Source organism: Microcebus murinus, chromosome 20 (assembly GCF_040939455.1).
Source record: "Microcebus murinus isolate Inina chromosome 20, M.murinus_Inina_mat1.0, whole genome shotgun sequence".
Taxonomy (NCBI): Eukaryota; Metazoa; Chordata; class Mammalia; order Primates; family Cheirogaleidae; genus Microcebus; species Microcebus murinus.
The window spans coordinates 36,825,167-36,894,239 of record NC_134123.1 but is presented as its reverse complement, the minus strand read 5'-3'; the positions used below and the strand labels follow the sequence as shown (position 1 = coordinate 36,894,239).

Here is a 69,073-nt window from a genome sequence, read left to right as displayed (position 1 = left end):
GAAAGATCGTTATTTTATGGTATCGCCTTATATTATCGTATCGCCTTATATTATCGAATCGCCTTATATTACCGTAGCAGTTGCTCAGTTAAATTCCCGTTGAACGAATTGGCAATAAGAGCATTCAGTTGCTCCTCTAATTCGTTATCTTCCCACGCCTTATTTGTTGAGAAAGAGGATCGAGGAATTAATGAGATGTGGCTTGAAAGATTGTTATTTTATCGTATTGCCCTATATTACCATAGGTAGTTGCTCAGTTAAACTCCTGTTGAGCGAATTGAAAATTGAAGAGAGTGCAGGTGCTCTTCTAGTTCGTGTCTGCCCACATAGTATCGTTGGGAAAATACGATTGAGGAATTAATGAGATGTGGCTCACAAGATCATTATTTTATGGTATCGCCTTATATTATCGTGGTAGTTGCTCAGTTAAATTCCCGTTGAAGAAATTGATAATGAGATCATTCAATTCCTCTTCTAATTCGTTATCTTCCCACGCCCTATTTGTTGAGAAAGAGGATTGAGGAATTAATGAGATGTGGCTCAAAAGATCGTTATTTTATGGTATCGCCTTATATTATCGTAGTAGTTGCCCAGTTAAATTCCCGTTGAACGAATTGCTAATAAGAGCATTCAGTTGCTCCTCTAATTCGTTATTTTCCCACGCCTTATTTGTTGAGAAATAGGATCGAAGAACTAATGAGATGTGGCTCTAAAGATTGTTATTTTGTCGTATCGCCTTATGTTTCGATAGTAGTTGCTCAGTTAAATACCTGTTGAACAAATTGATAATGAGACCATGCAGTTGCCCTTCTAGTTCGTATCTGCCCACACAGTATAGTTGGGAAAATACGATCGAGGAATTAATGAGATGTGGCTCGATATTTTATCGCATTGCCCTATCTTACCGTAGTAGTTGCTCAGTTAAATTCCTGTTGAACAAATTGATAATAAGAGCATGCAGTCAGGGCGCGGTGGCTCACGCCTGTCATCCCAGCACTCTGGGAGGCCGAGGCGGGAGGCTCGCTCTATCGAGCTCAGGAGTTGGAGGCCAGCCAGAGCAAGAGGAGACCACGTCTCCACTAAAAATAGAAAGAAATGAGCAGGCCAACTAAAAATATAGAGAAAAAATGAGCCGGGCGTAGTGGCGCATGCCTGTAGTCCCAGCTACTGGGGAGGGAGGCTGAGGCAGGAGGCTCGCTCGAGGCCAGGAGCTGGAGGCTGCTGTGAGCGAGGCCGACGTCACGGCACTCTAGTCCGGGGGACAGAGCGAGACTGTCTCCAAAAAAATAAATATCAGGCCGGGCGCGGTGGCTCACGCCTGTAATCCTAGCTCTCTGGGAGGCCGAGGCTGGCGGATTGCTCGAGGTCAGGAGTTCGAAACCAGCCTGAGCAAGAGCGAGACCCCGTCTCTACTATAAATAGAAAGAAACTAATTGGCCAACTGATATATATATATAAAAAATTAGCCGGGCATGGTGGTGCATGCCTGTAGTCCCAACTACTCGGGAGGCTGAGACAGAAGGATCGCTCGAGCCCAGGAGTTTGAGGTTGCTGTGAGCTAGGCTGACGCCACGGCACTCACACTAGCCTGGACAACAAAGCGAGACTCTGTCTCAAAAAAAAAAATAAAAAAAAAAAAAATAAATAAATAAATATCAGACATTGTCTTAAAAATAAAGAAAGAAAGAAAAAAAAAAGGAAAAAAGTTTTTAAAAAACTAATAATAAATAAATAAATAGGGTATTTCTTATGGCTTGGGAGGCAATATGCAAACTTTGTATAACAGGCAAGATGTTAAAAAAAAAAAAATTAGGGTGTCGGCCGGGCGCGGAGGCTCACGCCTGTGATCCTAGCACTCTGGGAGGCCGAGGCGGGAGGATCGCTCGAGGTCAAGAGTTCGAAACCAGCCTGAGCAAGAGCGAGACCCCGTCTCTATTAAAAATATAGAAAGAAATTAATTGGCCAACTAATAAATATAGAAAAAACGAGCCGGGCGTGGAGGCGCATGCCTGTAGTCCCAGCTACTCGGGAGGGAGGCCGAGGCAGGAGGATCAGTGGAGGCCAGGAGGTGGAGGCTGCTGTGAGCGAGGCTGACGCCACGGCACTCACTCTAGCCCGGGCAACGAAGTGAGACTCTTTCTAAAAAAAAAAAAAAAAAAAAAAAAAAAAAAAAAAAAAAAAAATATCATGACCTAATGACCTCCCGAAAAGAAAAAAAATAATAATAAATAAAAATAATAATAATAAATAAATAAATAGGATATTTCTTATGACTTGGGAAGCAATACGCAAACTTTGTATAACAAGCAAGATGTTAAAAAAAAAATAGGGTGTGATATTCCTTAACCCAAATTTTAAAAAAAGTAAAAAATAATAATAATCAAAAAACAGGGTGTAAGTGTTCCTCATTAACGTGATTTTCATGGTCAAAAACGAAAAAAATACACTGGAGGTTTGAATTGTTCTGTTAAGATGATGATATACAAATTTGGCCGCGCGCGGAGGCTCACGCCTGTCATCCCAGCACTCTGGGAGGCCGAGGAGGGAGGCTCGCTCGAGGTCAGTAGTTGGAGGCCAGAAAGAACAAGAGCGAGACCCCGTGTCTCTACTAAAAATAGAAAGAAATTTCTGGAAAAGTAAAAATATATAGGATAAAACATTAGTCTGGGCACGGTGGCTCACGCCTGTCATCCCAGCACTCTCGGAGGCCGAGGAGGGAGGCTCGCTCTATCGAGGTCAAGAGTTGGAGGCCAGAAAGAGCAAGAGCGAGACCCCGTCTCTACTAAAAAAAAATAGAAAGAAATGAGCTGGATAAGTAAAAATATACAGGAAAAAACATTAGTCTGAGCGCGGTGGCTCACGCCTGTCATCCCAGCACTCTGGGAGGCCGAGGAGGGAGGATCGCTCTATCGAGGTCAGGAGTTGGAGGCCGGCCTGAGCAAGAGCGAGACCCCGCCTCTACTAAAAAGAAACAATAATTTGTAAAAGCTTGACATTCCTTTTTTATGATACTTTCTCACCATTGTGACCACTCTTCCAAGTAATGAAATTCTGAGGTTTATAGCCATGGGGATTCAGGAAATTTCCCACCCCCCAAAAAAAGAAAAGATAAATAAAAATTTAAAATTTTTAAATTATTAAAAATATTAAAAAGAAAATGAAAATCTGAGGTTTATTCTAAGAATTTCTCTAGCCCTCCTGAGATGCCTCCTATTGGCCTCTAGATGGTGCCAACACTCTCCCTATTATCTCTAGGTTTTTATTTTTATTTTTATTTATTTTTATTTTTGAGACAGAGTCTCGCTCTGTCGCCCGGGCTGGAGCGAGCGCCGTGGCGTCAGCCTCGCTCACAGCAGCCTCCAACTCCTGGCCTCAAGCGATCCTCCTGCCTCGGCCTCCCTCCCGAGTAGCTGGGACGACAGGCATGCGCCTCCACGCCCGGCTCATATTTTTTTCTATATATTTTTAGTTGTGCAGCTCATTTCTTTCTATTTTTTTTAGTAGAGACGGGGGTCTCGCTCTTGCTCAGGCTGGCCTCCAACTCCTGACCTCCAGCGATCCTCCCTCCTCGGCCTCCCAGAGTGCTGGGATGACAGGCGTGAGCCACGACGCCCAGACTAATGTTTTTTCCTATATATTTTTACTTGTCCAGCTCATTTCTATTTTTTTTAGTAGAGCCGGGGTCTCACTCTCGCTCTTTCTGGCCTCCAACTCCTGACCTCGAACCATCCTCCCTCCTCGGCCTCCCAGAGTGCTGGGATGACAGGCGTGAGCCACCACGCCCAGACTAATCTTTTTTCCTATATATTTTTACTTGTCCAGCTCATTTCTGTCTATTTTCTTTAGTAGAGACGGGGTCTCGCTCTTGTTCTTTCTGGCCTCCAACTCCTGACCTCGAGCGAGCCTCCCTCCTCGGCCTCCCAGAGTGCTGGGATGACAGGCATGAGCCACCGTGCCCGGACTAATGTTTTTTCCTATATATTTTTACTTGTCCAGAAATTTCTTTCTATTTTTAGTAGAGACATGGGGTCTCGCTCTTGGTCTCTCTGGCCTCCAACTCCTGACCTCGAGCGAGCCTCCCTCCTCGGCCTCCCAGAGCGCTGGGATGACAGGCGTGAGCCTCCGCGCTCAGACTAATCTTTTTTCCTATATATTTTTACTTGTCCAGCTCATTTCTTTCTATTTTTTTTAGTAGAGACGGGGTCTCGCTCTTGTTCTTTCTGGCCTCCAACTACTGACCTCCAGCGATCCTCCCTCCTCGGCCTCCCAGAGTGCTGGGATGACAGGCGTGAGCCTCCGCGCCCGGCCTACTCTCACTATTCTTCAGTCTGCTGGTGGGTGGGGTCGCTCTGACCCTGCCCTAGTATTGTCACCAGCTCTGGGTGTGTCACTAATAGCTGTTCAGCCTCCCCACCCCTCCTGGAGGCTGGGGAGGGCCTCTACCCAGTCGCTTTTCCTCCTACTCAGCACTGGCAGGGAAGCTGGCTTTTTTTTTTTTTTCTATTTTGAAATAGAAAAAAAATTCTATTTTTTTCTATCCTATTTATATTTTTCTATTTTATTTATATTCTATTTTTTTCTATTTTTTCTATTTTTCTATTTTCTATTTTTCTATTTTCTATTTTGAGACAGAGTCTCGCTCTGTCGCCCGGGCTAGAGTGAGCGCCGTGGCGTCAGCCTCGCTCACAGCAGCCTCCACCTCCTGGCCTCCACCGATCCTCCTGGCTCGGCCTCCCTCCTGAGTAGCTGGGACTACAGGCATGCGCCACCATGCCTGGATTATTATTTTTTTTCTATATATATTTTTAGTTGTCCAGCTCATTTCTTTCTAATTTTTTTTAGTAGACACAGGGGTCTCGCCTTTGCTCAGGCTGGCCTCCAACTCCTGACCCCGAGCGATCCTCCTGCCTCAGACTCCTCCCGAGTAGCTGGGACTACAGACATGCACCACAATGTCTGGCTTATTTTTATATATTTTATTAGTTGTTTGCATAATTTCTTTCTATTTTTTTTTAGTAGAGATGGGGTCTCGCTCTTGCTCAGGCTGGCCTCCACCTCCTGACCTCGAGCGATCCTCCCGCCTCGGCCTCCCAGATATTCCTTCATATTTAACAAACTGAATTAGAAGTGGCCCAGTTCGTCTTTGACCCCATGAGAGGCTTTTGTCTAGCTGATATGAACCATGTCAAGTCTAGGATTGACTTTGATTTTTTTTAAATTGCAGGAGAGTGAGGTCGGGTGCGGAGGCTCAAGCCTGTCATCCCAGCACTCTGGGAGGCCGAGGCAGGAGGATCGCTGGAGGTCAGGAGGTGGAGGCCAGCCTGAGCAAGAGCGAGACCTGGTTTCTACTAAAAAAAAAAAAAATAGAGATTAGCCTGACAAGTAAAAAAATATATGTAGACAAAAAAAAATTAGCCGGGCATAGTTGCTCATGCCTGTCATCCCAGCACTCTGGGAGGCCGAGGCGGGAGGATCGCTCGAGGTCAGGAGTTGGAGGCCAGCCTGAGCAAGAGCGAGACCCCGTCTCTACTAAAAAAAAATAGAAAGAAATTATACAAACAACTAATAAAATATATGAAAATAAGCCAGACATTATGGCGCATGCCTGTAGTACCAGCTACTCGGGAGGGAGGCTGAGGCGGGAGGATCGCTCGAGGTTAGGAGTTGGAGGCCAGCCTGAGCAAGAGCGAGACCCCGTCTCTGCTAAAAAAAATAGAAAGAAATTAATTGACCAACTAAAAATATATAGAAAAAGAAAAATGAGCCGGGCGTGGTGGCGCATGCCTGTCGTCCCAGCTACTCAGGAGGGAGGCTGAGGCAGGAGGCTCGCTGGAGGCCAGGAGTCGGAGGCCGCTGTGAGCGAGGCTGACGCCACGGCACTGACTCCAGCCCGGGCGACAGAGCCAGGAGACTCTGTCTCAAAATAAATGAAAGTGGCAGGGACACCACCTGCCTGGATCACGGCCCAAAAGGGGTTGAGGCTGGGTCATGTCCAAGCTTGGCCGAGGTCGCCGTGGAGGTCACGGGGTCCCTGTCCCCAAGTCCCAGCCTGCCGGGGATTGTCACCCCCGTGCCCGGGGCTCAGTGGGTGTCACCGGGTCCCCGTGGCCCTGCCGGGCCCGGGCTGGCCCTGCCACCGGGCAGGAGGCCCGTGTCCCAAATAACTGTGACCGGCACCGGGTGACAACGTCGTCTCAATATAGCCTAGGCCTCGCTTTGGAAATGTCACCAGCCAGCGGGAGGTGACGTGTCTCGGGGACAAGCAGGGCGGCCCGGGTCGATTTGGTCATCCTTCTGAGGCAAAGGCTCGCTCTCAGCAGCCTCCGGCTCCTGGCCTCCAGCGAGCCTCCCGCCTCGGCCTCCCTCCCGAGTAGCTGGGACGACAGGCGTGAGCCTCCACGCCCGGCTCGTTTTTTCTATTTTTAGTTATTTGGTTAATTTATTTGTATTTTTAGTAGAGGCGGGGTCTCGCCCTTGCTCATCAGGCTGGTTTTGAACCCCTGACCTCGAGCGAGCCTCCCGCCTCGGCCTCCCCTCTCCTCTTTCTCCTGTCCCCTCCAGATGCCTCCCCTGCCCCCCCTGCCTGCCTCTCCGGTACCCTCCCCCTCCCCCTCCTCCTCCCCTCCCCCTCTGTCTCCCCACCCCTCCCCCTCCCCATTCCCTTCCCCTCCCTCTCTTTCTGCTCTCCCCTCCCCTCCCCTTCCTTTCCCCCCCTCCTCCTCCACCTCCCGTCCCCCTCCTCTACCCTCCCCCTTCCTTCCCCTCCCCCTCCCCCTCCCCTCCCCCTCCACTACCCCTCCCCTCCCCCTCCCTCCCCACTCGCTCCCCTCCCCTCTCCCTCCCTCCCCTCCCCTCCCCCTCCACTACCCCTTCCATCCATCTCCCTTCCCTGTCCTCCTCCCATAACCCTCCCCCTCCCTCCCCTCCCCTCCCTCCCTCCCCTATCCCCTCCCCTCCCCTCCCCTCCCCTCCCCTCCTCTCCCCCTCTCCTCCCCCCCTCTCCCCCTCCCCTCCCCCTCCCCTCCATCTCCCTTCCCTGTCCTCCTCCCATAACCCTCCCCCTCCCCTCCCTACCTCTCCCCCTCCCCTCCCCCTCCCCTCCCCTCCCCCTCCCCTCCCCCCCTCCCCTCCCCTCCCCCTCCACTCCCCTCCCCTCCTCTCCCTCTCCCCCCTCCTCCCCTCCTCTCCCCCTCCCCCCTCCTCCCCCCCTCTCCCCCTCCCCTCCCCCTCCCCTCCATCTCCCTTCCCTGTCCTCCTCCCATAACCCTCCCCCTCCCCTCCCCACCTCTCCCCCTCCCCTCCCCTCCTCTCCCCTCCTCCTCTCCCCCTCCCCTCCTCTCCCCCTCCCCTCCCCACCTCTCCCCCTCCCCTCCCCTCCTCTCCCCCTCCCCTCCTCTCCCCCTCCCCTCCTCTCCCCCTCCCCTCCCTACCTCTCCCCCTCCCCTCCCCCCTCCCCTCCCCCCTCCCCTCCCCTCCTCCCCTCCCCTCCCCCTCCACTCCCCTCCCCTCCTCTCCCCCTCCCCCCTCCTCCCCCCCTCTCCCCCTCCCCTCCATCTCCCTTCCCTGTCCTCCTCCCATAACCCTCCCCCTCCCCTCCCCTCCTCTCCCCTCCTCCTCTCCCCCTCCCCTCCTCTCCCCTCCTCCTCTCCCCCTCCCCTCCTCTCACCTCCTCTCCCCTCCTCCTCTCCCCCTCCCCTCCTCTCCCCTCCTCCTCTCCCCCTCCCCTCCTCTCCCCTCCTCCTCTCCCCCTCCCCTCCTCTCCCCCTCCCCTCCCCTCCCCTCCCCTCCCCCTCCCCTCCTCTCCCCCTCCCCTCCCCCTCCCCTCCATCTCCCCTCCCCCCTCCCCTCCCCCCTCCCCTCCCCTCCATCTCCCCTCCCTGTCCTCCTCCCACAACCCTCCCCCTCCCCTCCCTCTCAGGAGCCCCAGGTCCTGGCCCAGCCCTGATGACAATGACAGCAGGCCCCAGGCCACTGGCAGAGGCAGGGCGGGGTGCAGGGTGGAGGCCCGGGCCTCCCTGACTCACTGGAGGCCGACACAGACTCTCAGCCCCCAGGAGGGGACCCCACCACCTTCCTGGGCCGGGTGTGAGCAGGTGACAGGTGACACCTGGCCCCGGTGACAGCAACAGACCCGGCAGCAACGGGGACACCCCTGCCTGCCAGTCTCCCAGCCCGGGCAGCCTCACCCCTGCAGAGGCCAGGGAGGCCGGGCTCCTCTCCTTCCCACTTTTCCTCCTCAAACATACAGGACACAAAACTTGCCCTTTTTTTTAGTGACTTATTCAAGATCACAGAGAAAACAAACAAAGAAAAAAAATTGAAAAAAAAATAAAAATAAATAAAAATTAAAAAAAAAAAGAAAGATTTCGAGACTACACCAAAACCCATGGTCTGTATTCCCCTGTCTTGGCCTAGGCCGGGAAGGGCCTGAGACATGTTGCATCCGGACCGTGCGGCAGACTCATTGGGATCTATTTATTTTATTTTATATTTTTTATGTGTTTTTTTTTTTTGCCCCGTAGGGAGAAGTCTGCGTGCCAAGGGCTGCATTTCTTGCAAACCCTCTTGCAGGACTTTGAGGGGAGATTGGCTGACAGTCTTGCAGGAGGAAGCAAAATATTGGAAAAGCAGACAACGTTTACGGTTATTGTGACTCAGCACGACCGAGGTTCTGTTTTGGCAAAAGAACATTCTGAGGCCGGGCGCGGGGGCTCACGCCTGTCATCCCAGCTCTCTGGGAGGCCGAGGCGGGAGGATCGCTCGAGGCCGGGAGTTCGAGGCCAGCCTGAGCGAGAGCGAGACCCCCGTCTCTAATATAAATATAGAAAGAAATTAATTGGCCAACTAATATATATATATATATATATAGAAAAAATGAGCCAGGCTTGGAGGCGCATGCCTGTAGTCCCACCACTCTGGGAGGCCAAGGCGGGAGGCCCAGTCGAGGTCAGGAGTTCGAAACCAGCCTGAGCAAGAGCAAGACCCCGTCTCTACTATAAAAATAAAAAGAAATTAATTGGCCAACTAATATATATAGAAAAATATGAGGGGGGAGTGGCGGCTCACACCTGTCATCCCAGCACTCTGGGAGGCCGAGGAGGGAGGATCGCTCGAGGTCAGGAGTTCGAAACCAGCCTGAGCAAGAGGGAGACCCCGTCTCTACTATAAATAGAAAGAAATTAATTGGCCAACTGATATATATAGAAAAAATGAGCCGGGCGTGGAGGCGCATGCCTGTAGTCCCAGCTACTCGGGAGGCTGAGGCAGGAGGATCGCTGGAGGCCAGGAGTCGGAGGCTGCTGTGAGCGAGGCTGACGCCACGGCACTCACTCCAGCCCGGGCGACAGAGCGAGACTCTGTCTCAAAAAAAAAAGAACATTCTGCTTTTTTCCTCAGACAGGGCCGGGTCTGGGGTCCCTGGTGGAAAGATCCGTCCCCTCCGGAAAATGGCCCAGGGGACAGCGGCTTGGAGGGGGACAGCCCCTGGCCCTGCCGGGTTCCCCTCACGAGATGAAAGAATTAAAAAAAAAAAAAACATGCAAAAAAAAATTAAAATAAATAAAAATTAAAAAAAAACATGCAAAAATAAAAGAAAAAAAATAAAAAAAATAAAAAAAAATAAAAAGAAAATAAAAAGAAAAAAAAATAAAAAACAAAAAAAAAAATCATGCAAACTTCCTGCCAGTAATTGACAGTCATCTTGTGCCGGAAATGATCTTGATGTCCGTGAGCAAAGAAGACAGAAAACATAAAAGAAAAATAATAAAACCATACATTTTTATTTTTTTATTTTATTTTATTTTATTTATTTTTCTTTTTTTTTTGAGACAGAGTCTCGCTTTGTTGCCCGGGCCGGAGTGAGTGCCGTGGCGTCAGCCTCGCTCACAGCAACCTCAACCGCCTGGGCTCAAGCAATCCTCCTGCCTCAGCCTCCCGAGTAGCTGGGACGACAGGCATGCGCCTCTACGCCCGGCTAATTGTTTTTTCAATATATGTATTAGTTGGCCAATTAATTTCTTTCTATTTATAGTAGAGACGGGGTCTCGCTCTTGCTCAGGCTGGTTTCGAACTCCTGGCCTCGAGCGATCCTCCCGCCTCGGCCTCCCAGAGAGCTAGGATTACAGGCGTGAGCCTCCGCGCCCGGCCCATACATTTTTAAAATAAAAAAAAATTTACAGTCATAGATGGAAAAGCAAAAGAATGCAAAATAAATAAATATTTAAAAAAATAACAACAACAGCAACAAAGAAAAACAGAGACAGACTTCAAAAGAGGCCGGGTGCGGAGGCTCAGGCCTGTCATCCCAGCACTCTGGGAGGCCGAGGCGGGAGGATCACTAGAGGTCAGGAGGTGGAGGCCAGCCTGAGCAAGAGCAAGACCCCGTCGCTACTAAAAAAATAGACAGAAATTAGCTGGACAACTAAAAATATAGACAAAAAACGAGCCGGGCGTGGAGGCGCATGCCTGTCGTCCCAGCTACTCGTGAGGGAGGCCGAGGCAGGAGGATCCGCTGGAGGCCAGGAGTCGGAGGCCAGCCTGAGCAAGAGCGAGACCCTGTCTTTACTAAAATAAATAGAAATAAGCTGGACAACTAAAGAAATATATATAATAATACATATAAAGAAATATAGAACTAATAGAAATATAGAAATATTAGAATATATTTCTGAGCAAGAGCAAGACCCTGTGTCTTCAGAATATAGAATTACAGAAATATTCAGAATATTTATAGTAGAGACGGGGGTCTCTACTATAAATAAAGAATATAGAATATTCTATAGAATATAGAAAAATAGAAATATAGAAATATAGAAAAAATATATATAGAAATATAGAAATAATATATAGAAAAAAAACGAGCCGGGCGTGGAGGCGCATGCCTGTCGTCCCAGCTACTCGGGAGGGAGGCCGAGGCGGGAGGCTCGCTGGAGCCTCGAAGCTGGAGGTTGCTGTGAGCTAGGCTGACGCCACGGCGCTCACTCTAGCCGTGGGGACAAAGCCAGACACTTGTCTCAAAAAAAAAAAAAAAAAGAGAAAAAAAGAAAACTACAAACCATAGCATGTCTTTGAAAACAAATCTCATAGTGTCATTGTTATTATTATTATTATTTTTTCGGCTCATTTTTAATTTTCTTATTTATTATTTGCTTTTATTACTTGTCATTTTTTACTCATTATTTATTTATTACTTATTATTTTATTTATTACTTATATAATTACTTATGTAAATACTTACATATAATTACTTATTATTTTATTTATTACTTATTTTTTACTTGTTATTTATTACTTATTATTTTACTTATTACTTACATAAATACTTGTGTAATTACTTATTTATTACTTATTATTTATTTTTTACTTATTTAATACTCATATAAATACTTATATAATTACTTATTTATTACTTGTTATTTTATTTATTACTTACTATTTATTTATTTTTTACTTATTTACTACTTATTATTTTATTTATTACTTATATAATTACTTATTAGTTATTTTTTACTCATTATTTATTACCTATTATTTTATTACTTATATAATTACTTTATACTTATATAATTACTTATTACTTACTTTATTCATTACTTATTTTTTACTCATTATTTATTACTTATTGTTTTATTTATTACTTATATAATTACTTATACAAATACTTATATACAATTACTTATTATTTTATTTATTACTTATTATTTATTTTTTACTTATTTATTACTATTATTGTATTTATAACTTATACAATTACTTATATAAATACTTATATAACTACTTATTTGTTGCTTATTATCTTATCACTTATTATTTATTTTTTACTTATTTATTGCTTATATAATCACCTATATAGATACTTATATATAATTACTTATTACTTATTTTATTACTCATCATTCATTCATCTTTTACTTACCACTCCTCACTCATTACTAATCTCATCACTAAACATGACTACTTACTTACTATTTATTCATTGCTTTTATTTAATCATCTACTTATTTATTTTTTTCTCCCTTTTTTTTTTCTTTTTCCCTTTTTTTTTTCTTTTTTCCTTTTTTTTTTGATCTCTGCATACTATGTGGGCTGCAGACTCTTGAGTTTGCAATAAATGCCCATTTCCCGTCCCTCCCTCTCCCTGTCTCCCTGCAATGATCACTATCATCGCTGTTAAGTTACGCCCAAGTGCATGAACCTTTCATTTCCCTTCCCGGCCTCCACGCTGGGCCGGCCCGGGGCCTCCTCCTCGTCCCGAGAGCCGGGGTTTATTGAACACTGAACTCGACAGTCCATAGGACAGAGCATTTTCTGCACAGGCTTTTCCTGTTTTTCCCGAGTCGCTCTCAGCCTCGGTTTTGCTGGCCACAGCACCTGGCCGGCCTCCCGAGCCGGCCTCCGCAGGGACACCACAGACAGAAGCCGGAATTTCTAGAATGGGCGTCGTCTCAATGCCAATAGCTTTTGTTTTATTTTATTTATTATTTTTTTATTTGAGGCAGACTCTCACACTCTTGTCTGCCTCTGGCCTCAGCCTCCTCTCCCGGCGGCCTCCGAGTCCTGGCCTCAACCAGGGGAGGAGGCCCCCGGGTGACTCCAGCGGTTTGCAAGGCCCTGGTCAAGACATTGGGGACAGGTGGCTGGTTTTTACAAAGCAATAAAGATATATGTCTTCCTAGCGATCTGGGAGGCCCAGGCGGGAGGATCGCTCAATAGAGGTCGGGAGTTGGAGGCCAGCCTGAGCAAGAGCGAGACCCCGTCTCTACTATAAATTAAAAAAATTAATTCGACAACTAATATAGACAGAAAAAAGGAGCCGGGCGTGGTGGCGCATGCCTGTAGTCCCAGCTGCTCGGGAGGGAGGCCAAGGCGGGAGGATCACGTGGAGGTCGGGAGTTGGAGGCCGGCCTGAGCAAGAGAGCGAGACCCCGTCTCTACTATAAATAGAAAGAAATTAATCGGACAACTAAAAATATATAGAAAAAAATGAGCCTGGCGTGGTGGTGGTGCATGCCTGTAGCCCCAGCTGCTCGGGAGGGAGGCTGAGGCGGGAGGATGGCTTGGAAGTCAGGAGTTCGAGGCCGGCCTGAGCAAGAGCGAGACCCCCGTCTCTACTAAAAAAATGAGAAAAGAAATGAGCTAGACGACTAAAAACATATAGAAAAAAAATGAGCCGGGCGTGGTGGCGCACGCCTGTCGTCCCAGCTACTCTAGGAGGCCGAGGCGGGAGGATCGCTGGAGGTCAGGAGTTGGAGGCCAGCCTGAGCAAGAGCGAGACCCCGTCTCTACTAAAAAAAAAAAAAAAAGAAAAACACAGAAAAATTAATTGGTGGACTAACTAAAAAAATAAATATACAAAAAATGAGCCGGGCGTGGTGGCCCCAGCTGCTCGGGACGGAGGCTGAGGCAGGAGGATCGCTGGAGGTCAGGAGTTGGAGGCCAGCCTGAGCAAGAGCGAGACCCCGTCCCTACCAAAAAAAATAGAAACAAATTAATTGGCGGACTAAAAAAAATAAATATAGAAAAAATTAGCCTGGGGATGGTGGCGCGTGCCTGGAGTCCCAGCTACTCGGGAAGGAGGCTGAGGCAGGAGGCTCGCTCGAGGTCAGCAGGTGGAGACCAATGTGAGCAACTTTTACTAAAAAAAAAAAAAAAAAAAATAGAAAGAAATGGGCTGGACAACTAAAAATATATGTAGAAAAAACGAGCCGGGCGTGGAGGCGCATGCCTGTAGTCCCAGCTCCTCGGGAGGGAGGCCGAGGCAGGAGGCTCGCTGGAGGCCAGGAGTCGGAGGCTGCTGTGAGCGAGGCCGACGCCACGGCACTCACTCCAGCCCGGGCGACAGAGCGAGACTCTGTCTCATAAAAAAAAAAAAAAAAAAACAACAAAAAAACCCCGAAAAAACAACTTTAGGACATCTTGTAAAATATATGGAAACAATCGAAACACGTCATTATTTTACTATCCGCTACTTAGTTCCAAGTGCAACTCAATTATGTAGCTACTCGATACAAAATTGCCTTTTTATGTCTTTACTTTTTATAAATTGGTTACATTTTTTATAACCTCATTCTTTTTTTTTCTCTCTAGGCCTTCTTTTGTTCCTTTATCCTGAAAAATTACATTTCTAAAAAAATGAATGCATCTATTTTTAAGAAAACAATGGATTGTTTTAGTTTGAAACTTTTTATTTTTATTTTTTGAGACAGAGTCTCGCTGTGTCGCCCGGGCTGGAGTGAGCACCGTGGCGTCAGCCTCGCTCACAGCAGCCTCCGACTCCTGGCCTCCAGCGAGCCTCCTGCCTCGGCCTCCCTCCCGAGGAGCTGGGACGACAGGCACGCGCCACCACGCCCTGCTAATTTGTTCTCTCTATATATTAATTGGCCAATTAATTTGTTTCTATTTTCAATAGAGACGGGGTCTTGCTCAGGCTGGTTTTGAACTCCTGGCCTCAAGCGAGCCTCCTGCCTCAGCCTCCACCCGAGTAGCTGGGACGACAGGCACGCGCCACCACGCCCGGCTCATTTTTTTCTATATATATTAGTTGGCCAATTAATTTCTTTCTATTTATAGTAGAGACGGGGTCTCGCTCTTGCTCAGGCTGGCCTCCAACTCCTAACCTCAAACGATCCTCCTGCCTCAGCCTCCCAGAGAGCTAGGATTGCAGGCGTGAGCCACCGCGCCCGGCCCAGTTTGAAACTTTTCATTTTTTTTAGAGACAGAGTCTCGCTTTGTTGCCTGGGCTTAGAGTGAGTGCCGTGGCGTCAGCCTCGCTCACAGCAGCCTCCGACTCCTGGCCTCCAGCGAGCCTCCTGCCTCGGCCTCCCTCCCGAGTAGCTGGGACTCCAGCCATGCGCCTCCACGCCCGGCTCGTTTTTTCTATATATTTTTAGTTGTCCAGCTCATTTCTTTCTATTTTTAGTAGAGACGGGGTCTCGCTCTTGCTCAGGCTGGCCTCCAACTCCTGACCTCCAGCGATCCTCCCTCCTCGGCCTCCCACACCGCTAGGGCTACAATTTTTCTGTATATTTTTAGTTTTCCAGCTCATTTCCTTTTTTTTTTTCTTTTTTTTTTTAGTAGACACTGGGTCTCGCTCTTGCTCAGGCCGGCCTCCACCTCCTGACCTCGAGCGATCCTCCCTCCTCGGCCTCCCACACCGCTAGGGCTACAATTTTTCTGTATATTTTTAGTTTTCCAGCTCATTTCCTTTTTTTTTTTCTTTTTTTTTTTAGTAGACACTGGGTCTCGCTCTTGCTCAGGCCGGCCTCCACCTCCTGACCTCGAGCGATCCTCCCTCCTCGGCCTCCAACACCGCTAGGGCTACAATTTTTCTGTATATTTTTAGTTTTCCAGCTCATTTCTTTCCTTTTTTTCTTTTTTTTTTTAGTAGACACTGGGTCTCGCTCTTGCTCAGGCCGGCCTCCACCTCCTGACCTCCAGCGAGCCTCCCTCCTCGGCCTCCCAGGGCGCTGGGATGACAGGCGAGACCGGGCACCTCTATTTTGGGGAGGCCGCCTCCTCAGTCCCCGCCGGGGCGACACCAGCGAGGCCTTCCGGGGGTCACACACACCCCCCAAAAAACCCCAAAACACATCTCTATAGAGTGAGGCCCTGTAGCCATAGCAACCGCCGCGCTTCCTCACAGCCCCGACTTTTCCTCCAAACGAGGGACCGAGAAACCGGAAGCCGGAAGTCGCGTCTGTTTTCCCCCCTCCCCGAAAGACACGGGCCTGGCGGGCGCCCAGGAAAGAGTCTGGACGTTGTTGCTCGGGCTCCTCGCCAATGGAGGAGTCACCACCCTCGAAAGCCTCCGTGGGGTCCGGAGCTGCGGGGAGAAGGCGGCGACAGAGGCGGAGAAGGCCGCCATATTGGCATGGCCGCCCGACCGGAAAAGCCGGCCTCGCGCGCGTGCGCCCTCGAGGCGGCGGCGGCGGCGCGGGGCACGCCGGGAGCGGCGCCGTGACGCCGCGCTCAGAGGGCGGGGCACGCCGCGTTGGGTGGGGGTGGGGGGGAAAAAACAGGGAGAAGCCCGCGCTGCGCACGCGCGTCCCCATTCCAGGCCCCGCCCCTTCATTCCCTCCTTTCCCCCCGCCCCCCTCCCTTTTTCAGGCGTGGCGCCGCGCCGTCGCGACGCACGCTCCGCGCTGGCGGCCAGCGGCGCCTCCCATTGGCCCGCCGCGGCGGGGGAGGGAGGGGCGGCGCGCGCGCTGATTGGCTGCGCCGGGGCGCGGCGAGCCGTGCGCAGCGGCGTGAGAGTGGGGCCGTGTGCAGACCCGCGTGTGGCGCAGCCAAGGACCCCGGAGATAAACAGCCGCCGCCGCCGCCGCCGCCGCCTGGCGAGAGCCGCCGTCCCCGGGGTTGCGTCCGAGCCTTCTCCGCCGCAGCCGCCGGTGAGGCCCGGGCTCCGGGGGGGGGGGAGAGTGGTGGCGGCCGGGGAGGCGGGCGGCGGGGTTCCGGGCCGGGATGGACGACGCGGGACGGCGGCCATGGCGGCCATGGCGGCCATGGCGGCCGCCGGTCGCCTCAGGCCTCGGCGTCCCCGGCCTTCGGGGGCTCGGGGGACCCCCATTTCCGTCACCCCGCCCCCCCAGTTTTTCTGGGGTGCCCGGTTGGAGGTCGGGGGACGTCTTCCGGGCCGCGGCAGCCTCGCGGCGGGGGAGGCCGAGGCCTTGGCGCGGGCGCGCGCCGCCCTGTCGGGCCGGGGGGCGACGCCGGGGTGGGGGCGGGGGTCCCGGAAGGCGGGTTTGGCGGGAAACCGCGGACAGGAAGTGGGGTCCCGGGTGGGTTGGGGGGCGGGAGAGGGAGAGAGAGAACTGGGGGGATGGGCTGGGCGGGGGAAGGGTTACGCCTTGCGCTGGGGGAGGGGCGGGGGAGCCTGGCGGGCCGGTTGCCAAGGAGACCGGGGTGTGTGTCCCCGCCAGACTTGGGGGGAGCCCTTGGGGGGACATTCAGCCTGCGTCCTGCAGACTCTAGAAAGTTCTTTTTCCTGCTGCTGGGTTTTTGATTGCTCATCGTGCTTTGAGCCCTTATATGTAGATGATGCTTTTTGGGCATTCTGGGTTGGCGTTGCAAAAAAAAAAAAATAAAAAAATAAAAGTGGGGCGTTGAGGGTGGCACCCCCCCCCCCCAAATCAACAGGGACCCTCCTTCCCTTTAAAAGAAAAAAATCCCTCTGTAGTGCTAGGAAAAGGCCTGGTTTTTGTCAGTCCCCCCTAAAAAGCGTAGCAGCAGAAGAAGCAAGCATTAAGTAAGAAGTAGGGGCACCCCCATTTGCAAAGCTTGGGGAGCCCTTGGAGATTTATTGTATGTTCTGTAGAGTCTTTAAGGCTCCCCTTGGTTGCTGCTGCTGCTGGGTTTTGATTGCTCATCGTGCTTTGGGCCCTTATATAGATACATGCGCGTGTTTCTTGATTGGCATTGCAAAAAAAAAAAAAAAAAGTGGGGGGTTGAGGGTGGCACCCCCCCAAAAATCAACAGGATTTAAGGTACAGGGATCCCCCCTCTTTTAAAAAAAAATAGTGATCTGTAGTATCCCGAAAAAGCAGGGCTTTTGTCAGTCCCCCCTAAAAAGCGTAGCAGCAGCAGCAGGAGCAAAGGAGTAAGAAAGAAGTAGGGGCACCCCCATTTGCAAAGCTTGGGGAGCCCTTGGAGATTTGTTATATGTTCTGTAGAGTCTTTAAGGCTCCCCTTGCTGCTGCTGCTGCTGCTGGGTTTTGATTGCTCATCGTGCTTTGGGCCCTTATGTAGATGATGCTTTCTGTGCATCTTGGTTGGCGTTGCAAAAAAAAAAAAAAAAAAGTGGGGGGCTGAGGGTGGCACCCCCCCAAAAAAAATCAACAGGATTGAAGGTACAGGGACTCCCCCCTCTTTTAAAAAAAAATAGTCCTCTGTAGTATCCCGAAAAGGCAGGGCTTTTGTCAGTCCCCCCCTAAAAAGCATAGCAGCAGCAGCAGCAGGAGCAAAGGAGTGAGAAAGAAGTAGGGGCACCCCCATTTGCAAAGCTTGGGGAGCCCTTGGAGATTTATTGTATGTTCTGTAGAGTCTTGAAAGCTCCCCTTGCTGCCGCTGCTGGGTTTTGATTGCTCATCGTGCTTTGAGTCCTTATATAGATACATGCCCGTGCTTCTTGATTGGCATTGCAAAAAAAAAAGTGGGGGGTTGAGGGTGGCTCCCCCCAAAAAAATCAACAGGATTTAAGGTACAGGGACTCCCCTTTAAAAGAAAAAATTCCTCTGTAGTGTTAGGAAAAGGCCTGGTTTTTGTCAGCCCCCTCAAAAGCGTAGCAGCAGAAGCAAGCATTAAGAAGTAGGGGCACCCCCATTTGCAAAGCTTGGGGAGCCCTTGGAGATTTATCGTATTCTCTGCACACTCTTGAAAGCTCCGGTCTTGCTGCTGCTGGTTTTTGATTGCTCATCGTGCTTTGAGTCCTTATATAGATAGATGCCTGTGCATCTTGGTTGGCATTGCAAAAAAAAAAAAAAGTGGGGGGTTTAGGGTGCCCTCCCCTCAAATCAACACGATTTAAGGTACAGGGGACTCCCCATTCCTTTAAAGAAAAAAGGGCCCTGTATAGTATCTGCAAAGGGCCTGGTTTTTGTCAGCCTCCCCAAAAGCGTAGCAGCAGGAGCAAAGGAGTAAGAAAGAAGTGGGGGCACCCCCATTTGCAAAGCTTGGGGAGCCCTTGGAGATTTGTTATATATTTTCTGCAGTGTCTTGAAAGCTGCTGCTGCTTTTTGATTGCTCATCGTGCTTCGAGTCCTTATATAGATGATGCCCGTGCTTCTTGATTGGCGTTGCAAAGAAAAAAGTGGGGGGTTGAGGGTGGCCCCCCCAAAATCAACAGGATTGAAGGTACAGGGACCCTCCCTTTAAAAAAAAAAGTCCTCTATAGTATTAGGAAAAGGCCTGGTTTTTGTCAGCCCCCCCAAAAGCGTAGCAGCAGCAGGAGCAAAGCAGTAAGAAAGAAGTAGGGGCACCCCCATTTGCAAAACTTGGGGAGCCCTTGGAGATTTATTATACTGTAGACTCTTGAAAGCTCCCCTTGCTGCTGCTGCTGGTTTTTGATTGCTCATCGTGCTTTGAGTCCTTATATAGATGATGCCCGTGCTTCTTGGTTGGCGTTGCAAAAAAAGTGGGGGGTTGAGGGTGGCTCCCCCCAAATCAACACGATTTAAGGTACAGGGATCCCCCCTCCTTTAAAAAAAATAGTCCTCTGTAGTATCCCGAAAAAGCAGGGCTTTTGTCAGTCCCCCTAAAAAGCATAGCAGCAGGAGCAAAGCAGTAAGAAAGAAGTAGGGGCACCCCCATTTGCAAAACTTGGGGAGCCCTTGGAGATTTGTTATATATTCTCTGCACACTCTTGGAATATCCCCTCCTGCTGCTGCTTTTTGATTGCTCATCGTGCTTCGAGTCCTTATATAGATGATGCCCGTGCTTTGGCGTTGCAAAAAAAAGGAAGGGTTGAGGGTGGCACCCCCAAATCAACACGATTTAAGGTACAGGAGATCCCCCCTCCCTTATAAAAAAAAAAAGCCCTCTGTAGTATTCGGAAAAGGCCTGGTTTTTGTCAGCTCCCCCCAAAAGCGTAGCAGCAGCAGAAGCAAGCATTAAGTGAGAAGTAGGGGCACCCCCATCTGCAAAGCTTGGGGAGCCCTTGGAGATTTATTGTATGTTCTGCAGACTCTTGAAAGCTCCCCCTGCTGCTTTTTGAGTCCCTGTATAGTTGCCCGTCCTAGGTGGCCGTTTCCAAAACGGGGGCTTTTGATGGTGGAACCCCAAACGAACGCGATTTAAGGTACAGGGACCCCCCCCTCTCCCCTATTTAAAAAAGCCGTCTGTAGTATCCGGAAAAGCCGGGGCTTTTGTCAGCCCTCCCAAAAAGCATAGCAGCAGCAGCAGTAATTAAGAAGCAGTCTTTGCATCGTTTCTTGGATCAGCTAAACTGGGTGTCACTTTGCCAGTGAGAGACTATACACCTCCTTTTAATTAAGGTCTGTCTAGTTTTTTTGTGTTGTTTTTTTTTTTTTCCCCTTCTCCATAAACGTGAAAAAAACAAACAAAAAAACCCTGTTTTCCCGTGGCATAATCGTCTACATCTGGGTTTTGGTGGGGTTGGGAGGGGTGTCGATTTTGATTTTTTTTTTTTTTTACATATATACATTTAATTTTTATTATAGGTGAGGCTGTTGCGTGTCGCCACGTGTTGGCCATATGGCGGGAGCCACAGGGCGCTTCCGAGAGGAAGTGACTCAGCCTGGTCTTTGGGGTGGGCTTATAAAAAGGAAAACATTGCTCAGCTAGTGGGTTTCTGGCGTTTATAATTTATCGTTCATTATCAGTGACTTCAGCTACTGGGCTGCTGGCATTTGTTCAGGACCCGCAGAAGGGGCAAGATAAAGAAGCCAAGATCCTGGGTTTCTTTTTTTTTTTTTTTTTTTTTTTTTGGTCTTTTAAAGTAAAAAAGGGCTGCTCCCTTATGCCCCAATCTTTGACCATAACTTAACATTTTTAAAAATAGGTTTTCCATCCCTTTTCTTTTTTTTTTATTTTTTTATTTCGGCATATTATGGGGGTACAGATTTTAAGGTTTCAATAAATGCCCATTTTCCCCCCTCCCTTCCATCCCTTTTCTATCGTTTGGGCTTATTTTAGAGTGAGACATAACCAGGTTAACGTTTGTTTGTTTTTTTTTTTTAATTATTTATAAAATTTTACAATACGTTCTATTCTTTTTCTTTTCTTTTTTTTTACCACCCAGAAGTACCTTTATCAACCAACAGGTTAACTTTTAAATTAAGGAGTTACTCTTTGAATTTAAATTAGCAGCTTCATGTTAGGAGTTTGCTCAAGCAGCATAAATTGAGCGTAGTTAGGCTTTGAGGATTTTTAAAATGTCTATAAAGATGTAATGCTTATCTGCTAGGGAAAGCAGGGTTTTTTTTTTTTTTTTTTTTAAGCTTCTAAAGAATTACTTTGTTGCCAGCACTCTGGGAGGCCAAGGCAGGAGGATCGCTCAAGGTCAGGATTTGGAAACCAGCCTGAGCAAGAGCCAGACCCCGTCTTTACTGAAGAACAGAAAGAAATTAATTGGCCGACTAAAAACATACGGAAAAAAAAAAATGAGCCGGGCGTGGAGGCGCACGCCTGTCGTCCCAGCTACTCGGGAGGGAGGCCGAGGCAGGAGGACCGCTTGAGGCCAGGAGTTGGAGGCTGCTGAGAGCGAGGCTGAGGCTGCCGCACTCTAGCTGGGGCGACACACTGAGACTGTCTCAAAAAAAAAAAGAAAAACGTTGTTGAAGGCTTATCAAACACTTAGAAAGTGCCGTGATCCTAGGGACAGACTGTTTTTAGCTTTTTGAGCCTCGTTCTCGTCCACAAGGAAGTCTTTGTGGACTGGAACATAAGAGGAATGATTTATTAGATTCCCAAAGGCTGAATGAAGCCCCTGAAAGTTTTTCCAAATCGCATCTCTTGGCAACAAAAAAATTTTTTTAATAAAGCTAACCGTATATATTTGTGTACTTACCAACATATTTCACAATACAAAACTTAAGTTTTTCTTCGAAACCAAAGGTCCACATTTATTTTCTGTTTTTTACTCTTTTTTTATATTTTCAAATATTAATTTTATTTTTTTACTTTTAAAACACATGCTGTATTCTGCTGGAGACATTTATTTTCATATCGATAACCAGAGAAGTTAAATGTTTTTCATTTTCCATAATGTTTTTCAAACAAACGTGCAGTTTCTGTAAAAAATTTTGAGCCACATCAATGCAAGACCAAAGGCATTTCCTTTAGACTGGCATTTGAATATCTAGAATAGGCAGGGTGATTTCTTAAGATATTGTAAATGAGTTGGTTTTTTTTGTTGTTGTTTTTTTGAGACACAGTCTCCCTTTGTCGCCGGGGCCAGAGTGCCCTGGCGTCAGCCTCACTCCCAGCAACCTCCAACTCCTGGCCTCCAGCGAGCCTCCTGCCTCAGCCTCCCTCCCGAGTAGCTGGGACGACAGGCATGCGCCACCACGCCCGGCTCGTTTTTTTTTTTAAATATATTTTTAGTTGGCCGATTAATTTCTATTAGAGAGGGGTCTGGCTCCTACTCAGGCTGGTTTTGAACTCCTGACCTTGAGCGATCTTGGCCCGCCTGGGCCTCCCAGACTGCCAGGATTACAGGCGTGAGCCACCGCGCCCGGTCGGAAAAAAAAGATTTAAAAAAGCTAAGAGTCTATATTTTTGTGTGCTTATCTACATATTTCACAAGAGAAAACTTAAGTTTTAGGAACCACATTATTTTTATATTGATAACAAGAAAAGTAATGTTTTTAAACGTGTGCAGTTTCTGTGAAACATTTCAAATCAAATGAGTGCAAGACCAAGGGCCATTTCTTAGACTGGCATTCTTTTTTTAAAAATTTTTTTTCTTATTTTAATTCTTTATTTTCTTATTTTTAAGAAAATAAGCCCGGGCTCTTTATTTTTCTTATTTCTTATTTTTAATTCTTTATTCTTAATCTTAATTTTTTTTTTCCTTTGTTTTTCTTTCTTTTTCCTGGGTCTCCAGTTTACGAACTGTATACAGTGGCATTTAAACATCTAGACTAGGCAGGGTGATTTCTTAAGGTCAGTGTAAATGAGTTTTGTCACATGATTTATGACTGGTTTCTTTGAAAATCTGATAAAAACATGGCACGTATCACGGAAAGAAAACCCGAGCTGGCGCTTAGAAGCAGTGGAACCACCGTTGGGGACGGATCGGGACAGTCGGTCTGTAGGCAAAACGCCTGACCACAGAGACTTTGCTCTGTTCCTTCTTGCAGGAGTGAGAATTTAAAAAAAAAAACAAAACAGAAATTGTTAAGAGAAAACGAAAAAAATAAAAAGGAGAAAAAGGAAAAAATAAGAAAAGGGAAAAAAAAAGAGAAAAAAGAAAACAAAAGAGAAAAAAGAAAGAGAAAAAAAGAAAAGAGAAAAAAGAAAGAAAAGAAAAAAAGAAATTGTTGGCTCCTCTCCTCCCGACAGTAAGCAGAAAGCAACTTGCCAGAAAACCAGCGCCAAGGCCTGCTGGGCCCAGAACATTCTCCGGTTCCACAAACTGCCTCCCTTGACGGAGCCAGAGTAGTGAGAGGTGGCCGTGAGCGAGCTGCCCCCAGTTGTCAACGTTGGGAGAAAAAAAACAAAACAAAACAAAACAAAAAAACTTACCCGGATAGTAAAACGAGAGAGCGAGTGGCCCGTCCAGATCCAAGTTGTAAGTAGGAAGAGTTCTGTTCTTTTAGGAAGATGGCAGTGCTCGTAGCGACCAGCTGGAGTGTGGCTTCGTAAATGACAAAAACGAAATGACTAGTGGAATCCAGCCGCCAGTGTCTGCACCTTGGGTGACAATCCTTAAATTCTTTGGTGAAGAAGTTAAGTGGAAAAGAAAAAAAAAAAAAACAAAAAACCGCAACAATCTGTCTTGGCTTAAAAGTCAAGGAAGCTACTGATCCCAGAACTGTGTAAAAAAAAAAAAAAAAAAAGGCCGGGCGCGGTGGCTCACGCCTGTAATCCTAGCTCTCTGGGAGGCCGAGGCGGGCGGATCGCTCGAGGTCGGGAGTTCAAACCAGCCTGAGCAAGAGCGAGACCCCGTCTCTACTATAAATAGAAAGAAACTAATTGGCCAACTGATATATATAGAAAAAATTAGCCGGGCATGGTGGCGCATGCCTGGAGTCCCAGCTACTCGGGAGGCTGAGGCAGGAGGATGGCTTGAGCCCAGGAGTCGGAGGTTGCTGTGAGCTAGGCTGACGCCACGGCACTCACTATAGCCTGGGCAACAAAGCGAGACTCTGTCTCAAAAAAAAAAAAAAAAAAAGAAAGAAAGAAAGAAAAGAAATAGAAATTATTAGTAAAAAATAAAAAAAGTCAAGCTACTGATCCCCCCTAACTGTGTAAAAAAAAAAAAAGAAAGAAAAGAAATAGAAATGATGAGTAAAAAATAAAAAAAAGTCAAGGAAGCTACTGATTCCACTAACTGTGTAAAAAAGAAAGAAATAGAAATTATTAGTAAAAAATAAAAAAAAAGTCATGGAAGCTAGCGATGCCAGTAACTGTGTTTAAAAAAAATAAAAGAAAAGAAAAAAAAATAGAAATAGTAAAAAAAAATTTTTTAAAGTCAAGGAAGCCGTGGATCAAAGCTTATCAGTTCTAGTTTTGCTTTGATTTTCATCTAAGGGGAACTACAGAACAAAGACTTTTTTTTTTTAGCATGGCAATTCAAATTCCTGTGTAGTTTTCTTTTTCTTTTTTTTAACAATTACTTGTTATAAAGTAGTAATACCCTTGTGTAATATTTTTGAGGTAGGGAGTAAATCGGTACACTTTTTTTATTTTATTTTATTTCATTTTATCTGTCTAGTAAATCAGTACGCTTTTTTATTTTATTTTTTTATTTTCATTTTATCTAGTAAATCAGTACGCTTTTTAATTTTATTATTTTATTTTATTTCATTTTATCTATCCATCTATCTGTCTGTTTATTTATTTATTGGGACAGAGTCTCACATCTTTGCCCAGGCCAGAGTGTCCTGGCGTCAGCCTCGCTCACAGCAGCCTCCAACTCCTGGCCTCTTGAGATCCTCCTGCCTCAGCCTCCCGAGTAGCTGGGACTACAGGCATGCGCCTCCACGCCCGGCTCATTTTTTCTGTATATATTAGTTGGCCAATTAATTTCTTTCTATATTTTTAGTAGAGACGGGGTCTCAGTCTTGCTCAGGCTGGTTTCGAGCTCCTGACCTTGAGCGATCCTCCCGCCTCCCAGAGTGCCGGGATGACAGGCGTGAGCCACCGCGCCCAGACTATTTCTATATATTTTTAATTGTCCAGCTAATTTTTTTCTATTATAGTAGAGATGGGGTCTCGCTCTTGCTCAGGCTGGCCTCGACCTCCTGACCTCGAGCGATCCTCCCTCCTCGGCCTCCCAGAGTGCTGGGATTACAAGTGTCAGCCACCGCACCCGGCCAGCAGTTACTTGTTATATAGTCGTAGTGCTCTCGTGTAATGGTTTTGAGGTAGGGAGTAAATTGATGTCCTTTTTTTTTTTTTTTTTCCCCCTGTATTATGAAGATTTTCTTTAAAAAGAAATATACTCTGGGAGGCCGAGGCCGGAGGATTGTTCGAGGTCAGGAGTTCGAAACCAGCCTGAGCAAGACCCCGTCTCTACTAAAAAAATAGAAAGAAATTAATTGGCCAACTAAAAATATATATAGAAAAAATTAGCCCGGAATGGTGGTGTATGCCTGTAGTCCCAGCTACTTGGGAGGCTGAGGCAGGAGGATCACTTGAGGCCAGGAGATTGAGGCTGCCGTGAGCGAGGCTGACGCCACGGCCCTCACTCTAGCCCAGGGCGACAAAGCGAGACTCTTGTCTCAAAAAACAAAATAAAATGGAACAAAAATTGGTAACTTTTTTTGCAGGGTCGTAAGATTAAATACAATAATTTTATTCATGCCTCACTCGCATGTTCAGCTGTCACAACCTGTCCCCAGCGATTGTCGCAGGCAGGAAGGGGGTGTCATCAACCGAGGAGTGGCAGGAACCCGGATAAAAACGTGGGATTGCCCTCCCTTGTGGACTCTGCTCCGAGTCATCCTGGCCAGAGCTCAGAGTGGCGCGTCATTGCCCGCGTCCCTTGTTTCCGTAGTTCCTTCTGGTGCCACCAGAGGGCTAAAGGTCCCCTCTGTGGGCCCAGGTCCACTCAGGTCAACGTCGAGGGTGACTCGGGGGACAGCCCCGGGCTCGGGGAAGACCAGGCCGCCTGCACGTGGGAACCGATTCACACCCGGGTTGCGGAAGCCACACGCGACAACTGACACGCCCACAGTGACACCGCGCTTGGCTGGTGTCGTCGTATCCCCAGCTTAACTATTGCTGCTGTTGCTCTTCTTTTTGAGACAGAGTCTCGCTCTGTCGCCCAGGATAGAGTGCCCTCGCGCCAGCCTCGCTCACAGCAGCCTCCACCTCCTGGCCTCCAGTGAGCCTCCGGCCTCGGCCTCCCTCCCGAGTAGCTGGGACGACAGGCGTGCGCCACCACGCCCGGCTTGTTTTTTCTATCTGTTTTTACTTGTCCAATTAATTTCTTTCTATTTTTTTTTTTTTTTTTTTTTTTTTTTTAGTAGAGACGGGATCTCACTCTTCTTGCTCAGGCTGGCCTCGAAGTCCTGGCCTCGAGCGATCCTCCGGCCTCAGCCTCCCTCCCGGGTAGCTGGGACTACAGGCATGCGCCACCAGGCCCGGCTCATTTTTTTCTGTATATTCTTAGTTGTTTGGCTCATTTCTTTCCCTTTTTTTAAGTAGAGACAGGGTCTCGCTCTTGCTCAGGCTGGTCTGGAACTCTTGATCTCCAGCGATCCTCCTGCCTCAGCCTCCCTCCCGAGTAGCTGGGACTACAGGCACGTGCCACCACGCCCGGCTCGTTTTTTTTATATATATATATATTTTTTTTAGTTGTCCAGCTAATTTCTTTCTATTTTTTTAGTAGAGACGGGGTCTCGCTCCTCTTGCTCAGGCTGGCCTCAAAGTCCTGGCCTCGAGGGATCCTCCTGCCTCGGCCTCCCTTCCGAGTAGCTGGGACTACAGGCACGTGCCACCACGCCCGGCTCATTTTCTTTCTATATGTATTTTTACTTGTCTTGCTAATTTCTATTTTTCTTTTTGTTTTTTTTTAGTAGAGACGGGGTCTCGCTCTTGCTCACGCTGGTTGCAAACTCCTGTCCTCGAGCGATCCTCCCGCCTAGGCCTCCCAGAGTGCTGGGATGACAGGCGTGAGCCTCCGCGCCCAGCCTTGCTACTTATTTTCAATGTATTTTCTAGGATAAGAGTTGTTTTTTGTTATAACTGATAGTCTTCCGCATACTGTTAGGTTTAACTAGTTTACTGGTTTTGTGTTCTGAGTATCAAAATTATGATATTATGTTAATGAAGACAAATCTAGAAGACCTGTTTGTGCTTTCATCACTTCTAGGGTTTAATCTTACAAGCCTAGGTAAGGCCTTGTTTTTTTTTTTAGTAGAGACGGGTCTCGCTCTTGCTCAGGCTGGCCTCCAACTCCTGGCCTCGAGCGATCCTCCCGCCTCGGCCTCCCTGTAGCTGGGACTATACGCATGCGCCACCACGCCAAGGTAATTTTTCATATATGTTTTTAGTCGTCCCAATAATTTCTATTTTTAGTAGAGACGGGGTCTCGCTCTTGCTCAGGCTGGTCTCGACCTCCTGACCTTGACCGATCCTCCCTCCTCGGCCTCCTCCCAGAGTGCTGGGATGACAGGCGTGAGCCACCGTGGCCAGCTAATTTATTTATTATACATATGTTTTAGTTGTCCAGCTAATTTCCTTCTTTTTTATTTAGTAGAGACAGGGTCTCGCTCTTGCTCAGGCTGGCCTCGACCTCCTGACCTCGAGCGAGCCTCCCTCCTCGGCCTCCTTCCAGAGTGCTGGGATGACAGGCTTGAGCCAGACTGGGTTAATCGTGTGAAATGCTCTCTGTGTTGTGTGTTGTGGCGATTTAAAAGGGGAATTACTTGGTCTCTGCCTTGAAAAGAACGTGCTGGAAGGGCATACACGCTGGGGCCACTGTCACATGTTAACGGAGTGTGTCCCGGGTCTTAAATAAGGAGAGGATGAGGTCAGACTCTTGTATAGAGCCGGCATTTGAGCTGCAGGTTGGAAGAGGTGGTGACAGGTGGCGGGAGGGCGGGGACCGCGGAGGACGCCAGGACGCTGGCCAGGGGCAGCCGCTCGTAGGCGGCGACACCCGCGGAGCCAGACTTCCCAGCTCGGCCTTGGCTGATCCCAAGGAAGGCGTGGAGTTTTCTGGAACCCTGTACACACATTCGCGCGTAAGATGAATATCAGCAGGAGGACCTGCCTCTGGTCCAAGTCTAGGAAGCTTCTAGAACATCCTGGGAAGCCATTAATGATAGTTAACTAACATTAACTATTAATGTTAGTTAAAAAGACGAATCTATTGCAAATTGCTGGTTATTCAGTGGAAGTGTGGATCAGCTTATTCACTTTACTTTTTTTTTTCTGAGATAGTGTCTCACTCTGTTGTCACGCGGGCTAGAAGTGAGCGCCGCGGCGTCAGCCTCGCTCACAGCAGCCTCCGACTCCTGGCTTCAAGCAATCCTCCCGCCTCAGCCTCCCTTCCGAAGTAGCTGGGACTACGGGCATGCGCCACCACGCCCGGCTCATTTTTTCTCTGTATATATTTTTTTTACCAGCTAATTTCTTTTTATTCTTAGTAGAGACGGGGTCTCGCTCTTGCTCAGGCTGGCCTCCAACTCCTGACCTTGAGCGATCCTCCCTCCTCGGCCTCCTCCCAGAGTGCTGGGATGACAGGCGTGAGCCACCGCGCCCAGCCTGGGTGGTTTCTTTTGACTCCATGTGAAACCACAACTGTCCTGTACATACAGCCAAAAAAAATTGTTTTTGGTGATGTTTTCAAGAGCAAGTGGAAAGAGTTGCTAGAAAAATTCTTCTGAAAATTTTAGCCTCAATCACATAGTAGAGAGTTGGAATAAAATGAGTGTTGGGTTCTTTTTCTTTTGAATATTTGACATCAAACACTTTTTTTTTTGTTGTATTTTTTATTTGTTTTTTAGACGGAAATATTCAGGAAATTGAAAACTTTTTGTAAAAAAATATTTTTCTTTTGCATATATATTTTTATTTATCTTTTAAATCATTTGCTACATTTTTCTATTTTATATATTTTTCCTTTCTTTAAAGAAAACCAGTCCTTGATCATGGAAACTTCTTGAAACTAACCTTTAGCTTAAATTTTAGCCACTTAAATTTCTCTACGAGTTAATGATTAGTTTTATTTTATTTTATCATTTATTTTTTTATTTTTATTTTGGCCTTTGAACGAGTTAATGATTAAACATTAATTGCAAGAGGTGAACCTGGACATTTTTCCCCATTGCCCTTTTTTGGGGGTTTTATTTGGTTTGGCTCATTCCACTATTCAGCCAGTTTTCCTCTATCGAAACAATATGTTTTTCTAGATTTTGATGGAACCAGGGTTAGGCTTGAGGGAGCATTTAAAGTGCTACTCTGTGTACCATTGCTCCGCGCTGGAGTTTGTAGGGTAGAAATATTTAGACATGGAAGCCTGGCAAAATAGTTGCAGTGTTTTCATTCCATTCCATTCGATTCGATTTCCTTCTAAGAATAGCATCCGTTTATTTTTAGATTCTTACAAAACAAGTGCAAAATCCATTTGCTTTACTGGGTGTTTTATTTTTACTTCAAAATAATACCCATAAAGGAGTTCTGAATTGAATCCTAAGGCGTTTTTTATGTATTTTTTTCTTTTATTTAAAAAAAAATTTTTTTAATTTTCCTTTTTTTTTTTCCTTTTTTACCTCTGCAGTTGAGGAAGATAAGTCCTAAGCAGTTTTCAACATAAAAGTACACTAACATTTGCAAAGGGGAAGATTAGAAGAGAAGAAAATTCAAGGGTTGCCAGGGCTATCTATAGTGGCAATTTAGTCTACATCCTGCTCATTTCGCTAATGTTCATTTAAATTTTAAAAAATTTAAATAAAATTTTATTTGAAATTAAAATTTATTTAAATTTAAATAAAATTAAATAAATTTAAATAAAATATTTAAAATTAAATTTAAATAAAATTTTATTTAAAATTAGAAATTAAATTTATTTAAAATAAATATTAGCAAAATGACCAGGAGGTAATTAAATAAATATTTATTATAATAAATATTAGCAAAATGATCAGGAGGTCATTAAACAAATGAATATTTATTATAATAAATAAACATTAGCGAAATGATCAGGAGATCAATAAATAAATAAAATATTTATTTATTTTGAGACAGTCCTACTGTATCGCCGGGGCTGGAGTGAGTACCGTGGCGTCAGCCTCGCTCACAGCAGCCTCCAACTCCTAGCCTCAAGAGATCCTCCCGCCTCAGCCTCCCTCCCGAGTAGCTGGGACTACAGGCACGCGCCACCACACCCGGCTGATATTTTGGATATATTTTTAGTTGTCCAGCCTATTTCTTTCTAATTTTTAGTAGAGACGGGGTGTTGCTCTTGCTACGATATATACAGTGTTTTACAATTTTTTAATTTCAAATATATTTTATCATAGATGTATAATGCCTATGTGTATAGTTGTGTAATTTTTTTTAAACAAATATATTGGCTAGTGTTTCCCACAGAATAATTTTCAGAAAATGCCATTTAATGGGAACAAAAGTTAAAAGAAGGCCGGGCGCGGTGGCTCACGCCTGTCATCCCAGCACTCTGGGAGGCCCAGGCAGGAGGCTCGCTCGAGGTCCAGAGTTGGAAACCAGCCTGAGCAAGAGCGAGACCCCGTCTCTACTGTAAATAGAAGGAAATTAATTTGGCAACTTATGTATATAGAAAAAATGAGCCGGGCGTGGTGGCGCATGCCTGTAGTCGCCGCTACTTTGGAGGCTGAGGCGGGAGGATCACTGTAGGTCAAGAGTTCGAGACCAGCCTGAGCAAGAGCGAGACCCCGTGTCAACCAAAAATAGAAATTGGCTGGACAACTAAAACCATATAGAAAAAGTCAGCCGGTTGTGGTGGCGCATGCCTGTAGTCCCACCTACTCGGAAGGGAGGCTGAGGCAGGAGGATCCCTTGACCTCGGTAGTCGGAGGCTGCTGTGAGTGAGGCTGACGCCATGGTACTCACTCCAGCCCGGGTGACGGGTCGAGACTCTGTTTCGAAAAAAATAATAAGGGGGACGGGGGAATGGACAATATAAGTAACCTTTACACTTGTATCCCCATAATACGCTAAAATAAAATACAAAAATAAAAGTAAAAAAGGGAAAAAAAGTATAAAAATAAAAAAAAGGAAAAAAAAAATAATGAACTATCATGAGAATTAAAAAAAATAGTTGCACAACTGTGCACTTAGGCATTATATATCTGTTTGTTTTAAAATATATTTGATCAGAAAAAAAAAACAAGTCCAGAGTCATTTCGGTGGTCTGACCTTGTTGTTTTCCATGTCTGTCTGTTTTTCTTGCGTACATTTTATCTTGCTAGCTAAATTTGACATCTGTTCTTTTTTCTAACCAATGACGGCGTGTGTGTTTTTTCTGCCGAATGTCTTTGGTGTGTTGAAGAGCTAACTGCAGCCATGAGCAGCAACGAGTGCTTCAAGTGTGGAAGATCCGGCCACTGGGCCCGGGAGTGCCCCACCGGCGGTGGCCGCGGCCGGGGCATGCGGAGCCGCGGCAGAGGTGGTTTTACCTCGGATAGAGGTATTTTGTCGCATACAAAAAATTCGAAGCGCTTCGGTATTTGCGAGCTGTCTAGGCCGGTCTAATGAGGCCCGTTCTTTTTTTTGTTTTTTGTTTTTTTGTTTTTTTTTGCTTCTGTCCCAAATAGGTTTCCAGTTTGTGTCCTCCTCTCTCCCAGACATCTGCTACCGCTGTGGCGAGTCCGGTCACCTGGCCAAGGATTGCGACCTTCAGGAGGATGGTAAGTATTGAACACTTCCTTTTCTTTTTCTTTTTTTTTTTAATTTCTTTTTTCTTTTTTTTTTTTTTTAATTCCTTTTTTTTTTTGTTTGTTTATTTATTATTATTATTGTTATTTATTTATTTTGAGACAGAGTCTTGCCCTGTCGCCCGGGCTATAGTGCCAGGGTGTCAGCCTCGCTCACGGCAGCCTCCAACTCCTGGCCTCAAGCAAACCTCCTGCCTCAGCCTCCCTCCCGAGTAGCTGGGACTACAGGCGTGCACCACCACGCCCGGCTAATTTTTTTCTATATATGTTAGTTGCCCCATTAATTTATTTCCATTTATAGTAGAAGACGGGGTCTCGCTCTTGCTCAGGCTGGCCTCGAACTCCTGACCTCGAGCAATCCGCCCGCCTCGGCCTCCCAGAGTGCTAGGATTACAGGCGTGAGCCTCTGCGCCCGGCCTAGACTCTGTTTCAAAAATAGAAAACCAAACATAGTGGGGCGGGGTGGGGTGGGGCAGGCCTGTCATCCTAGCGGGAGGCCAAGGCGGGAGGATCACTCAAGGTGAGGAATTTGAAACCAGCCTGAGCAGGAATGAGACCCGGTCTCTACTAAAAAAGAAAAAAAAGTAGAAAGAAATTAATTGGCCAACTAAAAACATATAGAAAAAATTAGCTGGGTGTGGTCACTTGTGCCTGTAGTCCCAGCTACTCAGGAGGGAGGCTGAGGCAAGGAGGATCGCTTGAGGTCAGGAGTTGGAGGCCAGCCTTAGCAAGAGCGAGACCCCGTGTCTACTAAAAATAGAAAGAAATGAGCTGGACAAGTAAAAAATGTAAATATAGGAAAAGTTAGCCGGGCTTGGTGGCGCATGCCTGTAGTCCCAGCTACTCGTGAGGGAGTCCCAGGCGGGAGGATCGCTCGAGGTCAGGAGTTGGAGGCCAGCCTGAGCAAGAGTGAAACTGTGTCTCTGCTAAAAAAAAATAGAAATTAATTGGCCAACTAAAGATATATATATATAAAAAAATGAGGCCGGGCGCTGTGGCTCACGCCTGTAATCCTAGCTCTTGGGAGGCCGAGGCGGGCGGATTGCTCAAGGTCAGGAGTTCAAAACCAGCCTGAGCAAGAGCGAGACCCCGTCTCTACTATAAATAGAAAGAAATTAATTGGCCAACTGATATATATATAAAAAATTAGCCGGGCATGGTGGCGCATGCCTGTAGTCCCAGCTACTCGGGAGGCTGAGGCGGGAGGATCGCTTGAGCCCAGGAGTTTGAGGTTGCTGTGAGCGAGGCCGACGCCACGGCACTCACTCTAGCCTGGACAACAAAGTGAGACTCTGTCTCAAAAAAAAAAAAAAAAAAAAAAAATTGAGCCGGGCGTGGTGGCGCGTGCCTGTAGTCCCAGCTACTGGGGAGGGAGGCCGAGGCGGGCGGATGGGTCGAGGCCAGGAGTTGGAGGCTGCCGTGAGCGAGACTCTGAGTCTCAAAAAATATATATATAATCCCCCCCACGCGGGAAGGTGTTATAGTCTCGGTCTGGTTCTTCCCCCCCTGCTGAAGCCTGCTATAACTGCGGCAGAGGCGGCCACATCGCCAAGGACTGCAAGGAGCCCAAGCGGGAGCGGGAGCAGTGCTGCTACAACTGCGGCAAGCCCGGCCACCTGGCCCGCGACTGCGACCACGCCGACGAGCAGAAGTGCTACTCCTGCGGCGAGTTCGGCCACATCCAGAAAGATTGCACCAAAGTCAAGTGCTACAGGTGAGGCCGCTGGGAGGGGACACACCCCCCCCCAGAGAGAACCTTCTGGAAACGGCGACGATGAGCCGGGCGGGCACGTTCGGGGGAGGCTGGCCGGGGCAGAGACCTTTCGGGCCCACGGTAGGCAGCCGGCGCCGTCAGCACGCCGGACTGTTTTCTTCCGTGGTGGCTCCGTAGTTCAGACCAGGGGTCCTCAAGCTTTTCTATTTTTTTTTTATTTTACTTTCATTTTTTTTTGTTGTTGTTTTTTTTTTTTTTTTGAGACAGAGTCTCGCTGTGTCGCCCGGGCTGGAGTGAGTGCCGTGGCGTCAGCCTCGCTCACAGCGGCCTCCGCCGACTCCTGGGCTCAAGCGAGCCTCCTGCCTCAGCCTCCCTCCCGAGTAGCTGGGACTACAGGCACGCGCCACCACGCCCGGCTCGTTTTTTTTGTGTATATATTAGTTGGGCAATTAATTTCTTTCTATTTATAGTACAGACGGGGGGGTCTCGCTCTCGCTCAGGCTGGTTTCGGACTCCTGACCTCCAGCGATCCTCCCGCCTCGGCCTCCCAGAGAGCTGGGATGACAGGCGTGAGCCACCTCGCCCGGCCGATTTTCCTTTTATATATATTTATATATTTGGAAATGAGTTTTAGACCCCAAACTTTTCAAAGAGGGGCCCGGTTCACTGTCCCTCAAGACCGTTGGAAGGCCCGGACTATAGTTTAAAAAAAATAAAAACAAAACTATGAACAGATCCCTATGCACACTGCACATATCTTATTTTGAAGTAAAAAAAAAAAATGGAGGCCGAGGCGGGAGGATTGCTCTAGGTGAGGAGTTGGAGGCCAGCCTGAGTAAGAGCGAAACCCCGTCTCTACTAATAATAGAAAGAAAAAATTGATTTGGGAAATGGAAATATGTAGGAAAAAAAATGAGCCGGGCGTGGTGGCGCATGCCTGTAGTCCCAGCTACTCGGGAGGGAGGCTGAGGCAGGAGGCTCGCTGGAGGCCAGGAGTTGGAGGCAGGTGTGAGCGAGGCTGACGCCACGGCACTGTAGCCGGGGCGACAGAGTGAGATCACTGTGTCTCAAGAAAAGAAAAAAAAAAAAATATATATATATATATATAAAGCATGTGGACAATTAGATAAATTTAGCTGTGTACATACCCACAAAATGTTAGGGAATTTAATTGCATAAAAAAGAACATTTTGGCCGTTGGTTTTGATTTTGGTTTTGGTTGATCTCTAAGGGCACAGATTTTTAGTTGCATAGCTGAAGCCAGGCCACCTCAAACTCGGGCCCCGGGGGCCACATGCGGGTCGCCCAGCGCATTTATCCGGCCCGGCGCTGTGTTTTTGGCACGGCTGCCTTGTCCCGCTTAGCAGCTGACCCGTCCCGGGCCCACAGTGCGCACGTGTGGAATTTGCGCCCCGCTCTCTCATGGTCTTTATAAACAGTGACCTGTTTATAAAGTTTGATCCTGCACACACGAAAGTCAAAAGAAAAAAAAAAATAAGCTGTCACCTACATGAAAAAAAAAAAAAGGGGGAAACCAAAAAGAAAATTTAAAGCAATTTAACATCTTATTAAAAAAAATAATAACAAAAAAAAATTGAAAAGTTTGAAGACCCCCCCTGGCTTTCGCTGTGAGGTTGAGTTAGGTAGCTCTGTTAACCTAATGACTCTGCCCTGGCTGGGCACAGGTGGCCCACGCCTGTCGTCCCAGCAATCTTGGAGGCCGGGCGTGGAGGCCCACGCCTGGTGGTCCCAGCTACTCGGGAGGCCAGAGGAGGGAGGATCGCTGGAGGCCAGGAATTTATGGTTTCTGTGAGCTGGGCGATGCCACGGCAGTCTAGCCCGGGCCACAGAGTTAGACTGTGACTCAAAAAAAAATAAAATAAAATAAAGTGTACAATTAGATAAATTTAGCCGTGTTACGTACCCATGAACCCTCAGAAGGTTAATTTGCATAAAAAGAATATCTCGGCCATTGCCTTGGTTTTGGCTGATCTCTTACGGCAGAAATTTTAGTTTCATCGCTTAACACTGTGCGGTTAAGTAGCTCTGTTTATCTCCATGCTCCTTCCTGCCTGTAGTTTATTATTGATATGAAGTTTTAGTGCCTTGGAAAAATGTCCTGTGTTTTTGCTTTTTAATCGGTGTTTGTTCTGTGGTGAGAATATTTTTAATTTAGTTTTTTTTAAATTTTTGTCCTTTTTTTCTTTTTCTTTTTCTTTTTACTTTTATTTATTTACTTCTTTTATTGTCCTTTTTTAAAAATTTTATTTAACTTTTAAGATTTTTATTCATTATTTTACTTACTTTTTATGTGACATTTCCCTTTTTTTTCCCCGAGCACAAGATGTCATATTACCATGTCCTTGTTTTTTCTTTTAACTTTTTTTTCCTTTCTTTTTTGTTCTTTTTTTTTTCTCTCTTTTACTTTTTTCTTTTTTTTTGCTTTCTTTTTCGGTCTTTTTTTGTTTGACTTTTTGTTTCATTTCTATCGAACAGAGGTGGTAAGAATTTTTCTTCTTATCGTTTAATACAATTTTGTTATTATCAATTTTCCTTTTTTTATTTCACTCAACAATAGTTTTTTACAATTTTTTTTTTTTTTTTTTAAATTTACCTCCCCTCCGCAGCAGCGAATAAATGAAGCTATTTCGAATCTGTCTTCCAGGTGTGGCGAGACCGGTCACGTAGCCATCAACTGCAGCAAGACGAGCGAAGTGAACTGCTACCGCTGCGGGGAGTCGGGGCACCTGGCGCGGGAGTGCACGATCGAGGCCACCGCCTAACTCGGTCCCTCTGTCGCCCCTCCTTTTTCTGATTGATGGTTGTATTATTTTCTCTGAATCCTCTTCACTGGCCAGAGGTGGGCAGGTAGAGGCGACTTCCCAGGCCAGTGAGCTTTTTACTTGCCGTGTGTAAAAAGGAGATAAAGGGGTGGAACAAAAAAAAAAAAAAAAAAAAAAAAAAACCAAAAAAAAAAAACCGACTTTCTGCATTTAACTACAAAAAAAAAAAAGTTTATGTTTAGTTTGGTAGAGGTGTTACGTATAATGCTTTGTTAAAAAGAACCCCTTTTCCGTGCTACTGGTGAATTAGGGAATTGGAGAGTGGGTAAAGAGGCGAGTCAGACCTCACTTGCCACGGTGAAGCCCGTGTCCTTCGTTTTCTCGACCATCCTGTTCCCAGCGTTAGGAGGTTGAAAACCGGCTCTGGAAGCTTCCCTGAGCTTCCAGTGACGACTTTGATAGCTTTGAACGTTAGCACATTGGAGGTGATGATGATGATGATGATGATGATGGCCTTGGGATCGTCCGACCTCAGTAGCTAAAAAAAAAAAAAAAGCAAACAAATAACATCGAATAACATCTGTCCATATCAGGCCCTACGTAGAACGTTTAACAGTTGAGTTGGGAGTAGACAAAGGTTTAAAAAAAGAGACAAAAAAAAAAAAACAACAACATACACACACACAACAACACGCGTGTTTAACGGCTAGGCCGGAACTTGAGCACAGCACACCGGTGCTGTGAGTTGTAGACGTTGAGTGTTGACAAAGGTTTAGAACACGTTTTTTTCCTTGGAAGACCGAAATCGAAAGCCAGGAGTAGACAAAGACATCCATGCTCAAAAAAAAAAATAAAAAATAAAAAGAGAGAGAGAGAGAAGAGTTAGCATAATTTGGGAGCTATTCAGGAATTGCTATGAATGCATTTTCACAGAAATCAAGATGTTATTTTTGTATACTTATATCACTTAAGACAACTGTGTTTTTTTCCTTTGCAGTAATCAGTTTTTAAAAGTGAGATGGGGAAAAAAAAAAAAAAGCAACTGAAGTCCTAGAGGAAAAAAAAAAATAGAAATGTAATTTTAAACTATTCCAATAAAGCTGGAGGAGGAAGGGGAAGTTTGACTAAAGTTCTTTTTTCGTTTGTTGGAAATTTTCATTCATGTATATATATATAGTGCAAAAAAAAAAAAAAAGAGAAAAAAAAGAAATGCCATTATTAAAGAGGGGACTGTGGAGGACTCAAAGCTGACCGTTTGGACTTTTCTTTTTTCTTGCTGACTTTCAGTCAACTGTCTGCTGCGGGTAGCGGAAAATTGGCGGAACCAGGGGGTAGGGGGGGGTAGGGTTTTAGATTAAAACTTCGACGTCCGGCACTTGTTTTGCAGAGCTGCTTAAAAAATTCTCCGTATAACTCGTTAACAATCGTGCTCTTTTTTTTTTTTTTTTTTTTTTTTACTTTTTTCTTTTTTAGAGATGAGAGTCTCATCACTCTGTCACCCGGGCTCTAGAGTGAGTGCAGTGGGGTCAGCCTCGCTCTGAGGTTGGTTGACACTGAGCCACGGGTCACCTGGCTTCCCTTGCAGAGCCAGTCACCAGGGTCCAGACTGTCGCCCGGGTCAATTTGCCGAGTCCCCTCACCTGACCTCCTCCTTGTGGCCGGGGACAGTTGTGTGGCAGTGGCCCCCAGGGGCCATTGCCTTCAGCCTCTACTCCCAAGTCTTGTAAGTCTGGGAGGTGACTCCTCTCAATCCTTCCCCCTCCCCTTAAGTGGCCTTTTTCTCCCAGGACCTTGAGTTCTTTAAAGTCTCCCTCTGTCGCCCAGGCTAGAGTGAGTGCCGTGGCGTCAGACTCGCTCACAGCAGCCTCCTCCAACTCCTGGCCTCGAGCGATCCTCCTGCCTCGGCCTCCCTCCCGAGTAGCTGGGACGACAGGCACGCGCCACCACGCCCGGCTCGTTTTTTTTCTATATATTTTTACTTGGCGGATTAATTTCTATTTTTTAGTAGAGAACGGGGTCTGGCTCTTGCTCAGGGTGGCCTCGAAGTCCTGACCTCGAGCCAGCCTCCCACCTCGGCCTCCTCCCGAGTAGCTGGGACTACAGGCATGAGCCACCACGCCCGGCTCGTTTTTTCTATATTTGTTTTTACTTGTCCAGCAAATTTCTTTCTATTTATAGTAGAGACCGGGTCTTGGTCAAGCTCAGGCTGGCCTCCAACTCCTGGCCTCTAGCGATCCTCCAGCCTCGGCCTCCCTCCCGAGTAGCTGGGACTACAGGCATGCGCCACCTCGCCCGGCTCATTTTTTCTATATATATATATGTTGGCCAATTAATTTCTTTCTATTTATAGTAGAGATGGGGTCTCTTGCTCAGGCTGGCCTCGACCCCCTGCCCTCGAGCGAACCTCCCTTCTCGGCCTCCCAGAGTGCAGGAGTGACAGGCGTGAGCCACCGCACTGGGCTGGACCTTGAATCCTTCAAGGAGGATGTGCCCAAGCCTTGTGTGCCCAACTCTGAAAGAACAATCCAGAACGTTGCCCCCCCACCCCCCAGCAGAGCAGCCACAACACCCTCGCGCAAGCCCCTGCACGAAAAGCCCCTTCCTTCCGCGTTGCCCATCGCTATCGCGAGAGATTGCACATTTGGTATCGCGATAACAAACCGGGCATCCGTACGGTACTTCACGCGCATCAGAAGGCGCATGCGCAGTTGTAACACTCCCCTACGCACGTGCTATGGGAGCCACACACTGGCGCTACGAGGAAGGCCACGCCCCCAGGAGCGTGCCCACCCACACGCACTTACGCTAGGACGAAGGCCACGCCCCCAGCAAGTAGCCCGCTGACCCCACCCCTCAAGGGAGCGTCGCAATGACGCTACGGAAAAGGCCACGCCCCCAGACGCGTGCCCACCCCTACGAACTTACGCAACGGCGAAGGCCACGCCCCCAGTGAGTAGCCCGCTGGCCCCACCCCTCAAGGGAGCGTCGCAATGACGCTACGGAAAAGGCCACGCCCCCAGGAGCGTGCGCGCTCACACGTACACACTCTAAGGCGCAGACCACGCCCCCAGTAAGTAGCCCGCTGACCCCAACCCCTCCAGGGAGCGTCACAAAGACGCTACGGGGAAGGCCACGCCCATAGCAGCGTGCCCACCCCACCCCTCAAGGGAGCGACGCACGGACGCGACGGCAATGGCCACGCCCCCAGTAGCCTTCTGACCCCACCCCTCAGGGGGAGCGTCGCCATGACGCTACGGGAAAGGCCACGCCCCCAGGAGTGTTTGCAGCCCACACCTCAGGGTAATGACGCACTTACGCGCCGCGGAAGGCCACGCCCCCACGAGCGTGCCGACCCCGCCTCCCCAGGCCGAGGCGCACTGACGTTACGAAAAGGCCACGCCCCCAGGACCATGCGGCTATATTGTGCCCTGGGTCGTCGCCGATGCGGTACTTCCGGCCGCTCACTTCCGGTCCGTCCCCTTTATCCCTCCGCCGACAACGTGAGTTCCCGCGTCCAGGCGGAGCCCCCGGTTCCCGTGAGGGTCGTCTTCGACTGGGGCCGCGGCGACTGTCGCCCTCGGCGACACCATGGTGAGTCGGGGCGGCCCGGGGACGCGGCGGGCAGGCCGGGGTGCCGGAAGTTTGAGGGGTGGTGCGACAACGACGCCGCCGCCCACCGCCGCGGGCTCCGGGGTCCCCCGCTGTCACTCTGGGGGGGGTGGGCTCGGCCGCCTGTCGCCGTGGCAACCCGCACCGGAAGCGCGGAACCCCGAAACGCGCGTTTCCGCCACGAAGCCCCCCCACCCCGGGGTGTCGCCCCAAGTCCCCACGGGGACTCTCGGGGGGCGCCGCCGGGGTTTCGGGGTTCCCCGTCCCTTCCGGTCCGACCCCGGAAGCCGGCGGGGGTCGCTTCCGGCGTGTCTGTGTGTCTGCTGGGCTTCATTTCGTTTTTATGTGTTTGTTTCTGTTTGTAAGGCTTTGTTTTGTACTTACTTATTTTTTATTCACGTGTTTTTGTTTATTTTTATGTGCTTATTTAGTTTTATTTATAAAATTTTATTTTTGCTTCATTTTTATTTATTTTAATGCAATTATATGTGTTTTTATTTAATTTTTGTGTATTTTTATTTGTAAAACGTTTCTATTTTTACTTAATTTTATGTGTTTTTATTTAATTTTTGTGAATTTTTATTTGTAAAACATTTTTATTTATTTTACTTAATTTTATGTGTTTTTATTTATTTTATTTTTATGTATTTGTTTTTATTCATAAGATTTTATTTTTATTTTTGTTTAATTTTATGTTTTTATTTGTTTCATTTTTATGTATTTGTTTTATTTGATTTCATTTTTATTTCATTTTAGATTTTTTTATTTCTATACATTTTTTAATTTCATTTTTATACATGTGTTTATTTATTCTTATATGTTTTTCAATTTTATTTTTATCCTTAGTTTATTTTTACATACATTTTATTTTTTTATTTATGTATGCATTTTTAAATTTTATTTTTATATATTTATTTTTATTTTATTTTCATGTATTTATGTTTTTTATTTTATTTTTATATGTTTTGAAATTTAATTTGAGTTCTACATGTGTGTTTATTTTTACTTTATGTATATTTCTTATTCACTTTTAGTTCATTTTTATGTATTTTTAAATTTATTTTTTTTTTTATTTTATTTTTTTTTATTTTTTTGCAGATATCAGAGTTTGAATAAATTTATTTTTATTTCATTTTTATATGCTTTTTTTTTTCTTTGAGACAGAGTCTCACTCTGTCGCCCAGGCTAGAGTGAGTGCTGTGGCGTCAGCCTCGCTCACAGCAGCCTCCAACTCCTGGGCTCAAGTGATCCTCCTGCCTCAGCCTCCCAAATAGCTGGGACTACAGGCATGCGCCACCACGCCAGGCTAATTTTTTCTATATGTATTAGTCGGCCAATTAATTTCTTTCTATTTATAGTAGAGACGGGGTCTCGCTCTTGCTCAGGCTGGTTTCCAACTCTTGAACTCGAGCGATCCTCCTGCCTTGGCCTCCCAGAGTGCTGGGATTACAGGCGTGAGCCACAGCGCCCGGCCTGGTTATTCATTTTTACTTTATTTGTATATATATATATTTTTTATTTTTATTTTATTGTTATATGTTTTGTTTTCATGTATTTTTTATTTTATTTTTATATATGTATTTTTTTTTTTTTTTTTTTTTTTTTTTTTTTTTTTGAGACAGAGTCTCGCTTTGTTGCCCAGGCTAGAGTGAGTGCCGTGGCGTCAGCCCAGCTCACAGCAACCTCAAACTCCTGGGCTTGAGTGATCCTCCTGCCTCAGCCCCCCGAGTAGCTGGGACTACAGGCATGCGCCACCATGCCCGGCTAATTTTTTATATATATATATCAGTTGGCCAATTAATTTCTTTCTATTTACAGTAGAGACGGGGTCTCGCTCTTGCTCAGGCTGGTTTTGAACTCCTGACCTCGAGCAATCCGCCCGCCTCGGCCTCCCAAGAGCTAGGATTACAGGCGTGAGCCACAGCGCCCGGCCTATATATGTATTTTTATTTCATTTTTATATATGTATTTATTTATATTTTATTTTTACATATTTATATTCTTTTTTAAATATTTTTCATTTATTTTTATTTTATTTTATTTCTTCATTTTAAGAATGTAAATTGTAGCCTTGTTTTTGTATTTTTTGTATTTTTTTTTTTTATTTCAGCGTACTATGGGGGAACAAGTGTTAAGGTTACTTATATTTCCCATGCCCCCTTCCCCTCCTCGAGTAAGACCTTCAAGCGTGTCCTTCCCCCAAAACTTGCACCTCCTCCTCGTTATGGTCGTACATACCCATCCCCTCCTCCCCCCTCCCGACACCCGATACATTTTATTCCTATATGTCCGCTTAGGTAATTTGTAGACTTTTTAATTTATAAAAGCCAGAACTCCCTGAGTGTACGTTAGGAAAAAGCATGCCTCAGTCAATGCCCTTTGACTAAAAGCGTTAAAAAAAAAAAAATCCAGCCCAGAAATCTAAGGTCCTGCCCATCCTTTTCCCTCCACCCACCCACCCCCCACTTTACTTGCATCCTTTTTTTCCTCCTGCCCTTGATTTCCCAGAGCCACTCTGGTCCTTCTTGCTACCTCAGGACCTTTGCACACGCCGCGGCCTGCAGTGCTTGCTTCTCCCTGTCGCTCATAAGCGACACCATTTATTCCGTGTCTGACTCTCCCTACAAACTCTGGGGTGCCCGCTTAGGGCGATCCTCCTGCCTCAGCCTCCCTTCCGAGTAGCTGGGACTACAGGCATTTGCACCACCACGCCCGGCTCGTTTTTTTTTTTCTATATATTTTTAGTTGGCCAATTAATCTCTTTCTGTTTTTTTAGTAGAGACGGGGTCTCGCTCTCGCTCAGGCTGGTTTCGAACTCCTGACCTCTCGTAGGGCCCGTCTGGATAACCACTGCGTCCAGACACGGCCTAACCATGCCGGGCACGCGCTTGCCTCTGCCTCAGACGTTCCAGCAAATTTCGAGCTTGAAAAAGCTGTTTCTGTAACACAAAATATCTCAGATGCACGTAGCGGGTTGAAAAAGTTTGCAAGACCCATCTTCGGCCGGGCGCGGTGGCTCCTCCCTGTCAATCCCAGCACTCTGGGATGCCGAGGCGGGAGGATCGCTCGAGGTCTGGAGTTGGAGGCCAGCCTGAGCAAGAGCAAGATCCTGTTTTTACTAAAATAGAAAGAAATTAGCCAGACAAGTAAAAATATGTAGGAAAAATGAGCCGGGCGCGGAGGCTCCTGCCTGTCATGCCAGCACTCTGGGAGGCTGAGGCGGGAGGATCGCTCGAGGTCAGGAGTTCGAAACCAGCCTGAGCAAGAGCGAGACCCCGTCTCTACTAAGAAAATAGAAAGAAATTAATTGGACAACCAGTGTATATAGAGAAAAAAGCCGGGCGTGGTGGCGCATGCCTGTAGTCCCAGCTACTCGGGAGGGAGGCTCAGGCAGGAGGATCGCTGGAGGCCAGGAGTTGGAGGCTGCTGTGAGCCAGGCTGACTTCATGGCACTCATTGTAGCCTTGGCCACAGAGTTAGACTCTGTCTTCAAAAAAAAAAAAAAAAACACATCTTCACTGTCTACGTAGATTTCTGCAACCAAAGAAATAATTCTACCAAAGTACTCTCTGGGCAGTGCTCCACTTGACATGAAGCCCACTGTCATTTTATTTTATTTTATTTATTTTATTTTTTTTAAATTTTATTATTTATTTATTTATTTAGACAGAGTCTTGCTGTGTCGCTCGGGCTAGAGTGAGTGCCGTGGCGTCAGCCTCGCTCACAGCAGCCTCCAAATCCTGGGCTCAACCGGGCCTCCTGTCTCGGCCTCCCTCCCGAGTAGCTGGGACTACAGGCATGCGCCTCCACGCCCGGCTCGTTTTTTCTATATATATTAGTTGGCCAATTAATTTCTTTCTATTTTTAGTAGAAACTGGGTCTCGCTCTTGCTCAGGCTGGTATGGAACTCCTGACCTCGGGCGATCCTCCAGCCTCGGCCTCCCAGAGTGCTGGGATGACAGGCGTTAGCAGCCGCGCCCAGCCAGTTTCTTTCTACTTTTTTGGTAGAGACGGGGTCTTGCTCCTTTGCCCAGGCTGATCTCAAACTCCTGACCTCGAGCGAGCCTCCCACCTCAGCCTCCTTCCCGAGTAGCTGGGACCACAGGCATGCGCCTCCACGCCCGGCTCATTTTTTTTTCCATATATTTTTAGTTGTCCAGCTCATTCCTGTCTATATTTTTTAGTAGAGACTAAAGGGTCTCACTCTAGCTCAGGCTGGCTGGCCTCCAACTCCTGACCTCGAGCGATCCTCCCTTTTCAGCCTCCTCCTGAGTAGCTGGGACTACAGGCATGCGCCACCACGCCCGGCTCATGTTTTTATTATATATTTGTAGTTGGCCAGTTAATCTTGTTCTGTATTTTCAGTAGAGACGGGGTCTGGCTCTTGCTCAGGCTGGCCTCTAACTCCTGACCTCGAGCGAGCCTCCTGCCTCGGCCTCCCAGAGTAGCTGGGATGACAGGCGTGAGCCTCCTTGCCCGGCATGTCGCTGTTTCTTTATAAAACTTTCGACTATAGTTGTGAGGGGGAGTAAGGGAAATATACGTAACTTTAACATTCGTACCCCTACAGTATGCTGGGGAAAAAAAATAAATTAAAAAAATGCAGATGGCAATAATAAAAAAAAGCAAAAAGTAACATATATACCCTATGGGGGGGAAAAAAACCTTTCCACTATAAAGTGAATAACTTACCCGCTTACTACCCAAAAACAAAACCTAAAAGAAAAGAAAATGAGAAAAAAAAAATCCTTTCCACTATAAAGTTAATAAATTACCCACTTACTACCCAAAAAGAAAAGAAAATGAGAAAAAAAATCCTTTCCACTATAAAGTGAATAATTTACACACTTACTACCCAAAAAGAAAAGAAAATGAGAAAAAAAATCCTTTCCACTATAAAGTGAATAACTTACCCACTGCCTACCCAAAAAGAAAAGAAAATGAGAAAAAAAAACTTTCCACTATAAAGTGAATAATTTACACACTTACTACCCAAAAAGAAAAGAAAATGAGAAAAAAAAATCCTCTCCACTATAAATGAATAACTTACCCACTCCCTACCCAAAAAGAAAACCAAAAAGAAAAGAAAATGAGAAAAAAAATCCTTTCCACGATAAAGTGAATAACTTACCCACTCCCTACCCAAAAAAGAACAGAAAATGAGAAAAAAAACTTTCCAGTATAAAGTGAATAACTTACCCACTTACTACCCAAAAAGAAAAGAAAATGAGAAAAAAAAAAAATCCTTTCCACTGTAAAGTGAATAACCTACCCACTCCCTACCCAAAAAGAAAACCAAAAAGAAAAAGAAATGAGAAAAAAAACCACTTTCCACTATAAAGTGAATAAGTTACCCACTTACTACCCACAAAGAAAAGAAAATGAGAAAAAAAAAAACTTTCCAATATAAAGTGAATAACTTACACACTTACTACCCAAAAAGAAAAGAAAATGAGAAAAAAAACTTTCCACGATAAAGTGAATAACTTACTACCCAAAAAGAAAACCAAAAAGGAAAGAAAATGAGAAAAAAAAAATCCTTTCCACGATAAAGTAAATAACTTACCCACTTACTACCCAAAAAGAAAAGAAAATGAGAAAAAAAAATCCTTTCCACGATAAAGTGAATAACTTACCCACTTACTACCCAAAAAGAAAACCAAAAAGAAAAGAAAATGAGAAAAAAAAATCCTTTCCACTATAAAGCGAATAACTTACCCACTTACTACCCAAAAACAAAAGAAAATGAGAAAAAAAAATCCTTTCCACGATAAAGTGAATAACTTACTCACTACCCAAAAAGAAAACCAAAAAGGAAAGAAAATGAGAAAAAAGAAAAATCCTTTCCACGATAAAGTGAATAACTTACCCACTCCCTACCCAAAACGAAAACCACAAAGAAAAGAAAACGAGAAAAGAAAAATAAAAGGCATGTTAAACATTGGCGTTTTTTTTTTTCTTCCCTTCTCCCTCTTTCCAGGCTCGAAATGCAGAAAAGGCCATGTGAGTATCAACGGATTTTGGGCGGGAAACTTTTTCTAACTTATTAACCACGACAAAACTCAGTTTGTCCTTTTGGTACAAAAAAAGCGGTTTTCTTTCTCTGCATACGGCATTTCCTTATTCGCCTGTTTGTTTTCCCGATTAGTGTTTTCTTTTACTTCTTCTTTTTCTTTTATTCTTTTCTTTTTCTTCTATTGTTTTCTTTTTCTTTTTTTTTTTTTGTTTTTTTAAAATTTCTTTCCATTCTTGGATATTTATGAATTTTTTTTTTTTTTTTTTTTTTGAGACAAGAGTCTCGCTCTGTCGCCCGGACTAGAGAGTGAGTGCTGTGGCGTCAGCCTCGCTCACAGCGGCCTCCAACTCCTGGCCTCCGGCGATCCTCCTGCCTCGGCCTCCCTCCCGAGTAGCTGGGAAGACAGGCACGCGCCTCCACGCCCGGCTCATTTATTTTCTATATATATTTTTAGTTGATCAATTAATTTCTTTCTATTTATAGTAGACACAGGGTCTCGCTCTTGCTCAGGCTGGCCTCCAGCGATCCTCCTGCCTCGGCCTCCCTCCCGAGTAGCTGGGACCACAGACACGCGCCACCACGCCTGGCTCATTTTTTTTTGACTATATATTTTTTTACTTGCCTAGCTAGTTTCTTTCTGTTTTTTTTTTTTTTTTTTTTTTTTTTTAAGGAAAGACGGGGTCTTGCTCTTGCTCAGGCTGGCCTCAACCTCCTGACTTCTAGCGATCCTCCCGCCCCAGCCTCCCTGGGTGCTAGGAATATTAATCTTTTGGGTATTTTTTTGGTCTGTTTTAAAATTCTTTTTATTTATTTATTTATTTATTTTTGTCAGGTGAGGACAAGTAGAATTTTTTTATTTTTTATTTTTTTATTATTCTTTTTTTTTTATTTCGGCATATTATGGGGGTACAGATTTTAAGGTTTCAATAAATGCCCATTTCCCCCCCCCGATATTAATCTTTTAACATCTGAATTTATATTGCTCATCTCATCTGTCTTATGAGCATATTTTGACACCGTCCTTATGTCCAGTGTAAATAAATTAGATTCTTGGGTGTTCAAGAATATAAATGGGGCCGGGCGCGGAGGCTCACGCCTGTAATCCTGGCACTCTGGGAGGCCGAGGCAGGAGGATCGCTCGAGGTCAGGAGTTCGAAACCAGCCTGAGCAAGAGCGAGACCCCGTCTCTACTATAAATAGAAAGAAATTAATTGGCCAACTAATGTATATAGAAAAAATTAGCCGGGCGTGGTGGTGCATGCCTGTAGTCCCAGCTACTCGGGAGGCTGAGGGAGGAGGATTGCTTGAGCCCAGGAATTGGAGGCTGCCGTGAGCGAGGCTGATGCCACGGCACTCACTCTAGCCTGGGCGACAAAGCGAGACTCTGTCTCAAAAAAAAAGAGAAAAAAGAGAATATAAATGGCCTTATAAGCCCTTTTTCCTTGGAACACGGAAACCGTTTAACTACTCTGTGGCTTTTTTTTGTTTGTTTTTTTTTTTGTTTTTTTTGAGACAGAGTCTCGCTCTGTCTCCCCGGCTAGAGTGAGTGCCGTGGCGTCAGCCTCGCTCACAGCCGCCTCCAGCGATCCTCCTGCCTCGACCTCCCTCCCGAGTAGCTGGGACGACAGGCATGCGCCTCCACGCCCTGCTCAGTTTTTTTGTATATATATTTTTAGTTGGTCAGTTAATTTCTTTCTATTTTTACTAGAGACGGGGTCTCGCTCTTGCTCAGGCTGGTTTCGAACTCCCGACCTCGAGCGATCCTCCTGCCTCGGCCTCCCAGAGTCTTTTTTGTGTATAATTCTTTTTATTTATTCATTTTTTTGAGACAGAGTCTCGCTCTGTCGCCAGGGCTAGAGTGAGTGCCGTGGCGTCAGCCTCGCTCACAGCAGCCTCCAACTCCTGGGCTCAAGCGATCCTCCTGCCTCGGCCTCCCTCCCGAGTAGCCAGGACTACAGGCATGCGCCTCCACGCCCGGCTCATTTTTTTTGTTTTTTCTATATATATTAGTTGGCCAATTAATTTCTTCCTATTTATAGTAGAGACGGGGTCTCGCTCTTGCTCAGGCTGGCCTCGAACTCCTGACCTCGAGCGATCCTCCCACCTCGGCCTCCCAGACTGCTGGGATTGCAGGCGTGAGCCTCCGCGCCCAACCTATATATTTCTAGTTGTCCAGTTAACGTCTGTCTGTTTTTTAGTAGAGACGGGGTCTCGCTCTTGCTCAGGCTGGCCTCCAACTCCTGACCTCGAGCGAGCCTCCCGCCTCGGCCTCCCAGAGTGCTGGGATTGCCGGCGTGAGCCTCCCCGCCCGGCCTCCTATGTTTGCTCAGTTGCAATATCTGTATAAATGGTGTCAAACGTGGTTACGGGCAGGTCTGCCCCATCCGGGAACTCTGGGGTCACCAGAAATCCGTGATCAGCGTCTAACGGACTGTTTTCTGTCCCCGGCAGGACGGCCTTAGCGAGATTTCGCCAGGCTCAACTGGAAGAAGGAAAAGTGAAGGTGGGTGTGAGTCTCTCCTACGAATTGTGCAGTGTTGAGAATAAATGCATCGCTGGAGGCCAGGAGGTGGAGGCCGCTGTGAGCGAGGCTGACGCCACGGCGCTCACTCCAGCCCGGGCGACAGAGCCAGACTCTGTCTCCAAAAAAAAATAAAAATAAAATATATGCACAGCCTCCCTCCCGAGTAGCCGGGACTACAGGCATGCGCCACCACGCCCGGCTAATTTTTTCTATATATATATATATCAGTTGGCCAATTAGTTTCTTTTTATTTTTATAGTAGAGGCTGGGTCTCCCTCTTGCTCAGGCTGGTTTCGAACTCCTGACCTCGACTGAGCCTCCCGCCTCGGCCTCCCAGAGTGGTGGGACTACAGGCATGCGCCTCCAAGCCTGGCTCATTTTTTCTATATATATATATATATATATGTTAGGTGGCCAATTAATTTCTTTCTATATTTTTAGTAGAGACGGGGTCTCACTCTTCCTCAGGCTGGCCTCCAACTCCTGACCTCGAGCGATCCTCCCTCCTCGGCCTCCCAGAGTGCCGGGATGACAGTTGCGAGCCTCCGCGGACGTGTCATTTTTTTTTTTTTAAGCACGGTCCAACCGTCCCCACGGATTCCGACAGAGGGAAGCCGTCTACTTACTGGAACGTCCCTCCTCCCTCTCCGGACCCCGGATCCCATCCCCAGCGTCTCGCGACTCTATTTCCCCTTTAGAACCTTCTAGAACCGACCTCTCCCCGTCGAGCCCCCCCAGAGCTCTCAGGACGGGGCGGACGGGAAGGGCTGCTCGGTGTCTGTCCCACCCCGAGACCGCGCACACGCACACGGGTTGTCGTGCAGACTTTGCGCTTCGTAACCATGGCAACCGTTGCTAAGGATGGTTTTCGGGGTCGGGCTTTGACGGCGCAGATGTTCAGACGTCCCGCTAAGGGGCTGGTTTCTCGGGGAGACCCGGCAGGTTTGCAGAGATCAGAAAGGCCGGCCGGGCGCGGTGGCGCATGCCTGGAGTCCCAGCAACTCGGGAGGGAGGCCGAGGCGGGAGGATCGCTCGAGGTCGGGAGTTGGAGGCCAGCCTGAGCAAGAGTGAGACCCCGTCTCTACTAAAAAAAAAATAAAATAGAAAGAAATGAGCTGGACAACTAAAAATATACAGAGAAAATGAGCCGGGCGTGGTGGCTCACGCCTGTAGTCCCAGCTGCTCGGGAGGGAGGCCGAGGCAGGAGGATTGCTCGAGGTCAGGAGTTCGAGGCCAGGCTGAGCAAGAGCGAGACCCCGTCTCTACTACAAAAAGTAGAAAGAAATTAATTGGCCAACTAAAAAAATATACATAGAAAAAACGAGCCGGGCGCGGTGGCGCATGCCTGTAGTCCCAGCTACTCGGGAGGGAGGCTGAGGCGGGAGGATCTCCTGAGGCCAGGAGTTTGAAACCAGCCTGAGCAAGAGGGAGACCCCGTCTCTACTAAAAATAGAAATAAATGGGCAGGAAAACTAAAAATATATAGAAAAAAAAAAACGAGCCGGGCGTGGTGGCGCATGCCTGTAGTCCCAGCTACTCGGGAGGGAGGCTGAGGTGGGAGGATCGCTCGAGGTGAGGAATTTGAGGCCAGCCTGAGCAAGAGCCAGACCCCGTCTCTACTAAAAAATAAATAAAAAAAATACAAAGAAACGAGCCGGACGACGAGGGCTGGTTTTCGGGGTTGGGCCTTCTAGGGCGCAAATGCTTGGACGTCCCGCTGGGGCTTATTTTACGGGGAAATCTTTATTTTCGGGGAAAACGCGGTGCCGTGGTGACAACACGCGTGTCATTTCTCTTCTCCTTAGGAACGGAGACCCTTTCTGGCCTCGGAGTGTACCGAGCTGCCCAAGGCTGAGAAGTGGAGACGGCAGGTACGTTCCAGGCAGATCTAGATGAATCGACCTCGGAGGCAGCGACAGGTCTCCGCTTCTTGTTGTCTAAGTGTGACTCTAAAACCAGCGTTTTTTATGTATTTATTTATTTTTAAAATTTTTTAAAAATGATTCCATTATATATATATATGTATATTTTTTTAACTTTTTTATTTGTATTTCGGCATATTATGGGGGTACAGATTTTAAGGTTTCAATAAATAAATGCCCATTTCCCCCCCTCCATTATATTTCTTTGTGTTATTTTTTTTTTTTCTTTCAGCTCAAAGACAGTGGGATATTTATTTATTTTTATTTTTTATTATTATATATTTATTTTTTATTGTATTTATATTTATATTTTTATTTTTTTATTGGTATATATTTATTTTTTATTTTACTGTATTTATATTTATATTTTTATTTATTTATTTTTATTATTATATATTTACTTTTTATTTTATTGTATTTATATTTTTATTTATTTTTATTTGTTAGTATATATTTGTTTTTTATTTTATTGTATTTATATTTTTATTTTTATTTATTTTTATTTGTTAGTATATATTTGTTTTTTATTTTATTGTATTTATATTTTTATTTTTTTATTTTTATTTTTTTATTTATTTATTTTTTTGAGACAGAGTCTCGCTTTGTTGCCCAGGCTAGAGTGAGTGCCGTGGCGTCAGCCTCGCTCACAGCAACCTCAAACTCCTGGGCTCAAGCGATCCTCCTGCCTCAGCCTCCCGAGTAGCTGGGACTACAGGCATGCGCCACCATGCCCGGCTAATTTTTTTTTTATATATATATCAGTTGGCCAATTAATTTCTTTCTATTTATAGTAGAGACGGGGTCTCGCTCTTGCTCAGGCTGGTTTCGAACTCCTGACCTTGAGCAATCCTCCCACCTCGGCCTCCCAAGAGCTAGGATTACAGGCGTGAGCCACCGCGCCCGGCTGTTTTTTATTATTATATATTCATTTTTTATTTTACTGTATTTATATTTATATTTATTTTTATTTTTTATTACATATTTATTTTTTATTTTATTGTATTTATATTCTTATTTTTATTTATTTTTATTTGATAGTATTATATATTTATTTTTTATTTTATTGTATTTTTATTTATATTTTTATTTTTATTTATTTATTTTTATTTTTTTAATTTTTTTTGAGACAGCGTCTCACTCTGTCGCCCGGGCTGGAGTGAGTGCCGTGGCGTCAGCCTCGCTCACAGCAGCCTCCAAATCCTGGCCTCCACCGATCCTCCTGCCTCGGCCTCCCTCCCGAGTAGCTGGGACCACAGGCATGCGCCTCCACGCCCGGCTCATTTTTTCTCTATATATATTAGTTGGCCAGTTAATTTGTTTCTATTTATGCTATTTATACCATATAAATAGTATAAAATGCTATTTATACTAGTATTCTATTTATACTTAATTTGTTTCTATTTAAACTAGTATAAATATTTTTATTTATACCACTTTCTGTTTATACTATTTGTTTCTATTCTATTTATACGGGGTCTCGCTCTTGCTCAGGCTGGCCTCCAACTCCTGACCTCGAGCGATCCTCCCGCCTCGGCCTCCCAGAGTGCCGGGATGACAGGTGTGAGCCTCCGCGCCGGCCTGTTTTTTATTTTTGTTTTTTTATTTCGGCATATTACTGGGGCTGGGGGGGTACAGATTTTAAACCAGTATCATTAACTATTTTTAATTGCTAATTTTGAATTAACGTTCTTCCCGTGTTTGGAAACGGAAATGGAAAGTCGACGAAAACTGTACTGTAGCCTTTTATTTATTTATTTTTTTCTTTTTACAGATCATTGGAGAGATATCTAAAAAAGTTGCTCAGATTCAGAATGGTAAGCTCACTTGTTCCTGTATTTTATTTTATTTTATTTTATTTTATTTTATTTTGTTTTATTTTATTTTATTTTGAGACAGAGTTTTATTTTATTTTATTTTGTTTATTTTGAGAGTCTAGCTCTGTCGCCTGGGCTGGAGTTTGTTCATTTATTTATTTTGAGACAGAGTCTCGCTCTGTCGCCCGGCCTAGAGTGCCGTGGCATCAGCCTCGCTCACAGCAGCCTCCAACTCCCGGCCTCAAGCGATCCTCCTGCCTCGGCCTCCCTCCCGAGTAGCTAGGACTACAGGCATGCGCCACCACGCCCGGCTTGTTTTTATATATATATGTATATATTTTTTTAGTTGTCCACCTAATTTCTTTTTATTATTTTCTAGTAGAGACGGGGTCTCCCTCTTGCTCAGGCTGGCCTCCAACTCCTGGGCTCAAGCGATCCTCCTGCCTCAGCCTCCCAAATAACTGGGACTACAGGCATGAGCCACCGTGCCTGGCTAATTTTAATTTATATACATATTTTTTAGTTGTACAGCTAATTTCTGATTTTTTCTAGTAGAGAAGCGGTCTTGCTCTTGCTCAGGCTGGCCTCCAACTCCTGGGCTCAAATGATCCTCCTGCCTCGGCCTCCCTCCCGAGTAGCTGGGACTCCAGGCATGCGCTACCACGCCCGGCTACATTTTTCTATATATTTTTAGTTGTCCAGCTCATTTCTCTCTATTTCTATTAGAGACGGGGTCTCGCTCTCGCTCAGGCTGGCCTCGAACTCCTGACCTCGAGCGAGCCTCCCGCCTCGGCCTCCCTCCCGAGCTGGGACTACAGGCATCTGGCTAATTTTTCTATATATATTTTTTTTAGTTGTCCAGCTCATTTCTTTCTATTTTTAGTAGAGACAAGGTCTCGCTCTTGCTCAGGCTGGCCTCCACCTCCCGACCTCCAGCGATCCTCCCGCCTCGGCCTCCCGGAGTGCTGGGATCACAGGCGTGAGCCTCCGCGCCCGGCCTCGAGACAGGATATTAACACTCTTTGTTGTTGTTGTTTTGTTTTCCAGCTGGTTTGGGCGAATTCCGCATCCGGGACCTCAACGACGAGATTAACAAGCTGCTCAGGGAGAAGGGACACTGGGAGGTCCGGATTAAGGAGCTGGGTGGACCGGATTACGGAGTGAGTGGGCCTCGGCCTCCTGTTTCAAATGACCAGGGCCTCCTTTCAGGGCCTCCTCGGTTCCCAAAAAAAAAAAAAAAAAAAAAAATTTTTTTTTTTTCTATTTTTTCATTTGTACCCACTTTCTTTACTTTTTATTTATTTTATCTTATTTTATTTTATTTATTATTTTTTTATTTCATCTATTTATTTATTTATTTATTTATTTATTTATTTATTTTTTATTTATTTTTTAGACCTAAAAATCAGGTGTCATTTTATTTTTGTTTTTTTTTTTTTTTATTTTTTTTTTAGACCTAAAATATTTATTTTTTTTGAGACAAGAGTCTCGCTCTGTCGCCCGGGCTGGAGTGAGTGCCGTGGCGTCAGCCTCGCTCACAGCGGCCTCCGACTCCTGGCCTCCAGCGATCCTCCCGCCTCGGCCTCCCTCCCGAGTAGCTGGGACGACAGGCGTGCGCCTCCACGCCCGGCTCAGTTTTTTCTATATATGTTAGTTGTCCAGCTCCTTTCTTTCTATTTTTAGTAGAGACGGGGTCTCGCTCTTGCTAAGGCTGGCCTCGAACTCCCACCTTGAGCGATCCTCCCGCCTCGGCCTCCCGGAGTGCTAGGATTACGTGTGTGAGCCACCACGCCCGGCCATCCTTGTGTTGTTTTTGTATGAATGCCACAATTGAGGCCATAGTCACTATATTCACAAATTTGGTTCTAGGTTTTGTCTTTCTTTTCAAAATGGTAACTTTCATTATATAAATAACACGTAATTTTTTGGAAAAAATAGAGAAAGAACAGGCCGGGCGCGGTGGCTCACGCCTGTCATCCCAGCACTCTGGGAGGCCGAGGCGGGAGGATCGCTCAAGGTAGGAGTTCGAGGCCAGCCTGAGCAAGAGCGAGACCCCGTCTCTACTAAAAATAGAAAGAAATGAGCTGGACGACTAAAAATATACAGAAAAAAATGAGCCGGGCGTGGAGGCGCATGCCTGTCGTCCCAGCTACTCGGGAGGGAGGCTGAGGCGGGCGGATTGCTCGAGGTCAGGAGTTCGAAACCAGCCTGAGCAAGAGCGAGACCCCGTCTCTACTATAAATAGAAAGAAAATTAATTGGCCAAATAATATATATAGAAAAAATTAGCCGGGCATGGTGGCGCATGCCTGTAGTCCCAGCTACTTGGGGAGGCTGAGGCAGGAGGATGGCTTGAGCCCAGGAGTTTGAGGTTGCTGTGAGCTAGGCTGACGCCACGGCACTCACACTGGCCTGGACAACAAAGCGAGACTGTCTCCAAAAAAAAAAAAAAAAAAAAAAAAAGTTCAGTTGCATCATCTTAGCTCACAGCAGCCTCCAACTCCTGGCCTCCAGCGATCCTCCTGCCTCGGCCTCCCTCCCCAGCAGCTGGGACTACAAGCACGCGCCACCACGCCCGGCTCGTTTTTTCAATATTATACATTTTTAGTTGGCCAGCTCATTTTATATATATATATTTTTTTTTAGTAGAAACGTGGTCTGGCTCTTGCTCAGGCTGGCCTCGACCTCCTGACCTCGAGCGATCCTCCCGCCTCGGCCTCCCTCCCGAGTAGCTGAGACTACATGTATGCACCACAGAGCCCGGCTAATTTTTAAATTTTTTTTTGTACAGACGGGGGTCTCGTTATTGCCCAGGCTGATCTCAAACTCCTGGCCTCGAGCGATCCTCCCGCCTCGGCCTCCCAGAATGCTAGGATTAAATAGCCACTCGGCCCGGCTATTTACGATGATTTTTTTTTTAAGAGATTAAAAAAAAAATGACCATGAGCCGGGCGTGGCGGCTCACGCCTGTCATCCCAGCACTCTCGGAGGCCCAGACGGGAGGATCGCTCGAGGTCAGGAGTTGGAGGCCAGCCCGAGCAAGAGCGAGACCCCCGTCTCTACTAAAAAATAGAAATTAGGTTGACAAGTAAAAATATATAGAAAAACTGAACCAGCCGTGGTGGCGCATGCCTGTAGCCCCAGCTACTCGGGAGGGAGGCCGAGGCGGGAGGATCGCTGGAGGCCAGGAGTTGGAGGCTGCTGTGAGCGAGGCTGACGCCACGGCACTCACTCTAGCCCGGGCGACAGAGCCAGACTCTGTCTCAAAAAAGCAAAGAAAAAAAAAAAAAAAAAAAGCACCATAAATATTTTTGTTTTTTCTGTAAATATTTGCCACGTTGGCATTCGCTTCAATATTTCGCAAACATGGAAAACAGTGGGTTTAAGGTTTATTTATTTTTTCTCCCTCATAAGAAAGTCGGCCCCAAAATGCTGGACCACGAAGGCAAAGAAGTTCCAGGAAACCGAGGCTACAAGTACTTCGGAGCAGCCAAAGATTTACCCGGTGTCAGAGAGTTATTTGAGAAAGAACGTAAGTGACGAACGTTCTGGAAGGTTTTGGGGCCGTTTTTGGTAAAAAAAAAAAAAAAAATTCATCCCAGTTAGAGGCACGACATGCTGAGTCCTCTTGCTCTGTTTCTTCTTGCCCGTGCATAGCAGCCTTGCCCTGTAGGAATTATTTTTCCTGGATTTTTTTTGAGACAAGAGTCTCACCCTGTGGCCCGGGGTAGAGTGAGCGTCGTGGCGTCAGCCTGGCTCACAGCAGCCTCCAGCTTTGAGGCTCAAGCGAGCCTCCCGCCTCGGCCTCCCTCCCGAGTAGCTGGGACTCCAGGCATGCCCCATTATGCCTGGCTCATTTTTTTCTATATATAATTTTAGTTGGCCAATTAATTTCTTTAATTTTTTGGGGGGAAAAACAGGGTCTCGCTCTAGCTCAGGCTGGTTTCGAACTCCTGACCTCGGGCGAGCCTCCCGCCTCGGCCTCCCTCCCGAGTAGCTGGGACTCCAGGCGTGCCCCATTATGCCCGGCTCATTTTTTTCTATATATAATTTTAGTTGGCCAATTAATTTCTTTCTTTTTTTTTGGGAAAAATGGGGTCTCGCTCTTGCTCAGGCTGGCCTCCACCTCCTGACCTCGAGCGATCCTCCCTCCCCGGCCTCCCAGAGTAGCTAGGACGACAGGCGCGAGCCTCCACACCGCGCCCGGCCCTTTTTAACGGACTCATTGGTTCAAAGGTCTGATTTCAGAGAAGGGTCGCGCGGCTTACGGAACGACGGGAGCGGCGTGCGGAGAAGCGACCGTTTTTCCGTGGTGTCTTCTGGAACGTTCCTGGACTCGGGGAATTGAGCTAATAAACTCCCGCCCTCTCTTCTAGCTCTTCCCCCTCCCAGAAAGACCCGGGCCGAGCTCATGAAGGCCATCGACTTCGAGTACTACGGCTACCTGGACGAGGACGACGGGGTCATTGTCCCTCTGGAGCAGGAATACGAGAAGAAACGTGAGTCCCTGGGCATCACACGTCCTCAGGGCGGGGACCTCAAACTCCGGTCCGCGGGCCACACGCGGGCGTCTCTGCCCGTCTTTTTTTTTGTTTTTTATTGAGACAGAGTCTCGCTCTGTCGCCCGGGCCGGAGTGAGCGCCGTGGCCTCAGCCTCGCTCACAGCAGCCTCCGACTCCTGGCCTCCAGCGAGCCTCCCGCCTCGGCCTCCCTCCCGGGTAGCTGGGACGACAGGCATGCGCCTCCACGCCCGGCTCGTTTTTTTCTATATATTTTTAGTTGTCCGGCTCATTTCTTTCTAATTTTTTGTAGTAGAGACGGGGTCTCGCTCTTGCTCAGGCTGGTTTCGAACTCCTGACACCTCGAGCGATCCTCCCGCCTCGGCCTCCCAGAGTGCTGGGTGGGATTATAGGCGTGAGCCACCGCGCCCGGCCTATTTTCCTTCTTCATTTAAAGTAGAAAGAGAAGAAATAAAAGAAAAAATAATTAAAAGGATAAAAAAGATAAAAAAAAAAAAGATTACTTTCCTTCCCCATTTAAAATGGAAAGAAAAGAAATAAAAGAAGCAGAAAAAATAATTAAAGGAATAAAAAAATAAAATTAAAAAAAAACAAGATTTCTTTCTTCCCCATTCAAAATAAAAAGGAAAGAAATAAAAGAAGAAAAAATAGTTATAGGAATAAAAAAAAATAAAAGATTTCGTTCTCCCTCATTTAAAATTAAAAGAAAAGAAATAGAAGAAAAAATAGTTACAGGAATAAAAAAATAAAAGAATAAAAAAAACAAGATTTCGTTCTTCCCCATTTAAAATAAAAAGGAAAGAAATAAAAGAAGAAAAAATAATTAAAAGGATAAAAAAGAAAAAAAAAAAACAAGATTACTTTCCTTCCCCATTTAAAATAGAAAGAAAAGAAATAGAAGAAGAAAAAAATAAAGGAATAAAAAATAAGATTTCTTTCTTCCCCATTTAAAATAAAAAGAAACATAATATGCCGAAATAAAAAAATAAAATAAAATACAATAAAAAAAAGAAATGAAAGAAGGGAAAGTAGTTAAAGGAATAAAGGAGTGGAAGGACAAGGAGGCGCATGGCGGGGAGGCGCACGCGGGGAGGCGCGTGGCGGGGGTGGCGGCAGCAGGTGCGTGTGCTTGCAGTGCGGGTGCGGCTGGCGGACAGGTGGAGGTCTGAGCGGGAGGCCCGGCTGGCCCGAGGCGAGAAGGAGGAGGAGGAGGAGGAGGAAGAGGAGGCGAACATCTATGCGGTCACCGAGGAGGAGGTATGGGGGTGCGCGGCCCGTGGGGACCCCTCAACGCCGGGGAGGTGGAGGGCTCAGACTCGGGGGTCTCTGGGTTGGGGGGACACGGTCCCCACGCCGTTCCCGGGTCCCCACGGTGCTCTGCTCTCACTCCTGCCCGTCTCTGTCTGTCTTTTCTTTTTGTTGTTTTTTTTTTGTAGTTTTTTTATTCTTTTATTTTTATTTTGCTTTTGTTTTGTTTTTTCCTCGTAATTTTTTGTGCTGGTCCTTACGTCTTTCTCTTCTCTCCTTCTACCTTTCTTTCTGTCTTTCTTCCCTGTTTCTTTTTTCTCTCTGCCTTTCTTTCCTTCTTCCTGTCTTTTTTCTTTTTAGTCCTTTCTTCCTTTCTTTCCTTCTTTCTGCCTTTATCTTTTTTTTTCTTTCCTTCTTTCTTTTTCTTTTCTTTCTTTTTTCTTTCTATTCTTTTCTTCCTTTCTTTCCTTCTTCTGTCTTTCTGTCTTTATATTTTCTTTTTTCTTCCTTTCTTTCCTTCTTCTTTTTGTCTTTATCTTTTCTTTTTTCTTTCTTCTTTCTGTCTTTTTTTTCTTTTTTTTCTCTTTTCCTTTCTTCCTTTCTTTCCTTCTTCTGCCTTTATATTTTTTTTCTTCCTTTCTTTCCTTCTTTCTGTCTTTATCTTTTCTTTTTTCTTTCTTTTCCTTTCTTCCTTTCTTTCCTTCTTTCTGTCTTTATCTTTTCTTTTTTCTTTCTTTTCCTTTCTTCCTTTTTTTCCTTCTTTCTGTCTTTATCTTTTCTTTCTTCTTTCTGTCCTTTCCTCCTTTCTGTCTGTCTTTACTTTTCCTTTTCTTTCTTTCTTTCCTTCTTTCTGTCTTTTTTTCTTTCTTTTCCTTTCTTTCCTTCTGTCTGTCTTTCTGTTTTTATCTTTTCTTCTTTGTTTCTTTTCCTTTTTACCTTTCTATCCTTTCTGTTTTTTTCCTTCTTTCTTTTCTTTCTTTCTTGTCTGTCTTCTTTTTTCTTTCTTTCCTTCTTTCTCTTTTCTTTCTTTTTCTTTTCTCTCTTTTTTCTCCTTCCTTTGTTTCCTTCTTTCTGTCTCTGTCTTTTTTTTTCTTTTCCTTTCTTTTCTTTCCTACTGTCTTTTCTTTTTTTCTATCTTTCTTTTTCTTTTCATTCTTTTTCTTTTGTCTTTTCCTTTCTTTTCTCGTTTCTTCCTTTTTTTCCTTCTTTGTGTCTTTTTTCTTTTTCTTTCCTTCTTTCTTCCTGTTCTTTTCTTTCTTTCCTTCTTTCTTTTCTTTCCTTGTGTCTTTCCGTCTTTTCCTTTTTTTCTTTTTCTTTTCTTTCTTTTTTCCTTGCTTTGTTTCCTTCTTTTCTTTCTTTGTTTCTTTCTATCTGTCTTTCTTTCATTTTTGAGACAGAGTCTTGCTCTGTCTCCCGGGCTGGAGTGAGTGTCGTGGCGTCAGCCTCGCTCACAGCAGCCTCCAACTCCTGGCCTCTAGCAATCCTCCCGCCTCGGCCTCCCTCCCGAGTAGCTGGGACCACAGGCATGCCCCACCACGCCCGGCTCATTTTTTTCCTATATATTTTTAGTCGTCCAGCTCATTTCTTTCTTTTTTTTTTCTTTTTTTTTTTTTTAACTAGAGACGGGGTCTCGCTCTTGCTCAGGCCGGCCTCCACGTCCTGACCTCGAGAGAGCGAGCCTCCGCGCACCGGGCCTCCTCTTTCCTTTTTTTTTGCTTCTTTCGAACATCTGGGGAGTTGGCGTGTCTTCCAGAGCGTCGATTTTCTAGAATTTTCTCTGCTGGTCCTTTATCTGGGGGGTCTCTTGGCGTGTCTCTTTGCAGTCGGACGAGGAGGGCAGCCAGGACAGAGCGGGGGAGGACGGGCAGCAGAAGTTCATCGCTCACGTCCCCGTACCGTCCCAGCAAGAGGTAGGACCGCGGCCCGGCCTGCCCGGTGGCTGTTCTAGCGCCTTCCGCCCCGGGCGGCTCTGGGTCCCTCTCGCCCGCCCGGCCGTTGTCATCCTGCCCCCAAGACGGGCTGTGGCAGCCACAAGGGGACGCGGGGGACCCGTCCTACAGACAGCAGGCTTCCTGCTGTTCAGCCCTTCCCAGCGGGAGACCCTCGGAGACCTTCCAGAACGTTCTGCTTGTTCGAACCAGGCCCCCTCTCCTGGCTGGGATCTGGCAGGGGGGGATTCGCGAAGGACTCAGCCCTTTTCTCTCTCTTTTTTTCTTTTTTTTTTGAGACAGAGTCTCGCTCTGTCGCCCGGGCTGGAGCGAGCGCCGTGGCGTCAGCCTCGCTCAACAGCGGCCTCAACCGATCCTCCCGCCTCGGCCTCCCTCCCGAGTGGCTGGGGCGACAGGCATACGCCTCCATGTGCCCAGCTCGTTTTTTTATTCGTGTATTTTTAGTCGGCCGATTCATTTCTTCCTATTTTGAGTAGAGACGGGGTCCCGCTCTTGCTCAGGCTGGCCCGGGACTCCTGGCCTCAAGCGAGCCTCCCGCCTCGGCCTCCCCTCCCGAGTAGCTGGGACGACAGGCATGCGCCACCACGCCCGGCTCGTTTTTTTATTTATATTTTTAGTTGGCCGATTAATTTTCTTCTATTTTTTTTTTTTTTTTTACTGGAGACGGGGTCTCGCTCTTGCTCAGGCTGGCCTCGAAATCCTGACCTGAAGCGATCCTCCTGCCTCAGCCTCCCTCCCGAGTAGCTGGGACGACAGGCACGCGCCACCACGCCTGGCTCTCATTTTGTCTATATATGTTTTTAGTCATCCAGATAATTTATTTCGTTTTTTTTTTTGTTTTGTTTTGTTTTTTGTTTTTTTAGCAGACACGGGCTCTCGCTCTTGCTCAGCCTGGCCTCGACCTCTTGAACTCAAGCGATCCTCCCGCCTCGGCCTCCCAGAGTGCCGGGATGACAGGCGTGAGCCGCCGCGCCCGGCCTGCTCGCTCTTTTTTTTTTTTTTTTGAGACAAGAGTCTCGCTCTGTCGCCTGGGCTAGAGTGCCGTGGCATCAGCCTCGCTCACAAAGCGATCCTCCCGCCTCGGCCTCCCTCCCGAGTAGCTGGGGCTACACGCATGCGCCACCACGCCCGGCTCGTTTTTCCGATACGTTTTTAGTCGTTCAGCCCATTTCTTTCTATTTTTAGCAGAGACGGGGGTCTCAGACGCTCTTGCTCAGGCTGGCCTCGAACTCCCGACCTCGAGCGATCCTCCCTCCTCGGCCTCCCTCCCGAGTAGCTGGGACTACAGGCATGCGCCTCCACGTGCCCGGCTCGTGTTCCCTATATATTTTTAGTTGTCCAGCTCATTTCTTTCTATTTTTTTTTTTTTTTTTTTTTTTTTTAGTAGAGACGGGGTCTCGCTCTTGCTCAGGCTGGCCTCCAACTCCTGGCCTCCAGCGATCCTCCCGCCTCAGCCTCCCTCCCGGGTAGCTGGGACTATACAGGCATATATATATTAGTTGGCCAAATTAGTTTCCTTCTATTTCTCGGTAGAGACAGACGGGGAAGCCTCGCTCTTGCTCAGGCTGGCCTCCACCTCCCGACCCCGAGCGAGCCTCCCGCCCCGGCCTCCTCCCCTCTGACCTCTGGCCTCCCCACGCCCACAGATCGAGGAGGCCCTGGTTCGCAGGAAGAAGATGGAACTCCTGCACAAGTACGCCAGCGAGACCCTCCAGGCCCAGAGCGAGGAAGCCAGGAGACTGCTGGGCTACTGAGCAGCCGGCGCCGTTTTCCCCCCGGGTTCTGGAAGATTCCACGGCCCCGCGGTGGGGCCTCGAGTCCGGGACGCCAGCAGGCGAGGTTCCCTGCTCCTTTCCGGTCTTTTCTTCGTTTCCCATTTCTCTCTGGTCTTGGGGTCCCCGCCGGGGAACGTTGCAGACTCCACCTTTGCCTGCCGCGCCGACGACCCATTTATTTTTATCTTGCGGTCGGCAAGGCGGGCGCCCGAGTGTCTGCGATTCCGCCCCGTAACTCGGGGGGCCGGGCAGGGTCCCTCGTGCAGGCTGACGTTTATCAAAAACAAAAGAAAACAAAAAAAACCCACCAAAAATGTCATTTTTCTAAAAAAAAAAAAAAATAGGGCAGATGATGTCTCAGGCCCGGGCTGCAGCCGCGAACTCCTGGCCTCCTCGAGCGAGCCTCCCGCCCCGGCCTCCTCCCAGAGTCCTGATTTCTTTCTTTTTTTTTTTTAGTAGAAACGAGGCTTCGCTCTTGGGCTCAGTCTGGTTTTGAACTCCTGGCCTCGAGCGAGTGATCCTCCCGCCTCGGCCTCCTCCCGGAATCTTGATTTCTTTTTTTTTTTTTTTTTTTTTTTTTTAGTAGAGACGTGGTCTCCCTCTTGCTCAGGCTGGCCTCCAACTCCTGGCCTCGAGCGAGCCTCCCGCCTCGGCCTCCCTCCAGAGTAGCTGGGACTACAGGCATGCGCCTCCACGCCCGGCTCGTTTCTTCTATATATTTTTAGTTGGCCAATTAATTTGTTTCTATATTTTTTAGTAGAGACGGGGTCTCGCTCTTGCTCAGGCTGGCCTCCAACTCCTGGCCTCGAGCGATCCTCCCGCCTCGGCCTCCCAGACTCCAAATTTCTTTCTATTTTTTTTAGTAGAGACGGGTTGTCTTGCTCTTGGGCTCAGGCTGGCCTTGAACTCCTGGCCTCGAGCGAGCCTCCCTCCTCGGCCTCCTCCCAGACTCTTGATTTCTTTTTTTTTCTTTTTTAGTAGAGACGGGGTCTCCCTCTTGCTCAGGCTGGCCTCTAACTCCTGACCTCGAGCGAGCCTCCCGCCTCGGCCTCCCTCCGGAGTAGCTGGGACTACAGGCATGTGCCACCACGCCCGGCTCGTTTTTTCTATATATTTTTAGTTGGCTAATTAATTTGTTTCTATTTTTTTAGTAGAGACGGGGTCTCGCTCTTGCTCAGGCTGGCCTCCAACTCCTGACCTCGAGCGATCCTCCCTCCTCGGCCTCCCAGAGTCCTACTTTCTTTTTTAAGTACACACGGGGTCTCGCTCAGGCCGGCCTCGAACTCGTCACCTCGAGCACGATCCTCCAGCCTCGGCATCCCAGAGTCCTAATTTATTTCTATTTTTTTTTATTTTTTTTATTTTATTAGAGATCGGGTCTCGCTCTTGCTCAGGCCGGCCTCCAACTCCTGACCTCCAGCGAGCCTCCCGCCTCGGCCTCCCAGAGTGCCGGGATGACAGGCGTGAGCCTCCGCGCCCGGCCTCTTTTTTTTTTAATTTGTTTTTTTGATAACCCCGTTCCGCAGAGAGCTATTTTTATTAAAGATTTTTCTAAGAAAAACGAAAAGCCGTCCACGCCTGCCGCTCGCTCCCCGGGTTGGCCGCTCCGAGACCGGGACTCCGGGGTCCCCAAATGTCCCCTTCTGTCCTCCTTGCCCCGGGTTGGGGTCCGGGGTCGGGGGGGCATGTCCCCCAAACCTCCAGCCCTGTGGACGAGAAGCATGGGACCAGATCCGAGCCTCCACCTGGGGGCCCCAGCCTCAGTTTCCCCACGGCGTGACGTCTTAAGATCGAACCTGGCGCTGAGTTTGCCCCCGGGGGTCAGGGCAGTCTCGGGGTCCGGTCAGAGGCGGGACGAGACCGCTGGGGACAGAGTGGCGGATAAGGGGGTGGCCCGGCTCACACGGGTTTCTTTCTCCAAGGGGCTCGAGTCGGGGTGGAGGCCGGAAATGGAGGCTGGAAATGGAGGCCATTTCTGCTTCCTGGGAAAAGTGACAAGTGGCCAGGGGCTGAGCGCTCCTGGCTTTTTCTCTTTTTTTTTTTTTTTGAGACAGAGTCTCGCTCTGTCGCCCGGGCCGGAGTGAGTGCCGTGGCCTCAGCCTCGCTCACGGCAGCCTCCAACTCCTGGCCTCGAGCGATCCTCCCGCCTCGGCCTCCCTCCCGAGTGGCTGGGACTACAGGCACGCGCCACCACGCCCGGCTCGTTTTTTTTTATATATATATATATATATTTTTGTTTGTCCACCTCATTTCTTTTTATTTTTGTTTTTTAGTAGAGACGGGGTCTCGCTCTTGTTCCGGCTGGCCTCCAACTCCTGACCTCAAGCGATCCTCCCGCCTCGGCCTCCCAAGTATTTGGGACTGACATTCACGGGCCACCACATCCGGGTGATTTTTTTTTATATATATATATATTTTTAGTTTTCCAGCTCATTTCTTTCTAATTTTTTTAGTGGAGACGGGGGTCTCGCTCTCGCTCAGGCTGGTCTCGAACTCCCGGCCTCGAGCGATCCTCCCTCCTCGGCCTCCCAGAGTGCTGGGACGACAAGGCGTGAGCCTCGGCGCGCCCGGCCTAGAGCGTGTCCTGCAGCCGCCAGCGTAGATCCGTGTCTCGGACCCCCCGGTGGCCGTCGCCCGGGCCCTGCAGTGAGCGAGTCCCGTCAAGTCTCGTTCCGTGCCCGGCCTCCGCGGCCGGCCTCCCTTGCGTCATTTGGAGGCTAATCTCTCATCTCAAAGCATTTCGTCCCAGGAGGCCGTCTCTAGAGAAAAATGGAAAAGCTAGGCGTGGCGGCGGGGGCCTGTCGCCCCAGCTGCTCCCTTCATCCCAGCTACTCCCATCGTCGCAGCCATCCCTGTAGTCTCAGCTACTCCAGTAGCCCCAGCTACTCCTGCAGTCTCAGCTACTCCCATCGTCGCAGCCATCCCTGTAGTCTCAGCTACTCGAGTAGCCCCAGCTACTCCTGCAGTCTCAGCTACTCCTCTCGTCCCAGCTTCTCCCATCGTCGCAGCCATCCCTGTAGTCTCAGCTACTCCAGTAGCCCCAGCCACTCCTGCAGTCCCGGCTTCTCCTCTCGTCCCAGCTTCTCCAGTCATTGCAGCTACTCCTGTGGTCCCAGCTGCTCCTGTCGCACCAGCCATTCCTTTGTCGCCCCAGCTACTCCTGCGGTCCCAGCTACTCCTGTCGTCCCAGCCATTACACTTTCAGCTACTCCCGTCACCCCCAGCTACTCCAGTCATTACAGCTACCCCTGTAGTCCCAGCTACTCCTATCACCCCAGCTACTGCTGTCTTCCCAGCCGCTCCTATCTCCCTGGCTATTCCTGTCGTCCCGGCTACTCCTGTCATTCCAGCTACTCTTGTCATCCCGGCTACTCCTGTAGTCCCCGCTACTCCTATTGCCCCAGCTACTCCTGTAGTCTCAGCTATTCCTCTCGTCCCAGCTTCTCCAGTCATTGCAGCTACTCCTGTGGTCCCAGCTGCTCCGGTTGTCCCAGCCATCCCTGCAGTCTCAGCTACTCCTCTTGTCCCGGCTACTCCAGTCATTCCAGCTACCCCTGTAGTCCCCGCTACTCCTATTGCCCCAGCCACTCCTGCAGTCTCAGCTACTCCTCTCGTCCCAGCTTCTCCAGTCATTGCAGCTACTCCTGCGGTCTCAGCTGCTCCGGTCGTCCCAGCTACTCCCATCGTCCCAGCCACCCCTGCAGTCTCAGCTACTCCTCTCGTCCCAGCTTCTTCTCTTGTCCCAGCTTCTCCAGTCATTGCAGCTACTCCTGTGGTCCCAGCTGCTCCTGTCGCACCAGCCATTCCTTTGTCGCCCCAGCTACTCCTGCGGTCCCAGCTACTCCTGTCGTCCCAGCCATTACACTTTCAGCTACTCCCGTCACCCCCAGCTACTCCAGTTGTTACAGCTACTCCTGTAGTCCCAGCTACTCCTATCACCCCAGCTACTGCTGTCTTCCCAGCCGCTCCTATCTCCCTGGCTATTCCTGTCGTCCCGGCTACTCCTGTCATTCCAGCTACTCTTGTCATCCCGGCTACTCCTGTAGTCCCCGCTACTCCTATTGCCCCAGCTACTCCTGTAGTCTCAGCTACTCCTCTCGTCCCAGCTTCTCCAGTCATTGCAGCTACTCCTGTGGTCCCAGCTGCTCCGGTTGTCCCAGCCATCCCTGCAGTCTCAGCTACTCCTCTTGTCCCAGCTTCTCCAGTCATTGCAGCTACTCCTGTGGTCCCAGCTACTCCTGTCGCCCCAGCTACTCCTGTAGTCTCAGCTACTCCTCTCGTCCCAGCTTCTCCAGTCATCCCAGCTACTCCTATCACGCCAGCCATTTCTATCGCCCCAGCTACTTTTGTAGTTCCGGCTACTACTGTCGTCCCAGCTATTATACTCTCAGCTACTCCTGTCATCCCAGCTACTCCAGTCGTTCCAGCTACTCCTGTAGTCCCCGCTACTCCTATCACCCCAGCTACTCCTATCACCCCAGCTACTCCTGTCCTCTCAGCAATTCCTATCGCCCCAGGTACACCTATAGTCTCAGCTACTCCTGTCATCCCAGCTACTATCACCCCAGGTACTCCTATTGTTACAGCTACTCCTATCACCCCTGCTACTTCTTGTCTTAGCAATGCCTACTGCCCCAGGTGCTCCTATAATGTCAGCTACTCCTGTCGTCCCAGCTACTCCGGTCGTCCCAGCTACTCCTGTCACCCCAGGTACTTCTGTCTTCTCAGCAATTCCTACTGCCCCAGGTGCTCCTGTAGTCTCAGCTACTCCTGTAGTCCCAGCTATTACTGCCACCCCAGCTATTCCTATAGTCTCAGCTACTCCTATCACCCCAGCCACTTCTGTCTTCCCAGCTGCTCCTATCGCCCTAGCTATTCCTGTCGTCCCAGCTACTCCAGTCATCCCAGCTACTCCTGTCGTCCCGGCTACTCCAATTACCCCGGCTACATTTCTCATCCCAGTCACTCCTATCCCCCCAGCTACTCCTGTAGTCTCCGCTACTCCTGTCATCCCAGCTACTCCTACAGCCTCAGCTACTCCTGTCTTCCCAGCTACTTCTATAGTCCCAGCTACCCGGGAGGCTGAGGCAGGAGGATCTCTGGAGCCCGGGAGCTGGAGGTTGCTGTGAGCTATGATTGCGTCACTGCACTCCAGCCTGGCCGACACAGACAGAACTATGACTCCTAAAAATGATAATAATATCAAGTTCCATGATTTTTATAAAAGAATTTTAAAAAAATGAAAAATATTAAAATTAAATTAAAAACAGCAAAAAAAACCAAAACAAAACTAATAATAATCACCTGTGTCAACATCCCAGCGTGAATCTATAAAAGATATAAACACTTAAAAAAAATATCTATAACAATATTTATTGATATTATCTTTTTTATATGTAACAATATTATTTTTATATCTAAACGTATTGACACTTTCTTCATAAGCGCCACGCAGCGGGTCTGTGTTCAGATGTGTGATTGCTCATGAAAATCACATATTTTGTTTTTTTTACCCAGTTTGTTAAATTAATTGGCCAACTATAAATACATGGAGAAAATTTTTTTTAATTCTTCTAGACCAGGCGCGATGGCTCACGACTGTCATCCCAGCTACGCCTATAGTCCCAGCTACTCCTGCCATCACAGCTACTCCTGTAGTCCCAGCTACTCCTGTCATTCCAAGCTACTCTTATAGTCCCAGCTACTCCTGTCGTCCCAGCTACTCCTGCCATCACAGCTACTCCTATAGTCCCAGCTACTCCTATAGTCCCAGCTACTCCTGCCATCCCAGCTACTCCTGTAGTCCCAACTATTCCTGTCATTCCAAGCTACTCTTATAGTCCCAGCTACTCCTGTGGTCCCAGCTACTCCTGCCATCACAGCTACTCTTATAGTCCCAGCTACTCCTGTAGTCCCAGCTACTCCTGTCATCCCAGCTGCTCCTATAGTCCCAGCCACTTCTGTAGTCCCAGCTCCTCCCGTCGTCCCAGCTACTGTTGTAGTCTCAGCTACTCCTGTAGCCCAAGCTACTCCTCATCCCAGCTACTCCTATAGTCCCAGCTACTCCTGTCATCCCAGCTATTCCTGTCGTCCAAGCTGCTCCTGTAGTCTCAGCTGCTCCTGTCTTTCTAAGCTACTCCTATAGTCTAAGCTATCCCTGTAGTCCCAGTTACTCCTGTTGTCCCAGCTACTCCTGTCATCCCAGCTACTCCTATAGCCCCAGCCACTTCTGTAGTCCCAGCTCCTCCCATCATCCCAGCTACTCCTAAAGTCTCAGCTACTCCTGCCATCACAGCTACTGTTGTAGTCTCAGCTACTCCTGTAGCCCCAGCTACTCCTGTCATCCCAGCTACTCCTGTCGTCCGAGCTGCTCCTGTAGTCTCAGCTACTCCTGTCTTTCTAAGCTACTCCTATAGTCTAAGCTATTCCTGTAATCCCAGCTACTCCTATAGTCTCAACTACACCTGCCATCACAGCTACTCCTATAGTCTAAAGCTATCCCTGTAGTCCCAGCTACTCCTGTCCCAGCTACTCCTGCCATAACAGCTACTCCTATAGTCTAAGCAATTCCTATAGTCCCAGCTGCTCCTGTGGTCCCAGCTAGTCCTATAGTCTCAGCTACTCCTCCATCACAGCTACTCCTGTAGTCTCAGCTACTCCTGTACTTCCAGCTACTCCTGTTGTCCCAAGCTACTCTTGTCATCTCAGCTACTCCTGTCATCCCTGCTACTCCTGTCATCCGAGCTGCTCCTGTAGTCTCAGCTACTCCTGTCTTTCTAAGCTACTCCTATAGTCTAAGCTATTCCTGTAGTCCCAGCTACTCCTGTCCCAGCTACTCCTGCCATCATAGCTACTCCTGTAGTCCCAGCTACTCCTGTCATCCCAGCTACTCCTATAGTCCCAGCTACTCCCATCATCCCAGCTACTCCTATAGTCTCAGCTACTCCTGTCATCCCAGCTACTCCTATAGTCCCAGCTACTCCTGTCATCCCAGCTATTCCTGTCATCCCAGCTACTCCTATAGTCTCAGCTACTCCTGTCATCCCAGCTCCTCCCGCCGCCGTCCCAGCTCCCCCGGAGGAGGCTGGGGCGGGAGGACCGCTTGAGGCCAGCCATCTCGGGAGGCCGCCGCGGGTCTAGACGGTCACGCCGCCTCCCCCTAGGCCCCGGTGGGGTTAGGGTTGGGTGGGGGAGGCTGGCCGGGCCTCGAACCAACCCCTTACGCCCCCGCCGCTGCGGCCTCGGGTGGCTTCTCCCTCCCTCCCTCTGTCCCGTCCCCGCTGCAGGGACCAAGCCGGACCTGGGTGCACTCCGGGAGGGCTGCCCGGCGGAGGCAGCATGATGCACTGCGGGGTGGAGGCGCCGGCCGGGGACGCGGGCACAGCAGGGACAATCACCGCCACCACCAAGGGGGCCGATGGCTGGGGCTGCGGCTGCTGGCGACTGGGGTCCCCGCTGGCCTCTGCCACCTCGCCGGGCCTCCCCCTGGGGCCTCCACATCCCTCGGCGTGGGGGGAGGGGGGCCCTCCTCCAGCTGCCCCAGCTTGGTGACAACGGACATCCAGGTCCTCTCTGGGGGGCCCGGCGCTGGGAGGATCAGGCCTCCCATCCCGGCGCTCGGGGAGGCCGAGGCGGGACGATTGCGCTCTGGAGGCCAGG

The 69,073-nt window shown here is 47.6% G+C and overlaps 2 protein-coding genes across 5 annotated transcripts; both read left to right on the top strand.

The window, feature by feature from the left end:
• Positions 1-16,215: 16,215 nt before the first annotated feature.
• On the top strand, positions 16,216-36,710 carry CNBP (CCHC-type zinc finger nucleic acid binding protein). Of its 4 annotated transcripts, none has more exons than XM_075995925.1 (5): positions 16,216-16,385; positions 31,157-31,273; positions 31,422-31,514; positions 33,054-33,255; positions 35,921-36,710. In XM_075995925.1, exons 2-5 carry the CDS (start codon positions 31,171-31,173, stop codon positions 36,036-36,038), a joined length of 516 nt encoding a protein of 171 aa, XP_075852040.1. In that variant the 5' UTR covers positions 16,216-16,385; positions 31,157-31,170; the 3' UTR covers positions 36,039-36,710. The 4 variants fall into 4 exon arrangements, with proteins under 4 accessions (XP_075852040.1, XP_020138828.1, XP_020138830.1 ...); XM_020283239.2 differs by having other exon boundaries at positions 16,217-16,385; positions 31,157-31,294; XM_020283241.2 differs by having other exon boundaries at positions 16,219-16,385; positions 33,057-33,255.
• Positions 36,711-39,480: 2,770 nt separating this feature from the next.
• On the top strand, positions 39,481-62,981 carry ISY1 (ISY1 spliceosome associated protein). The gene is made up of 11 exons (XM_075995924.1): positions 39,481-39,629; positions 45,628-45,650; positions 48,115-48,166; positions 49,993-50,058; positions 51,881-51,923; positions 52,971-53,083; positions 55,337-55,454; positions 56,299-56,421; positions 57,578-57,699; positions 59,514-59,600; positions 61,286-62,981. The coding sequence occupies exons 1-11, from the start codon at positions 39,627-39,629 to the stop codon at positions 61,391-61,393; spliced, it is 858 nt and encodes a 285-aa protein (XP_075852039.1). The 5' UTR covers positions 39,481-39,626; the 3' UTR covers positions 61,394-62,981.
• The last annotated feature ends 6,092 nt before the right edge of the window (positions 62,982-69,073 follow it).

Bases quoted from the DNA above. Each gene is read 5' to 3' on its own strand.
- CNBP (XM_020283239.2), top strand. From the start codon at position 31,171: ATGAGCAGCAACGAGTGCTTCAAGTGTGGAAGATCCGGCCACTGGGCC. The intron at 31,515-33,053 runs GTAAGTATTGAA...CCCCCCCTGCTG, and splicing joins TTGCGACCTTCAGGAGGATG to AAGCCTGCTATAACTGCGGC. The intron at 33,256-35,920 runs GTGAGGCCGCTG...TCTGTCTTCCAG, and splicing joins ACCAAAGTCAAGTGCTACAG to GTGTGGCGAGACCGGTCACG.
- ISY1 (XM_075995924.1), top strand. The intron at 48,167-49,992 runs GTGGGTGTGAGT...TCTTCTCCTTAG, and splicing joins TGGAAGAAGGAAAAGTGAAG to GAACGGAGACCCTTTCTGGC. The intron at 59,601-61,285 runs GTAGGACCGCGG...CCACGCCCACAG, and splicing joins CCGTACCGTCCCAGCAAGAG to ATCGAGGAGGCCCTGGTTCG.